Source organism: Lagopus leucura, unplaced genomic scaffold (assembly GCF_019238085.1).
Source record: "Lagopus leucura isolate 7727_CA_CO unplaced genomic scaffold, USGS_WTPT01 Super-Scaffold_100040, whole genome shotgun sequence".
NCBI lineage: Eukaryota > Metazoa > Chordata > Aves > Galliformes > Phasianidae > Lagopus > Lagopus leucura.
The window spans coordinates 1-68,161 of NW_024962289.1; the positions used below are offsets into that span (position 1 = coordinate 1).

General features: G+C 55.9%; 3 protein-coding genes across 3 annotated transcripts; 1 reads left to right on the forward strand and 2 right to left on the reverse strand.

Moving 5' to 3' along the window:
- Nucleotides 1–28: 28 nt before the first annotated feature.
- On the forward strand, nt 29–2,064 carry CBX8 (chromobox 8). The gene is made up of 4 exons (XM_042883882.1): nt 29–231; nt 459–524; nt 623–689; nt 831–2,064. Exons 1-4 carry the CDS (start codon nt 194–196, stop codon nt 1,653–1,655), a joined length of 996 nt encoding a protein of 331 aa, XP_042739816.1. The 5' UTR covers nt 29–193; the 3' UTR covers nt 1,656–2,064.
- A 5,516-nt stretch (nt 2,065–7,580) lies between these two features.
- CBX2 (chromobox 2) lies at nt 7,581–12,245 on the reverse strand. Its single transcript, XM_042883910.1, has 5 exons — nt 12,174–12,245; nt 12,048–12,091; nt 11,349–11,414; nt 9,701–9,770; nt 7,581–9,452 (listed from the first exon to the last, which is right to left on the reverse strand). Exons 1-5 carry the CDS (start codon nt 12,243–12,245, stop codon nt 8,118–8,120), a joined length of 1,587 nt encoding a protein of 528 aa, XP_042739844.1. The 3' UTR covers nt 7,581–8,117.
- Nucleotides 12,246–17,370: 5,125 nt separating this feature from the next.
- Nucleotides 17,371–21,018, reverse strand: ENPP7 (ectonucleotide pyrophosphatase/phosphodiesterase 7). Its single transcript, XM_042884017.1, has 5 exons — nt 20,745–21,018; nt 19,682–19,827; nt 18,286–18,906; nt 17,818–18,031; nt 17,371–17,459 (listed from the first exon to the last, which is right to left on the reverse strand). Exons 1-5 carry the CDS (start codon nt 21,016–21,018, stop codon nt 17,371–17,373), a joined length of 1,344 nt encoding a protein of 447 aa, XP_042739951.1.
- Nucleotides 21,019–68,161: the final 47,143 nt, after the last annotated feature.

Here is a 68,161-nt window from a genome sequence, read left to right on the forward strand (position 1 = left end):
TCCCCCCCCCACCCCGGTCCCTCTCCCTCCCCCTCGCATGTTTTTGACACGCGGGTTGGGGTGCAGGCGTGTGTCGGTTGCACGCGTGCGGTTGCGTGTGTAGCTTTGTTGCAAGCATTTATCGTGGGTTCCCTCCGTGCACGTTTATTCATTTATTTATTTATTTCCCCTCTCTTTGCATCTGCAGGGGCGCATGGAATATCTCGTAAAATGGAAGGGCTGGTCTCAGAAGTAAGTCTGCTGTTTGCACAATTTTGCAGCCTAGGGGCTGCTGGGGAGATGGCTCCTTGTAGCTGTTAGTTCCCATTGTGGCAGGAAGGAAAGTTGGATCCCTTTCTCTGTGCCGCTTTTTTTTTTTTTTTTTTTTTTGCTTGGGTTTTTCTTTTCTTGCCATTGCTCGTTTCGGAGGCCTTTCCCTCCCACCGTGCCCCCCCCCCCCCCCCCCCCCCCCCCCCCAGGTACAGCACTTGGGAACCCGAGGAGAACATCCTGGATGCCCGGCTGCTCGCGGCCTTCGAGGAGAGGTACAAGGCCTTTTGTAGCCGTAGCCATTACGCTTGTAAATATGTGGCTGTCTTGTAGCTATGCTGAATTGAAGCTTTGGTTCTTTTGACACCTCTAGGGAGCGAGAAATGGAGCTATTCGGGCCTAAAAAGCGCGGCCCCAAGCCCAAAACCTTCCTGCTAAAGGTGAGGTGGGAGCACTGCAGGGAATGGGGAGCCGACTGCCCCCGGTCCCTCTGTGGGATGTTCTGTGTGGGGTGGCTGCATGCCGTGGGCTGCGGTTGGGCGTCGGGGCAATGAACTCATGGGTGTTGGTCTTCTTTGCAGGCCCAGGCGAAGGCCAAAGCCAAAACCTATGAGTTCCGCAGCGATTCATCCAGGGGGATCCGGGTGCCGTACCCCGGGCGATCCCCGCAGGAGTTGGGCTCCACGTCCCGTGCACGGGAAGGACTCAGGAATATGGCCCTGACCCCGCAGGGCAGCGGCAGCAGCAGTGTGCCCAAAGCGGACGGCGTGCGGGACCGCGTCCTCCGGGTGGAGGAGAAACCCGGGGAGACACCTAAAAAACGGGGCCCGAAACCCAGGAAGGAGCTGTATAAGGACCTGGCGGAGAGTCTGGATGCCTCCAAGAGGAAACTGGGGGAGCCGGGGGACAAAGTGGGGGACTACCTCAAGGCCAGGAAGATGGAGGAGGCGGCGGGCGCCGCCAAGTTCTCCTCGGGACACAGCGTCATCCAGCTGGCACGCCGACCAGAGCCCGACCTCACTGGTGCCGTGCCCGGCCCCAACCGCCTGGAGGTGGGCAGCAAGCTGGGCACCGCCGACCCCTACGCACCACGTGTGGCCAAACACCGCTCTGACCTGCTGGACCCCAAAGGGCCGGGTGGGCTGGACCCCAAATTGCTGCACGGAGCCGTGGGGCCCGGCCCCGGGGGGGGGCTGTTCCGTGATGGCGGGGGCCCTGCAGGGCGGCCCTCCCTCATCGCCCGCATCCCGGTGGCCCGGATCCTGGGGGATCCCGAGGAGGAGTCGTGGAGCCCCTCGCTCAGCAACCTGGAGAAGGTGGTGGTCACCGATGTGACCTCTAACTTTTTGACCGTCACCATTAAGGAGAGCAGCACGGACCAAGGATTCTTTAAGGAGAAGCGATGAGTTCCCGCTGGTGGTGGTGCTGGGGCTTTTCTTCGGGCTAGATCCAGACAAAAGCTTGGTCAGAGCTTGGTGGGCTTTTTTTCTTTTCTTCTTTTGATTTTGATTTTTGTTTTTTTTTTTGTTAATTTCCTGGAGAGGATTTAGAAACTGTCCTAAATTCATTCCCTCATTCTTCTTTTTTTTGTTTGTTTGGTTTTTTTTTTCCTCCACGTCTCACATTTCGTTGGAAAGATTATCTCTAGAGTTATATTTTCTATTAGATGTAAATATGTTATTTAAGAAGAAAATGCTTATATATATATCTATATATATATTTCAACTCTGAGTTGTTTTATTTAAATGGAGACAACAGTGACTGCTCAGTTGCTCTTAGAAAGGACAATAAAACTGAGAACCAACGGAGTTCACGCATCTGTTGCAGGAGCCGCTGTACATAACGATGTTCATAGCAAATTATGTTCTGATTTTTTTTCTTTAATTATTATTATTTTTTTTAACTATTATTTTCCATATGATGCTATGGATGGTGATGGGGGACGCGTTGCTCCCCCCCTCGGGGTCAGATGCCCCGGATTTCTTGATTGTGATATTAAGGTGTTGCTTGTACAATCAAGTGTGCTGTATCCAGAACTGTTGCCCTTGACGGCTGAAGTTGGCACTTGAATTGACAGTATTGCTGGGGAGGGGGGCGTTTCCAGATTTAAAAACAAATAGTGGCTGCAACATCGGGGCGGGGAAAAGCAGAAGTCCATAAAGAGCCTGAAACCGTTCTAGTGGAGCATTAACTTGAATTACCTTTCCTTGCGAAGGAAGAGGAGGTTTGCGTGTGAGGTTCCTGAGAGGGGAGATACTGCAATGCACTTTAATAGAATTGTCACAGCAGTTGTGGGAGACAGAACTGAGCTGAGAATCTGTTTTCATTTTGTCTGGTCGCTTGATTCTTTTTCCCCCACCCGCTTCCAAAAAAACAAAACAAAAAAAAAAGCCAACAACTCTGTTTACATTCCTGAAATGCCAGAGAGGTTTGGGAGGGTACCGTATGGCTGCCCATATTTAGATGCTTTATGCTGCTATAGAAAGCGGATTGTTGTGGGTTTTTTTTTCCCCCCCTTTCCCCACCACGTTTCACTTCAGGCAGTCGGAAGGCGCCCGGTGCAACGTTTTGTAATATCCACATCCCTGACAAATCCCAGAGCCACCTTGATGCATTCAGAGACAATAAATATTTCCCTTTTCTTCTGCTGGTTAAACAATAGCCAAGGGGCTGAATCTTCCTGTGTGGAGCAGCTCCTGCTGACTCGGGGTGGCTTTCAGTGTTTGCGTTTCCCTGCCCATCTCTCGTGGCTCCCGAGGGCTGCGCAGCCCCGCAGTGCCGTGGCAGTAGGGCTGGGTGCCTCTGACTGGGGAGCAGTTCTCCCCTCTGCTCCCGTTGCCCCCTCCGTTTGCTTTCCTCTAAACTCCATTGCAGCTGAACCCAGGTTTGGGGATGTCGGGGGGGCCGTTCTGTTGTATTTTTTTTTTTAGTTGATGTAGAGCAGGTGTCCTCGTGTCCTCGCGCATTGATTTGAGCATCTCTGGCCGTTCGAAAGCACAAATCTGTCCGGCAGGCCCCGAGGGCCCGGGGTTGGGGGAAAATTGGCCTTTTCCATCCTTTCCTATTGGCCCGAGGAAGCTCTTCAACGCTTCCTGGTCTGGGGGCTGCACAGAAGCTGAAAGCACATGGGGCCCAGTGGGGAGATGGGGCTCGGCGAGGAGCCTCCCTTCAGCCCAATGGGAGAGCCACACTCTGCCTGGCCGTGCCCCTCTGCCCTTCCATTTTTGGGACCGTTGCCTTTGTCAGATGACGTAGCGAGAGGATGCTGTATTGACTGTACAAAGGGAGCCGTGTCTGTGACTTCTTTTATTTTTTGTTGTCGTCGTCGTTTGTTTTGTTTCTTTGTTTTGTTTCGTTCCAAGGCATATTTTGTAAAATGGAGATTTTTTCCCTCGGTTTGTGTGCTGGGATCGGTGCTGGGGCTCAGCAGCTGCGGGCTGGGATTGAGGATGGACGGAGCCTCCCTCCCTCCACCTGCAGAGGTGCTGAAGGCTGAGAAATGTGCGAAATGCCGGGGCAGGGCTCTGCCTCCCGCAGCCCCGTGTAACACGTATATAGAGCAAGCCGTACATGTGGGTGTATATGTGTGTATGTATATAGCGACGTATATACTGAGCGTGTGCGTGGGGGTGTGTGTGCGTGAATTATTTAAATCTAAGACTTGTATAAAAACAAACAAACAAAGATTTGGCTAAATCTCAGTCTCAGAAAAGTGAAGCTTAACTTACGTGTCTTCTGCCAGCCGTGAATGTCCGTATGAGACCTGCTTTTTATGTGAGTTTAAATATATACTTTGTAAATAGAAACGTGTCTTTCTCCCGTTTGTGGCCGGAGGTGAGCAGAGGAGGGAGCCGTGGGGGGGGCAACGGAGCTGCGGGGCTCCGACGGGGCGGGCGGTGATGTGCGTGGCCGGGTGCGGCCGTGCTGGGCACGAAGGCTTCGAGCGGGCAGCGGGGTCCGAGCCCGCACCGTTCCCGCAGAGCAGGGCCGGGTGCGGGGAGAGCCGGGCGGCTGCGACGGGCACGGATCGGCCCTCCGACGGCGCGGGATGCGGGCGGTGCGATGCGGGGCCGTGTCCGGACTGAGCCCGGCCTTTGTATTCAAATCTCCCCCGGCCGCGCAGCTGGGGGGGAAGCGAGAGTTGGTTTTGGTGTTTTTTTTTGTTTTGTTTTTTTCTTTAATTTTTTTTTTTTTTCTTTTTTAAAGCTGTGTCCTCATTAACCTCCTTTTTCTGCTCCGCTGGGTGAAAGGCGCAGACCCCCTTATTATCAGAGCTGTCAGCATCTTTGCGCGGAAAATGAGTGTCAAGTAGGAGCGGGAGAAAGGTTCGCACAATGGCGCCTTTCTCCCCCGGCCCAGCGGGGGGGACCCTTTCACACGGGCGCGGCGGGGCCCCGGGCCGGGGCGGTGCGAAGGGGGTGGGGACGATCCGCGGGGGGCGGGGGCGCGGCCGGAGGAGCCCCGGGGCACGGCCCGACGAACCCGGACGCCGCCCCGTAACCGGGCGCTGCCTCTCCGCCCCGACGGCGGCCCCTCGACGGCGAAGGCTGGGCGTGGGCAATGCCCGTCTCGGGGCTGCCTCGCCCCCCTCCCCGCCGCGGCGGCTGAGATGGAAGGATGGGGCCGGTGCTCGTCTGCGGCCGCGCAGCGCCCTCCGCAGGCAGCCCGTGCTCGGATCCAGCACGTGTGGGGCGCGGGTCGTGCTGAGCCGAAGCACCTGAGGGCCCCGGGTCTGGCACAGCTCCATCTCCATTCCCATCCCTATCTCTATCCCTATCCTTATTCCTATTCCCATCCCCATCCTTATTCCTATTCCCATTCCCATTTCCATCCTCATCTCCATCCCTATCGCTATTCCTATTCCTATCCCCATCCTCATCTCCATCCCCATCCTCAGCCGCCTCGCAGCAGAGCCCGGAGCGCCGCGCTCATTCCCCTGGTGGGCAGGAGCTCCTCGCGGGGAGGCGGTTTCACCTCCCCGTTCCCTTCAGCCCTGTGTCCCCCTCGCTCAGCGTGGAGTGCAGAAGCTCCGATCCCTCCCGCAGCCTTCGGCCGCCCCGCTCCGCCCCCCCCCCCCCCCCCCCCCCCCCCCATTTCCGTACCCCCAGGGCAGGGCGGTGCTCGTAGAGCGGAGACCACAGCAGGCTGAAAAGTGACAATAAATAAAATAATAATAAAATACTGACCTGCCCCCCCCCCAAAAAAAAGAGCAGTGGAAAAGTTATACTCATTAAAACAAAAACAACCAAAAGCTAAACTAAAAAGAATCCCCCACCCGACGTGCCACCTCCTGGTGTTTTCCTGGCAATAAATTACAAGGAGCCTAAAGATCCCGGGGTCTGAAGCAGCACCGGTCCCGGAGCACCAGGACAGGACACACATAGGAAACTGAGTGCCATGGCACAGGGAGACCCGACTGCCTGGTGAGGAGGGGGGTTGTGACAGCCCCTGGGAGCCCCCACAGCGCCCAGCAAAGCCTCTGAGCATTCCCTGGGCGATTCCATCTCCAACTTTTGTTGTCAGTATAGAAAAGCAAACAAGCAGTTGTAGCTGAAAGCAGTCAGAAGCGTCATACAGGAATGATTTGGCTCTCTCTTTAATTAAAACGTACAAATCGTGAGTTACAACAACAGTTTGTTTTCACCCATCCCTCAGCTTCTCTCAGTAAAACCCTTCTCTCCACCTCCGGAGCCCTTCGTGCTCAGATCAGAGTTCAGAGCAGATGGAATCCTCCAAAAGCATCCCCAACCCTCCGCCAACTCCATTTATTTTTTGGTACAAAATATATATATAAAAATATACTAAGCTTCTAAGGACGGCGGCTGCGTCGGCCTCTCCTTCCAGTCCAATGGAAAACAACAAGCATCCTTAACCAGATTATGCCCGGAGAAAATATCCATTCAATATACAAATACTGCAGGACTTTCCATGTCGGAAAGCCCTTAAGAAATGCCAAGTGACAAACCTTTAATTGCTTGTTTGACGTACAACTGAACACTCAAACCCATAGCAGCAAACTCCAAATAAAAAATAGGAAGGTAGACCTTGAATACTAATGGCACTGAGTGGTGAATGTGGCTCCGTCCACCAAAGCTGTGCTCGGTCCCACGAGACCCCCCATGGGAAGCAGCCTCCAGCACGGACCTTCTGCTCAGACACACGTGAGGTCAGGAGGGAAATGGCAACAGGGGGTGGGATGAGATGAAGACAAAACTCTAGATGATAATTCTCACCGTCCTTACACCTTTGGAATTGAACCGGCTGGTGAGCAGAAAGGCACAAGAGCAAAAGCAGGGATGGCAGAGACCTGCTGCCACCGAGGGGACACGGGGATGGTGGGGATGGCAGCCCCATGCCCCAGGGAGGAGCATCCCCATGGGCTTCCCCCTGTGAGCAGCCATGACACGGCGTCACGGCTCGACCGGGTGTCCCCCACTGGTGTCACAGCTGTCCCCAGGACCCTGGCGCCACCCAGCTTTGCATAGGCACAAACCTGTTGTAGGAGTGGTGTCACAGACACAGAAGTAAGGACGGTTGCAAAAAGGCACATGGTCGTTCAGTTTGGATTTGCAAAGGCCAAATAGCAAACATTTGGTGTGTGGGGCAGGGAGCCCCAGGTGTTACAGGGATACAGGTGCTGGCATCTCCTTGCAGTGCCATCTGCAGCAATGCCAGATGCCAGCTCTGCGAGCACAGCAGAGCCTCAGAAGCATTTCCCATGGGCGTACCCACAGACCTGGCAGGCTGCAGGCTTTGTGCCATCTCCAGAGCAGGAGTTTGGCATTAACAGAATGAAAATGACCCCAAACGCTATTAAACTCTGCCTGAACTACTGCTGTTAATTTTGGCTCGTAACAATAATCTATAGCAGGGAAAAAGACCTCACTCACTAGGAAAGCCATTATTGGTTGTGATTACAAGCCCAAGGGGCTGGCACAGGATGGGAGGTGGCCGTGGGATGCCACCAGCTCCCCTGCTGCCCTTCCTGTGCCAGGCAGTGTGGGCACCTCACAGCCTGGGAAACACAGGGCTGATGGGCACTGCCCAGCTTGGTCCCTGCGAGCTGCTGAGCACGTGGTGCCAGGACAAGGAGTGGTTTGGGGGCTGACCTGATGTCTGTTCATCTACATTTCGTTTGTGCCCCTCCCTCTAAAGAAAAGATTTTCCCTTAAGAAGAAATGTAAACAGTTTTTCCTTCTCTGCTAGAAACCGCAACAGAGATGTCGCAGCCTTCACTGTCATTGGAACTGACCTGGCCCAGGGGGGTGGCTGGGCTTCCCGTACCCTGAAAAACCCCCATCCTGCAGCCCCCGCAGCCCTGAGGTGCTGGGAGCTGTCTCGTTTGGATCATGGCTGCTCTGGTAGCTTGGGCCGCCCAGAAAAAGGAGAGCTGCCCTCTTCTCTCCCAAGCGTAAGCCTGGCACCTCCCCTCTGCCCCTCTCCCTGCTGCCAGAGCCCCGTGCCACACACTGGCATCTCAAGCCATAAAGCAAGTGAACTTCATGTAGTGAAGCCTGGCTCAGAACTTGCCAGCTGTCACCTCCCAGTGCCTTTGCTCCTGGCCAGTGGCACTGGCTCGGATGGATGGAGGAGGCAGGGAGGGCCCACCTCATCTGCTGGCACTTCTGTACAGGCTTCACCACCTTTCCCGACCCTCTGCACACAGCTTCCAGTGGGTCCTGGGGGTGTGAGGGGCTGCAGGTCCGAGCTGGCACTGCCTGCAGTGGAGGGGCACGGGGCTGGTGGCAGGAGGTCATCGCGTGAGTCCCTGCCGTGGGGCAGTACCTAAAGAAATGAAAACCTGGTGGGAGAGCTGGGCAAGGGCGAGGGAAGCTGAAGGACGTCTCCCTCCTCTCCGGCTCCCCAGCTCAGTATTGCCGGACATTGAAGAACCCAACGCTGGTGGGGGATTCCTTGACCGTCACTGTGATCAGGTTTGCGGTGACATCCGTGACGAAGACGTGCTCGATCAGGCTGCGGGTGGGCTTCCAGTCCTGGCTGGTCTGGATGGAGACAGACATGTTCTGACCCACGCTGGGAAAGGAAGCCGAATCCCGATCCGAGTCCGAGCTGCTCTCGTCGCCTGTACTCATTTCAGACAGGGCGGCTGCTTTGCGGCTCTCGGGGGCCGCGTGCCCCTCCTGCCCACCGGCTGTGCCACCCTTGGCCACGTCCCTGTCACCAGCACCTGCCCTGCGTGCCTGCTTCTCACTCTTGCTGCCATCTCCCACATTGGCAGCGTTCAAGCCGGCATTGGTTCCACCACCCTTGGACCCAGCAGGACCCAAACCGGTGGCTGCGGTGGTGCTTTTGGGCATAGAGCTGCAGGCATGGCGAGGCGCGCTGCTCCCACTTGCTGCACTCTGCCCGTTTTTGACACTCTGCAGGTTTAAAGCTTGGAGGTTCAGCTCCTGGCTGGATGCGTGCTGCCCCCCAGGCGCAGAGGAGCTTGTGGGCGTCTTGCTGCCATTGTGCAGCATTTGGGCTCCGGTGGTGAACCCCGATTTCTGATCCCCTCCGGTGCCGCTGCCAGGAACCTTGGTGGTCTTGGCTCCCTGCATGGACAGCCCCACCTCCCCCGCTCCTTTCTGGTTCCTCATTTTTAAGTCCAGCCCTAAGCTACTCTTGCTGGATGCCTGTGACTTCAGCGCCAGCCTTCCTAGCGGCGAGGTTTCGGCCGAGCTCTGGTTTTGAGACATCCTGTTCATGTAATGCACGATGGAGCTCTGCCAGCTGATGGCCCGACTGGGGCTGCTGGAGCCGCTTTTCATCGCACTGGGGATGTTTTCTGCCGAGGATCCCCCGGAGCTGAGCCCAGCCAATGCACCCGGTGGCTCCTTCAGCCCAGCCAGCCCCGTGCCCTGTGTGCCATGTTGCGGCTGCAGCTTGCCCAGCAGCTTGCTGCTGCCCCCCACCTCTTTCCGGGATGTCTTCAGCACCTTTGTCAGGTTCACGGTCCTTCGAGCTGCTTTCTGCTCTGGGGGCAGAGGTTTCCGCCCACGTTTCTTTCTGGAACTGTCCTTCATTTCTGGCTTTGCCACCAGGATCTGAGCTTTTTTCTGCGGCACCGGGTGGGTCTCTCTGCTGCGGGGACCTCTCTTTGCTTCCAGATCACTTTCATCCTCTTCATCAGAGGAGGAGGAGGAGGAAGACGTTGAGGAAGAGGAGCTGCTCGACTTACTTTTCGAAGGCATCTCTGGTTCCTAAGAAGCAAATGGAGAGGGGCATGGAAAAAGTCACCGCAAATGATGGAATCACCGCTGTGGGCATTGCAAACCACTCAGCACCGTCCAGCCAGGCACTGCAGACAAGCAGGTTCTTTCCCTGTGCCATGAAACCAGGCTGACCTGTGGTGCTGGTGGGACACAGGGGCCAGGGAACACTCCCATCTCCTACACCCCACCGGATCAGTGATGAAGAGGAGTCCCCCTGCAGACACCCCAGCACTCACCACGTGTTTCCTGGGTCTGCCCCGTGGCCGCTTGCCTCTCTTGCGGTTCTGCACTTCTTTCTCATGTTCCCTGAAAGAAGGCACTGCTTAAAGACAGAGCTTGCACGACAAAACAACACACCACAAGCCCAGCTTGCTTCTGCCCTTTTTTTTCTCATTAAAAAGCAGCTTTTCAATGAAACACAAGCCCATCGGTGTGCACTGAGCTCCTCTATGTAATGCAGTGTGAGAAAAAGAGAATTAGAAACGAAGAGAAGGGCTCTACAAATGGTGATCTCCCAGCAAGGGTGGCTGTCAGGACAACGGGACGCTCTGCTGCTCAGCAGAGCCCTGTGACACGGGCAGAGAGATGAAAAGTCCCTGCATAAAACGTGGAGCTGAGCTGTATGGACTGCTGCAATGCATTTCCCAAAGTGCTCACAGAGCCATGTGCATGCATGCATCACCTTCCCAAGGGCTGCCATGGCATTTTGGTTCTGGAGGCACCTCCTAAAACCAGCACTGCTTTTTGTGGTGCTTTCCAAGAACTTTGTGCCCAACATGGCCCTGCACCGGGACCTGAGAACGTTCTGCACCCAGAGCTGTTCATCTTCATCCCTATTCCCTACAACAACACTGCCCCAGCAAGAAGTTTCCAGCACTCAGTGACACACCGCAGCGTGCCCCATCCTGAGCAGCAGCTTTTCCTACTCTTGCTTTTCCTGCTACAATGGGAACGGGCAAACGGAAGCATCTGAGCTGTCTGCAGAGCCCTTCCTTGTTGGTACGCTCAGAGCTGAGCTTCCCCTCTGCAGCAAGCAGCAGCCTGGCCCCCCTGCAGAGTGAAAGCAAACGCCTTCCCCTGTGCTCGTTTCACCTCTCCACCCTCAGCCCTACAGGCTGGGCACAAAGAGCACTGCTGATGTTCCTGTGCTGTGTGGTGTTCCTCCATTCAAAAAGGGCAGCGCCGAGCTGCAGCGCATGCTGCTAATTGAACAGCGCGCTGCCTGGGATTTAACCGGCAGCTTCCTTCCGTGAAGGGGGAAAAAAAAAAAAAGGATCCAGAAATGAGCTGTAATTAAATCCTATCATAAACTTTAATGATTTTTTATTAATACGGAGCCAAAATATTTGGCAGCGCTGCGTTCCTTGCAGCCAGCTGGCTATTCTCTAGCCCCAAGCCTGACGCCCGCTGTATAATAGCTGCAGAACAATTGCAGCTCGGCTCAGCGGAGCAGCCCCGGCTCTGGCAGAGGACACCATTTTCTCCCACCCATCAATTCCTCACTCCTCCCAGTGCTGTGCCCTCCATAAACACACACCGGTGCTTTTCTCACCGCTCTGCAACCCGGGCACACAGCCACCCCCCGGCACAGCCCCGCTGTGGGATGGGAGCACGAGCTCTGCCGGGCGCTGCCGTGCGCCCATTGTGCAGCAGGAGCACAAACATATTGTGCACAGGGCCATAAATCCTCCGTGTTTACCCAGCCCTGGGAGAGGCGTCCTAGGTGGACCTGAACGGTAATTTCAGGAGATGAACAAAAGGGCCGGGCCACAAAAAGGCACGGGAAGCTTCAGGCTGTTGTTTCCACAACTTCCACCGCACGCGTGGCCAATTAGAAGTTAATTGACTTTATCGTTTGTTAAGAAATATTTATAGTTTGCTCACTTCTTTTGGAAAGCGAGGAGGAGCCTTGGATCAAGGATGTTCTCCTCGGGTTCCCAGCTGTTGTGCCTGGAACAGAAGATGCGCGCTGGGAGAGAGTGGGAGACCGATGCTTCCCCCCCCCCCCCGCACCCCCAGTACCGGCCGGGCCCGGGGAGTTCATCTGAGGACAACCGGGTCGTGGGGCAGCCCTGCGATGGGGACCCGACGCCCACGGCGGCAGAGCTGGGGTGGGGACGGCCGGGGAGGAGACGGCCGTGGACGGAGGGGGAAGGAATGGCCGGGGATGGCCGCGGATGGACGAAGGTGGCCGGGAGGCGGGGAGCCGAGGACAGAATGGGGATGGGTGGGGAAGGGACGGCCGGGCAGGGAGCATCGCGGCAGAGGCGGCGCGGAGCCCCCAACCCGCGGCAGAGGCCCGGGCCGGGCAGGCCGGGGGCGGCCACGCCGCCGCACCGCGAGGCGATCCCCGCGCAGCGCGGGCAGCCCCGGTCGCCCGGCGGGAGGGGACGCGCGATCGGTGCTTGTGCTCGGAGGGGCGGGAGGGGAAGGGGGGGGGGGGCCCGGGGGGGGGGGGGGAGCCGCCCCCCGCGGCGACGGGGAGGGCCGGGCAGCGTTATTTGTAAACAAAAGGAGCGGCGCGGCCCGAACAAAAGCGGCCGGGCGGCGGCACCCCGCGCCCCGCGCGCTCGCCCCGCTCACTTGGAGGACCAGCCCCGCCACTTGACCAGGTACTCCAGCTTGCCCTGCGGAGAGAGGCGGAGAGACGCGCGTTAGCGGCGGGAGCGGCGACGGCGACGGCGGCGCCGGGAAGCGGGGGGGGCCCACCTTGCGGAGCCGCTTGCTGAGGATGCACTCGGCGGCGAAGACCTGCTCTCCCACGCTGCTCAGCTCCTCCATGGCGCCGGCCGGCCCCGCTCCGGCCCCGCACACACACACGCGCACACACACACGCACACACACACACGCACGCACACACACACACACACACACACACACACAGGGGGAGCCCCCGGGCGCGCCCCCGACGGCGGCCGCGCGCGCCCCCGCCCCCCCCATCCCCGCGCGCCCCCCGGCACAATGCAGCGCGCGCGCCCCCCTGGGGGGGGGGGAGGAAGGCAAAGGGAGATGAGGGGGGGCTCCCCAAATTCCCCGCCGGCCAATGGAGAGCGGGGGGCGGGGCGAGCCGGCGGGGGGTGGGGGGAGGCATTGTCTGCGCGACCCCTCCCCTTCCTGCAGCGCGGGGACAATGGGGCGGTTCCGGCTCGGCCCGGCACCGGGAGCGGGCGCTGGGCTTTGTTCCGATGGGCGCGGGGCCGGGGGGGCGGCACGGGGCTGGGGGGAGATGCCGCGGCGTCCCCGCACACGCCTGGGGTTGGCGAGAGCCGGACCGACCCCGCGGTCCCGTATCGCCTTTCGGAGCATCCGGAGAGGGGGGGAACCCTCCGGGCCGGAGGCGTTCCGCACACGCCCGGCCTCGCGGTGAACCGGAGTTGTGTTGTTGTCACCGGTTCTGGCTCTGAACGGTTCATTGCGGGGGGAGCGAACCGCGTTTCACCGGGGGGTGGCAGCCCGGCAGCGCCCGGCGCGGCTTCGTTCCCCGCGACTGAGCGACGCGGGGCAGCGCGGGGGGCGTGGAGCAGCGGCACACGGTGCGTTGCGGGCATGGGAGGAGATGAGTCAGCACCGCGCGGATTTCGCAGCCGCGGGCCCGGAGCCTGCGGGTAATAACCGTGCGGGAGAGCCACGGGGCGAGGAACCTCCGCAGCCCGACCGCCTCGGGTTGAGCGGGCCATGGCGTGTCCCGCCCGCCCGCAACCCGGGCCGCCCGTGTCGGGTAAGCGATACCGGCGTCAGAATCCCTTCTGCGCGCACCTCCGGGCCCGGCGTGCCGCTGCATGGAGGGAGGGGACGGAGCTGCCGGGAGGTCGGGGCGCTGCGTCCCCACCAGGTGCTCAGCCGACGTCGGGTGGTGTCACAGCTGATTGTTTTCTTTTGGCTGTTGATGTTCGCTGACAAGAAGAATGGTTAGAAGCGTTTATTTATTTATTTATTTATTTTTTTCAGCCGAAAGTGATGTAGAAATATAAGAGCCGGCACCGCAGCTTTTAATTTTTTTAAGTTAATTTGGCTTTCGTCGGCTCTGGTCTTTGTGTGCAAAGGAAAAAACGACCATGTGAGAGTTTCCATCCTGCACACTTTGGCGTTGATGCTGCTTTGTGTTGGCACTGGGCAGGGATGTGCAGGGCCTGAACTGCCTGTCAAGGAGCACCGAGGGAACGATAAGCCTGAGGAAATAAGAACGCCGAGGAAATCAGCCCGTGTTCCTGCAGCGCTGGGTGGGCTCCGTCCTGAGGGTTGGCTCACCTCAGTGTCGGTGCTGTTGAGCTCCTCTGCAGGATGCAAAAATGCGATAATGGGTTTCTTCCTTCGCAGAGCGCCGAGGGAGAGGCTGGGTTGGGTGTTGGTGCTTTGTCTGCCTGAGCATGGGAGAAGCTGAGGCAGGGAGGTGGCAGCAGAGCTCTGGGTCTGCATGGGGGCTGAGCGTGTGCCGTGTTTGCAGTGCTGTGTCCGATGAGCTGTTGTTCCTGTGTGACCCTCCTGACCAACGCCATCCCTTTGTTTCCACAACCCACATTCCTGGAATGCTGTGCATCCCAGCACACCGTGTGTGTCCCACACCGACTGAACTGAGCTCCCGTTGCCATCAGTGGGGAAAACTTTTGTGTTGCTCCACTGTCGCTTTGCTGAGCTTAGAGACCTTTGGGTCCCATCCTCACAGCTGGGAGCTGCGTGGTCTGCATTGCAGTGCACCCCCCTGGCACTGCGGGGTCACCCCATAGTGATCCCAACCCTGTGTGGGGATTTGCTCCCTCAGCATTCCCTGTCTCGGTGGTGGCTGGTGTGGCGTGCCAGCTTCCTCAGCTCAGTCCCAGGTTTCCTGTTATTGGATGGCTTTAAGCTCCAGAGATGGAGCTGTGTGGTCAAATGACAAATCTCACCACGTGTGCCTGATGGGATCAGGACAGTGAGAACCAGAGCACCTTAAAAAAAAAAGAGATGCAGAGCCATGACCTGACCTGGTGGAATATAATTTTATAGCTCTTCCCAAATATGTCAGACATGCCATGCGTGGGGGGGCCGTGGTGGTGAATGGGGCTGCGCTGTGCTCAGGTGAGGGAGGAGCGTCTGCACCCACAGAGCAGAACCTTGGGGTGAGGTTGGTGGGGTGGATTACAGGATGCTGCAGTGGGCTTCAGAAGAGTGTGGGTGTTTCTGGACAGCAAGTTGGGTTTTCACAGAGGTGAAGCAGCGTGGCGTTTTGCTTTCTTGCTCGCCAGCCCATAGGAACACACTGCAGCATCCGGAAGCTGAAGGTGCAGTTACATTCCCATTGGTAAAATATCAAATAATTCAGCTTGGCTTTCCTTCCACCAGCAGTGTGAGGTCGTTCCCACAGCCCACAGCTCTGTCACCTGCATGGAGGTGGGCAGCCACGACATCATGCATGATGTGGGGGTGTGCCAAGGGCACAAAACTCCCCTGGCTTCAAAGAGTCAGACTGGGGAGGGGGAGAGGTGTGTGCCACTGTGGCCATATTTGCTGTGGGCAAATGCTGGTTTTCCTAAAGCATCGGTGAATTGAGGCATGGAGGTCTGCATAGCATCAGGCTGAGCACAGATGGGGATGGAACTGTGCAGCTGTGTGACATGGAACAGCAGAGAGCTTCTGCTGCTGGGTCCTGTGGTGGAGTGTGGGGGCAATAGGGGTGCGGGCCGTCCCCCAGAGCAGTAATTTTCCTGCAAACTGTGTGTGCCAAAAGAACATAAATGTATGTATGTCGATGTTTGTTGTTATGTTACCATCTTGGAGCAGTTTGGACCCCTGGGTAGCAAGCATCTTTCTAGTATGGGAAAAAGAAAGGGGAGCAAATGGTGTGGAAATGCATAGCAAATTGGGATGCAATGCACAACAGGCCTCTCCCTGCTGCGTGACCCTCAGCCCTGGGGAGGGGGGGGGGGGGGTGGTGGGGAATGAATTACGTGGGGATGGAAGGGGGAGGCACAGCGCAGGGCTGAGCGGCTGCAGGCAGGGGTTTGGCTGTTGGCTGGGGTTGAAATGTCGCACGGTGAATGCGTGCGAGGTGTGAGATGCGAAGAGAAGGGCTGGGAAGGACGCAAGGACAACGTCTGCGAGGGCTTCGGGTTATGGAGTTTGCATAAGGAGAAGCCGGGCTGGGAATCGTTCCGAGTTCGGGCAGCACCTGGGCGCAGCTCACCCCCCACCCCCATCACCTCCGGGCCTCTCACAGCTCATCCGGCACTGCGGGAACGGAGCGGGGCTGTGCGGGGCTGTGCGGGGCCGCTACCGGCAGCTGAGCACAGCGCGGGGGCCACCGCCCGCCGGCACTCGGAACTGCACCGGGACGCGCACCGGGCGCAGCGCATCGCTCCGCGTCGTTCGGCCTCCCGCTCCCCTCCTTCATCGCGGCCCGGGGGGTGGGGAAGGAGCGAGCCTTGCTCTTGCTGGTTCCGAGCTCGGGGCTGGGTGTCTTCTGATGCAAATACGCAAATTCGACGCTTCCTTCGTTTTTCACCCCTGCTCGAAGTCGAAACAGTGACTCGGGGCTGCGGCAGCGCTGCGCTCACTGGGGCGGCACCTCCAGCCTGGAGGGCTTTCTGCTGGACATCGCCCTGTGCAGAGTTCACAGCTGAGGCAAACGCCAGCCTTAGGTAAGGGGTCGGATCAGGAAGGCTCCCACTGTGCTCTGCTCTGCACTGTGGCCACATGGGGACCCTTGGCACCGCTATGCCTCTTTTGGCTGTCAGCTCCATGGGGTCACTGGGACCAGCAGTGTCACCTCAGCCCTGGCTGCCTCTGCCCAGGGTGGAAAGCCCCAAGGTCACAGCAGGATTACTTTCAAAGTTACTGTATTGATATTATTTTAAATAATATTTGCAGTGCCGGCCCATGTGGCTCCCCTTGCAGAGCCTCCCCATTGTTTGCCTAATGGACTGTTTGCTCTGCATGCTGCTGGTCTGACCCCCACCCCCAATATGGTTTCAAGCCAAACATTTTCTTCCTGTTGTTTTGTTTTTTTTTTTTTTTTTTTTTTTTTGAGTGAAGCGTGCGTCTCTTGTTTCATCTTATTGGGTGAAACCAACGCAGGGAAGGCAGCTTGAGCAAATCTCTATGGCAACAGATGTTTATCGAGCCCCTGAGATGAGGCACAGAGTTGGGGAGAGGCACTTCAGCATCTGGGACGGGGTCGGGGCAGCTGCCATGCTGATGCCCCAGGCAGAAGGGCAGCGCCAAGGACCCTGAGATTGCAGAGCTGTGCTGTTCCCTGAGCCCCTGGGAGAGATCCTGGGCTGCTTCCTGCAGAGGATAAAAGTTTGGCCTTGTATAATGGCCCCATGCACCCATGGCACATCAGCCCTGTGCAGAGCAGCACCAGGCAGGGCTGACCCAGGTGGGCACAGAGTCTGCGTGGTCCTGGACTTGTGAACCACAGACCCTGGGTGTTTGCTGTGATCTGGTGTGTCCTGACTGTCTCTCCAAAAAACATCAAGGATTAAAGCTTGGTGTATTTTTCTCCCAGAGCTTCCAAGAGCAGCATCTACAGCCCAGGGTGAGAGCTGTTGGTAGGCAAAATTTTGTGGGTATGGCTCTGCAGGATGGCACCCAGAGCCTCTCCCGTGTGCTGTGGGTTTTGAGCTTGGGGTACCTGGGTTCTGTTTGCCCATTTTTTTACTATAAGCCATAAAGCCAGAAAGTTTGGTTAGACAAATATCTGCAGCTCACAGAGGCTGCAGGGCAGGGGGACAAGTAAACAGGAGGACTGGTGGTGATACTGCTGCTCTGTGCAGCAAGTTGAGCACCTGTGCAATTCAGAAACCTGTGCTCTGCAGAATGCAGCTGGTGGGCAGTACCCAAAGGAAGGAAGAGCAAACAGGGCACGTGCCTAAAGAAGGCAGCACCTGCATAGAGCTTTCTGGCCGTAAGTAATTACCTCTGGTAGGGGTTAGTATGCTCCTCCCCAGCAGCTCAAGATGAGAGCGATTCCCAGCATCACTGGCAGCTTTGTTGCAGCAAGGAGAGGAGCGCTGGAACCTGCAACGCCGAAAGTGCAGCATTACCCTGGTGGCGGGTGGCTGAACTCAATCAGGGACTGGTGCAGGGAGCAGCCACCAGGCAGGAGGTAGCCGCGTAACCTCCTGTTCCTGACCTCTACCGGCAGCATAAAGCCTTGCTTTTGGTGTCTGGGCCACTTGTAGGCATTTAGAAGGAAATGTAGAAGGGCAGACTTGCTGCGGGGAAGCGGGGCTGCGCGGGGAAGCGAAGCGCGGGGCGCTCCTGCCGGGGTGCTGCGGGAGGCGCCGCTAGGTGGCGCTGTCCGTGCGGCAATGCGGGGCTCGGGGCGGCCGCGCCGTTGGGGCTCGATGAGACGCGGGGCACGCGGGGGACTCACGCAGCATCGACCTCGTGGCGTCCAGAGAACCGTCGTGAGGTTCCGGCGCGATGCCCAACAGCTCGCAGAGCAGAGCGTAGACGTTGACGCTTTCGAACGGCTCCGCTATGAGCCCCTGCTTGAAGGCTGGCCCCACGGCGCGGAAGATGGTTTTCATGTTCATGGCTTCGTTGTCAAAGCCGTGCTCTCCCGTGTTGAACTGCACCTTGTATCTCTGGAAGGCAGACAGATGTGAGTGTCCCAGCTCTTCAGCCCCCTGGGACGTGGCCTCATGGAGGCAGCGTGCCCTGCCTGCTCCCTCCCTCCAGGTCCCCGTGTTCTTCAGTCTCAGGGTATAACCACCCGTCTGTGGGGAGATGGGTCAAAATGAAGGCATAAAGCCAGGTAGGTTCTGATGGGCTGTGAAGAGGAGAGGAAGAAAGAGACAGATCCAAGAAAGGCAGTAAAGTGCGTACACATGCATCTTACCCCATGGATCACATATCCTGGATCACTGTACATCAAGAGTGGGGTGATCCGGGGATGGTTGGCATAGTGGAATCTCTTTGGAAACTCTTCTTTTTTGTACACGTGTAACTTTGGGTGGGCATTTTTCAGGACTGAATACACGTGCTCTAATTTCCCTTCTTTTGGTATCAGCAGCCCGTTGGGTCCGTAATCTAAGAGTTCAAACTGGATGTCACTGAATGTGAAGTTCTCGACATTCCGGAGGTGGATCTCGTCGCTCTTTATGACCGTCTCCATGCCGTGGTCAGATGTGATGATGAGGTTGAGGTTTGATTCCAAGCCGCTTTCCCTGATCCTCTGCCTTAAGTAGCCGATGGTTTGGTCCACCTGGCTGACCATGTTTCTCCTCTGCGTGGATTCGGGGCCGTATTTGTGTCCTGTTGAGTCTGGCTCACCAAAGTAGAGAGTGATGAAGTCGAGGTTGTTCACTGTAAACCATTCCATGGCAGTGTCAATGTTCTGTCTCCAAACGGTTTCGTTGCTGTAGTTGAACAGGGGAGGCTCCACCAGCTTCAGGCTCACTTCTTCTCCTTGATATTTTGCTTTTGTCCCAGGGAAATGGATGGAGCCTGTCTTTAAACCCTGTTAGTGAAGATGTAATGTGAACTCAGCTGAACTCACGCTGCCTCACTCAGTTCAACTCAGTCAGTACAACTGCTGCCCATGGATGTGGTTGATTCATTCAGCCCCTTGATGTCTACCTCTGCCTCTAACAAAGTTTTCTTGCTCACCACCCGTTAAGAGTGATTGACTGTAAGCCCTGCCCTTCCCTCTCTGCTGGTTCTCTCATGACGTTAGCAACGCTAGTGATAACTTCAGACACACTGACCTGTTTGTACCATGCTAGCATTAAGGTGTGCTTTACTGCAGTCACGCAAGCACTCACCCTGAAGTCAATGGGTCCAATTTGGCAGGTAAACATAGCAGAGGTTTGTGTGTGGGGCAAGGTCTCATGTCCTGCCTTAAAGCCAGATCCAAAGCCTTTCTGCAGCCCTGGGTGAGGGGGGAGCAGCCCCCTGCACAGCCCCCCTGGGTGAGGCTGAGGAGATGAGGCCAGTGCACTGCAGAGCAGGGGGGCTCAGTCTGCTCCCTAGAGAGCTGGCTGGGCTCTTCTTAATGAGGGAGTAGATAACTTCTTTTATTAACATCTTAATAAAGCTGAAACGCACCTTTAATTTTTCTCTATTTTTAATAGGACGATCACAGTTCTACCTGCCGCTGCCTGGGGATTTAATTTTCTTTTTGCTGCTGTAATTAGCCCTGTCGCTTGCAGCAAGGAAGTCAGCTGCTGGCCACTAGAGATCGTGGCTCGCCCGTCGCCTGGAGCGCACAGCCGCAGAGCAGCAGCCCCACTTGCCTGCCTCTGTGCCGTGATCCAGATGGGCAGGCTGCCGTTGTCCCACCAGCTGTCGATGCCCTGCGTGGTGTAGTAGGGCAGCTTCACCCCAGTGCTGGTGTTGAACCACATGTTGTGGACGACGCCATGATTCTCCAGGTATTTCCCTGCCAGAAGAGATGGACAGGGTGAGGGCGAGCGGGGCTCAGCGAGCAGTGGGGCTCCCCAGCCATTGGGAGCATCCCAGGACCCGCTGTGGGGCTCTCATCCCTCCTGCAGTGCTTCCTGCCCTTTCCACCCCATTTAGGGTTCACCCTTCTGCCGTGTTGAACCCATCTCTTGTTGAAACCATCTCTTTCTCTTTCTGCTGTTGTTCACAACGGACGAGGTCAGCAGAAAGCACAAATCCCTGCTGCAAGTGGAAGGCCGGCCCTTTGTGCTGTTCCATTTCATGCTACTTCTGTTAGCCTGCTTCTCAAGGCTGCGCAGTTCCTTCTGCGTGACGTCCCAGCCCTCCTTTGTATCGACATCCCTCCCTTGCCTTTCCTCATCAGCAGCTTTCATTAGCATGCACCACTCTTTTATGCCAAGGTTATTAATGAAAATCTTAAATAAGATTGGCTCTGGCATTGATTCTGCAGGAATTCCCCTGCTGCCCTCCCTGCTGCTCGGCGCTCCTTTCAGCACTACCTGCTGTTGCCTTCCCACAGCCGGTTACTTACCCACATTAGAGATTTCATACTAATCTTCATCTTCTCCATCTTAACTAATGATTTCCCACGAGGCACCGTATCAAATACATTGCTGAAGTCCGGGAAGATGAGATGTGCTGCATCTCCCTTGTCTAAAAAATCATTTCCCTTATCAAAGCAGGCTGTCGGCTGAGTCTGCTGCCATTTACCTCCGATGAGCGCAGGTTCAGTTCTACCTCAACGCACCTCAACTCTTTTTTCCACAGCACGTATGTGCTAAAGCTCAGGGTGCCTTCAAGGCCGGTCCGTGGGCCGCCTGCTTGGCTCAGTAACTTTTCCTACACCCAACCCCTCGTTTGCCCTTTCCCATTCTGCAGGTCGGTGGCACTCACCGGTCAGCAGAGTGAAGTGGCACGGGCTGGTGAGGGTGATGAAGGCGGGGGTCATGTACCGTGCCTTCACCCCCTCTGCAGCCATCGCATCCAGGTTGGGGGTGTCCACGTCCTGGTCGTAGTCCCACCGAAAGCCATCGAAGGACACCAGGAGGACTTTGTCACGGCCGGATGCGTGTGGCACAGGGCTGCCTTTTGCTAAAGGGAGGGCAGCAAACAGCAGCACCAGGGAAGCAAACATCATCTTGCCCTTGAGGAGAGGTAGTGCAGACATCCGGAGCTCGCGTTAATATATGCAGGAGGGGACTAAGTTCAGCTCTTATCTAATCTTGCAATAGCTGATTGGGTGCAGGGCTTCAGCCAGGACTTCGTATCAGAAGGAGCCTCTTTGTTTTTGTCCGGCTGGAGTGGATTAGCTGGGACTTCTTCCCCCCTCCAACACCACATCTGTGCCTCCATCCACGATGCCTCGTGCTCATGGCTGTGATGTGAGGTTCTTCCTGTTGCTGAAGCATGAATGAGTTTTCTGCCACAAGCAGAACGAGGTGATGGCATGTGCTGGAACAGCCCAAAGGAGGATGCTGTCACCATGTTTGGCAGCCCATGTCCCCTCCCCATGGGGACCCCTCCGTGCTGCAGTGCCGGCCCTGGTCCCATCGCCTGCTGCGAAGCTCTGCTGTGCTGACATCCCATTTTATCACCGTCTGTAATTTTTATGACTTCTCTGGGGTTTTATCATTGCTGACGCCTCCTTTCTCAGCAAAACCAAGTTTAAGGCTTTTCTAGACTTATGTAACAGAGGTTGACATGGGTCCCCGGGGCTTGAACTTTCAACCTTTGTGTCTTTGCTCATCTCTCTCTCTCTGCTCAGGTTCTGGATGTATTCCTTGGCTGCTTCGCTACCCAAGTGCTGTGCCATTCTCCTGCCTCACTGAGCTCAACCATCTCTCCTTTGGTTCCCAGATCTGCCTGGGCTCATCCCCCAGCATGTCCTCTCCCAGGGTGAGGTGAGCAGATGAATTGTGCTGCCCATGGCTCTCCCTTCCTGGCCTTGGTACCCCTGAGCATCCCCCCAGTATTGTCCTCTCCATGAGGATATAGAGGCCTGCCAGACACTGAGGGGTCAAAGGGTTCCTTGATAAATATGTTATCTCCTGCCCAGCTCGGGAGTAGCCCTAAATATTCCACATGCTGATGTGAGGTGAGTCGATAAGTCCCTGTGCTGTTACTGATGAACAGCACGTGGGAAGGTCCTGATAAGTTATCGTGTCCATCTGCTCTACTGGGAAAGAGAAGATGGTACTGAGGAGGAGCAGTGCTCTAATCTCTAAGGAGCACTTAGTAACAGGAGTGTATAGAGGTGCATTTTGATATTCAGTATCTGTGGAGCATGAGGTGCAGATAAAGAACGTTACCTTTGGCCGCTCTACCTGGAGACTCTGCTGATCTGCACCTGGAGCTGATGCAGTTGATCTGGCACCAGCAGAACCCCACTCTCACCCTATGAGCAGCTGTGGCCGAGGGGCTGCCATGGCTCACAGACCCCTCACTGATGCTGCTGATGCTGCTGGGGCCGTGGGAGCAGCGCTGGGAGTGCGGCTGATGCTTTCACTGTGTGTGGGTGCCTGGGAGCTCCAAGCAGGAGCACTACCCATAGGTGTTCCCCACGGGGAAGCCGAGGGCCCACTGTGACATCTGCAGAGGTCTGTGTGAGTCACATGGATTTCTTTCTTTCTTTTTATTTTTTAAATGGAAAATAAAATTGCAACTTTTTGGGGAGAGCAGGATGAAGGCTGCCACTCGAGTTTCTGACAAGGATTTCATGCTTTGACCCCTGGGGCGGCCACTTGGCTCTGCAGGCACCATTACTGGCACAGCTGGAGCTGCTCACTGCTAATGGGGTGAAGGAGTGGGCACAGGTGAGCCTCACTGATTGCTGGGGGAGGGATGGGTTGCTTTATAAATGGGCGCCCCCCCCCCCCCCCCCACATCCCAGCTGCCTATTTGGTGCTGCCTTTCCCAAGCCTAGAAAGAGGAACCTAGCAGAAAGGGGAGTGAGGTGCAGACCTGGGTGTGTGTGAAGCTTCCAGAGAGGTGAGGAGTGGGGCCTGAGTGGGTGAATGGCTGCTGTCTCCTACAGGAAAGTAGTGACAGCAATTCTGGGTGCTTGGCAGGTTGGCTGAAGGCTGGAAATGGCAAACTGGATGGGTTGACAGAAAGGAAGGAAATATTTTTTTTTTTTTTTGCTTTGCTGCCTAGCCCCAAAGAGCTCCGTTTTGTACAGAGGTTACTCTGACCCAATGGTCAAAGCATTATGTGTGTAGCCCTCTGAGAAGAGGGAGAAGGAAGGAAAAGGGAGGGGAGGTTGCTAGGAGAGTGGGAAGGTAACTGAACAAAGCAGCTTGAGGTGTCCTGGTTTGCCCCTGTGTGTGCTTATACAGAACCTGCTCTTTCCTCTGATGTGTGGGGGGGTCTGCAGTGCTCCTCTGGGCTCCTGACACAGAGCTGTGAGTGTACCAAGAGCTCATTAGTGCTATTAAAGTACCCAGTGCTGGGACCTTATGGCTAAGACTGCAGTGCTGCCCCGGTGAGCAGAGCTGGGATGAGCTGTGCAGCTCAATGGCCTGGACTGCAGACAGAGGGAGGTGTGTGGGGCTGCTGGGGGGCTGGAAGCTGTGCTGGGACAGCTGGGAGGCAACAGGAGCTGAGCAGGATCAGTTCCCTGCAGAGCACAGCAGGTGTGGCTCTTTGGAGGGGGCTGTGCCCAGTGGAGGAGGAACCTTCTGTGTGCCCACCTGCATGCTGTAGGGATCACTGTGGGTGGGTGATGGGGAGGGTCTGCACTGTCCCCATCTCTCCAACAGGAAGCTCCTCCTGCAGGTGTTTGCCTGGTTGGCCACTGCTGGCTGGGCTGGGAGTTTTGCCATCTGCCTCTCTCAGGAGATGCTGTGCTTGCTGCTGAAAGCATTTGATCTGTAGGAATGTGTGAGTAATGCAGGGAGGGGGCAGAGCTCTGCCAGAGGGAACTGCTGAAGTGTGCCCAAGGTCAGGGCTCAAAAAACTATGCCCCTCTGCCCAGACTTGGGTCACCACACAGCTATTCCTGCAGGGCAATGATGGGAACGTGCTTTGTGCTGCCTGCAGTGATGAAGGGCTGCAGCACATCCTGTGGCAGGAGCCTGGAGCAGCCCCCTGGGAGAGGGGCTTTAATTTCAGCCCCCTTGGGTGCAAGGAGCTCTCCCCAGGAGGGACCCCAGGGGACAGCTGCTTGTCTCATTGTCTTCACACACAGACTCAGCCTTTAGCACAACCCCAGGCTCTAAAGCTCCTGAGACATCGCTGGTTATGTGTCTAGTCCCTGCAGGCTCACAGAGATCAGTGCTGCTTTTCTTCTCTGCTAGCTTGGTTCATCGAGGTCAGGCTCTGGCTGTGGGGTTTCAGCAGAGTGAGAAGCGGTGCAATGGGTCAGGATTGCAGCAGACAGCCTCAGAGGATGTGTGAAGGGAGTGCAGAGCAGTGAGAGGTCAGTTTGGTGCAGCAATCGGGTGCTGATGGAGTCCTGGGCAGCAGTGTGGTGGGGTCTCAGTGCCAGGCTTGGGGCCAGGGGTGCTACCCGTGTGGCTGTTGGCTCTGAATTTACTCAGAGGGTGAAGATCAAACCTGTCTCCTGAGGAAGCCTGTGTGTGTGATTCTCAACAAGCCCTGGCCTGGGCTCTGCTGGGGGTCTGAGCCCTGAGGAATGAGGTGGGAGTCCCATCTCTCCTGGCTGCATCCTGGCTCTGCTCTTTGTTGGGGACCCTTCCTCTGCTGCTCAGTTAAACGTGGTATTGACCACTTCATCAGAGCCTGGGGCTCTTTCTCAGCTTTCTTAGCTAATGGCTGTGTCTGCCTCCCATTGATCCTCAGCTGCAGAGCTCATTGATCAAGTACATTTCTTGTTATGCTTAATGGTATTTTACTCCCTTCTGTGCTTACCTCATGCCTGATGCTCACCCCGTGCTTCTGCCTGCAAGTGGCAGAATTCCCCAGGTCAGAGCATCATCCTTGCCTGTGCCAGCACTGCTTTCTTCCCCTTGGCAGCCCTGCTGCCTCCCTCTGCCTGGTTGGCCTTCCTTCTGCTTTTCCCATCTTCCTTTTCCTCCTGGACCATCTGCTTGTCTTCCAGTTCCTTGCCCCCTGTGTCCCTCCTCCTCTTGGTCAGTGGGATGCAGATCTCTCTCACCATCCCTCCCTATGATGTGGCACTAAACACAGCAGAAGGGTCAGCCTGTCAGCAGGTGTCATCCACTTGGGGACAAAAGCCACTCCTCTGTAAGATCAGCTCTAACTTTCCTGATACAGAAGGGCATTGTCAATCCAGAATTGGGGTTGGTCTTTCCCTGCTGTGCTGCCTCCTCCTGCAGCTCGCCCAGCTGGGGTGAGGTGCAGCAGCCTGGGCACCACGTTTCCTTTTGTCCTCCCCCCACACGAACACCTTTGCACTCCACGCACACAATGTATGTTGCCTCGCTCTGTGCCTCACCTCCTTTCAACTCCCTTGCATGCATCATTCAAAAGCCATAACATTATTGGGCATAAAATATTTACTTAACTGAGCTTTTTGCAAATATTCCCCTCCATTATTTTTCCTCCTTTTGGGAGCAGACACTGCTTCTCCCGTGCTCTCAAATGGCTTCTCTTAAATAATACAACAAGAACATATGAACACCCACCAGCCTTTTTCTTCCTCTAGAAATACCCGTAAATATAACGATGTCACCAATGCATTACAGCCACACCAGGCCCGTGGCTCGGGGGCACCCAGCAGCACAGGACCTGCCTGCGTTATCACCTCGCTGTCGTAAGAGGGGCAGGCAGGGATGAAGTTACCCAGGGAGGGAGCGTAAACGCACGAGAAGGTCTGACACGATGCACGGCCAATAATTAATAATAATTAATATTAATTAAGAACTGCTCCTTTCAGAGGCGGTGTCTGAAGTCCGGCCTCTCTTCACCACAGGCCTCAGGTCGCCTCCCTCCACGTGGCGGCTGCCGGCGGGGCTGCGGGCGCTGTCCGCGGTGCTGACTCCGGCCGTGGCCCACCGCGCCCTCGCAGCCGCCCTCCGCGCTCCAGACGGAGCTCTTCCCCCTTCCAAATTCCTCCTCGGTGCTCCCGACCCTTCTGCGAAGTCCGAATGTGCTTTAATGGCGTGCTCCGTTGCTCCCGATTGATTTGCACGTTGCTGTCAATACGTGCCTGGGGGTTGTAATCCTCTCTTAATTCCCCCCCCCCTCCATCTGGAAGAGGGTAGGGGTTTACTGCAGTGGAGGTGGTGTAGCCTCCCTCTGGCTCAAGGCAGCCGTTTCAGTTGGAAACTGGGCTTTTTTGGTCTCTGCAGCTCTGGCCAAATGGCCACAGATGCCTGGGCTTTTCCCAGCTCTTTGGTAAGGTGTCAAGTCATCTCAGAGGGAGGAAGAATCACAGAATGGTCCAGGTTAGAAAGGACCTCGAGGATCATGAATCTCCAACCTCCCCATTTAATACTAGACCAGGGCCTCATCCAATCTGGTCCTGAACACCTCCAGGGATGGGGCATCCACAGCTTCTCTGGGCAGCTGTTTCCAGCGCCTCACCTCTCTCATAGTAAAGAACTGTGAAAGGCTCATGAAGGCCACGTGAAGAGACTGCTTCTGCAGCTAAAAACCCAGCTGAACAAGAAAACCACCACATGTTCCCTTATTCGCTTGTTGCTATCGTTGTCCTCATTATCTGAGCCTCTGGGGTCGCGCTGCCTGCAGAGAAACATGGAGTGAAATAAAAGGCTTTGGGAGGAGGATGTGGGGATGTACATGGCTGCCCAGGGAGGTGGTTGAGTCACCATCCCTGGAGGTGTTCAAGAAATGTGTGGATGTGGTACTAAAGGACATGGTTCAGTGGGCAGTGTTGGTAGTAGGTGGATGGTTGGGCTGGGTGTGCTCAGAAGTCTTAATGACTCTATGAGGTTGGCTCCCATGTAGGAGAGCTGGTCTGTGGGTTTTGTGTCTTATCTGCCTCTATCAATCTCATCTGAGAGTTTTGCATAATAGCTGGATAGTTTGAAGCTGATTGGGCAGGGCTGCGAGCAGCTGGATGGTAAAATAGCAGATGAATGTTGCTGAAGCTGAGTAATACAAATGAGAACACATTCTCAACTATGAAAGAAAAAAAAAAAACCCCAATGAAAAACCAACAACAAAGCAGACCTTCAATATTTCCTGCTTGGGAAAAGGAATCTTGCAGTGTCTGTGGGTAGTTCTATGAAAATGTCTTCTCAGTGCGTGGTGTCAGTCAAATAAAGCGAATTGATTGTTAGCAGTTGTTAGGAGAGAGACTGAAAACAAAACAGCAGCAATGTTATGCCAAGGTATAATATGCTGTGTTGCAGTGCAAATGTTCTGTGTGGCTGTGGTTTCCCAATCACAGAAAGGAGGTGGTTGAACTAGAAAAGGTAAAGGATGACAAGGCTGACCAAAGGCACAGGGCAGCTCCTGTTAGAGAAGAACCTATTAATTAGGGGTCTCTTGGTTGGAGAGATAATTGGGGTGACAGATTGTGGAGTTTTATAAACTCAGGAGTGGCACAAAAGTGAGTAACAGGAAAGGAATATTCACTATTTCTCATAAATATGTGGTATCAAATGCGAAAGGTGGCAGAGTTAAAATGTAGAAGGGAGGGATATCTTTTTTTTTTCTTCATGCAATGCCTGGTTGTGTTGTGCAGCTCAGCACTACAGGGTGTTTAAGAGACCGGCCTCCCCTGGCTCGGAAAGCCATTAGACCCATTCAGGAAGGCGGATGCATTAGCAGCTCTTACACACGGTGATGCAGATGCAATGCCTTGCTCTCCGTGGCTGGGTGCAGTAGCTGCCCTCAGGTCAAAGGCTGTGCAACGAGGGCAAGGCACAGCCCCACAGGGCTGCTGGGGAGCTGCGGGGCATGCAGCTGCCCCAACAGAGGCCATGGGCAGCTCAGAGCGTGCAGATGCTGCTGCTTTATTGCTCCCTCTTCTGCAGTGATGCTGCAACCATCGCTGTCCCTGACTGCAGCTCAGCTGCCCACGGCATCAGCTCTCCGTGGCTTGGGACGTGCCTTTGTGTCACCGAGGAGCGTTTAAGTCTTTTCCTGTTACAGCAAGGTGAACAGACCTTTCCCTGTAATGCTGGCAAATCCCTGCTCCTGAGGAGCGGTTAATTGATTTCCCTTTTCATCGTGCCTCCTCTCCCCGTGGCGGTGCTGACACCCGCGCTGCTCGGAGATCTGCGCCTGAGCGTGGAGTCGGTGGCTGCGACAGGCAGATCCTGAAATTATTGATAAACACTCATTGGGGCTGGAGCCTGGTAAATTGCCAGCAACCCCAGCGGATTTCTCTCTTGCCAGCATCATTTTTCTTGATGACAGCACGTTCAGAAGTTTGTCAGGGAGGGGGCAGGGCCTCCTGGTAACTTTTTTTTTTTGTTGTTTTTATGCATCAGTTGCCTTAAAAGATGCCTGCTTACAAAGAGGAGAGAGGATGGTGAGCTAGCGCCCGCAGTTATCTCTGTCCTCCAGCCTGTTCCCAAAGAGCTGGATTCTCCTCCAGGCTTTGTCCTCCCCTGCATGCCTGCAGCTCTCCCATCCCGGCTGTGCCTTTTTCCAGCTCAGGGCTGTTGGATTCTGCTGTGCTGCATCGCCGCTGTGTGGGAGCAGTGCTGTGCCACCGTGATCCCAGCAGAGATGCTGGGGCAGGACAGAGCCCTCAGCGTCCCAGGAGCTGAGAGGGGGGTCTGCAGGGCTGGCTTTGGCTGGGAGCCCACCCTATGGCTGCAGGAGGCAGCTCCTCTCATGGCAAGTTCCTATCTGCCAGCATGCAATTCTGCATGTGCGTTGCTTTGTGCCCAGCTTATGCAGTGCATACAAATGTGCCTGGATGTGGCCGTGGCTGTGTAGTCTCAAGCTGTTGCTCTCTTCAGAGCTCGGAGCATTTTTCTCTCTGCTAGGTCTGCTAATTAGTGGGAGGTTGTGGATCAGGAGCAGAGGGAAATGTCCTTCTGCGGTTCTGGCACTAGAAATAATTGAGCCATTTTTCACCTATGGCCAATCTAATTCTGTCCACATCTTGATTTTTTTTTTTTTTTTCTCTTAATGGCTTGGGGATGCTGTTGGCAGCGATGGGATTCACTGCCATGTCCAAGCTTTTCAGTAATCGCCTGGATTTCTCTCTTGCTTGCTAACTGCTTGCTGGTCCCTCTGTCCTCTGAGCTCCTCAGGGAGGGGATGGAGCTCAGTCCAGCCGAGCTGCACTGGCCATGCACTGAGCCTTCAGCCCCATCCCGAGGTAACAGCACAGCACTGTGCGGCCGTGCATCCCAGCAGCACAGCCTGCCTCTGGTTCAGTTCCCTGTTCTGCCCTGTCCTGCTCTGCACACGTTGACATGAGCTGCTGTTCCCTCCACCTCCCTGAGGTGTTGAATGTATCCCACCACAGGAACCAACAGGGAACCTCCCGGACCCCCCAGCACCGCCAGCCCCATCCTGCCCCTGATGTGCACCAGGGCACTGCTGCTTGGCAAAAGCCTCTCTCCTCTCTCTGTGCCTAATGAGCGCATTCCTGCACACCCGGGCTCTCCCAAACCGAGCAAATACCCTGTTACAGTTGTCATGGAAATTAGAAAGTGTGTCTGTTTGAGTTTCCTCGGCGCAGGGCTCCGTGTTCCCAGCGGTTTGTACATCAGAAAGCCTCTCGCCGTGCTAATGCAGGAGCAGCTCCCATCAGGTGGCTGGGACTCGTGGTGGGCAGCCCCAGATTGAGGGCTGAGTGCCACCATTGGATGCGCTGGGTTTCTTTAAGCCTGGCTGCCAACTGAAAGGTGCGATTTATCAATGCGGCTCCCTGGAGGCTCAGGGCCTGTCAGGCACCAAAAATCACATACATCACCGTGGGGGGGAGTGCTGCTGCCTCCTCCTCTTATTTATTTATTTTTGGCCGTTTCATTTTATGTAAGTGCCATCCATGCAGGCAGCTCGGTGCTCTCCAAGCGCTCTGGGGATGCCTCCCTCCCCAAATGTGTGTTTGGGGATGGGGAGCTGAGCAGCGTGCGGGGAGGTGTGCAGCATCTGATCCGACTGACGTTGTCCCCAACTTCCCCTGCCCTCCACAGATGTGTGTGTGTGGATCTCGTTGCCTTTTCCTTTGTAGCATTTTATTTTTCCATTGTTTACGGGCCGTGGGATTGGAAGCGAAGCATTTGCTTAATTGCTGTCAGGCAAGGAAATGGGTTATAAAGTTGCCAAGGGAAGAAATAGGTGGCTGTGGGGTTGAGCAGAGGGAGCGAGTGTGAAGGGGAAGGGAGCAAGGAGAGGTGGGAAGGGAGGAAGGTGAGAGAGCAGGATGGGCTCAGCAGTGGGGCTTGGAAGGAGACATGGGGACTCCCACCCCCTGCTGCTGCACCGCTCTGTTGGCCCCATTCTGGGCTCTCGGTTTGTCCTCTTCATCTGCATCACTTTCTTGTTTCCTTCATCATTTCCCCAGTCTCACCCTCCACCATGTCATCTCCATTGCACGGCTCCTCCCTCTCCCCGTTTGCCACATTACTGCAGCAAGGGCTCACTTTCCCATCTTTTAGTCTCAGTGCCATACATAAAAGCGCTCTGATGGCCGTGGCGTGATAGCAAAGACAGAACTTAATTTCACAGCATTTTCATGTAATACTCCATAAAACCGAACAAATTTGCTGGAGTCCAAATCCATCTCATTATGCGGAGTCATTGAAAGGGAGGCTTTTAGATTCTGGGACTCGGCTCTCAACGAGGGGATGTTAGAGAAGAAGAGGAGAAATAATTAATTAGGTGCTGCTCTGTATCTTTGATCCTGCGTGGCGAGGCGCATTGAATGGAACGCCTGGCTCATGAATAAACGCCGCACGGAGCCCTGGTTGTTTTTTTTTTCCAACCCCACTTGAGAAATTTTAAGTAAGTCTGGGATGGATGAGGGGAAATCCCCATCCTGAGCCCCTCTGTGCCTTCGTATGGATGTGTCCTGCTCTGTGCCTGCCTCTGGCTGGAGCACATGGCTTGGGCCCAGAGGGAAGCCCTGAAGTTTGGGTGTCTCTGGCATCCCTCGATGTCCTGCTACAGGAATGGGTCCCAATGGGGCTCCTGTGCCCTGATCAATGGGGGCTGCTGCTCCCAGCCTGGCTATGCTGGATGTGCTGTCCTTGGGGTCAGCCATGGGCTGGGCAGGTAGATCAAAAATGTGCCAGCAAACCAATCCTGCAGAGCAGAGAGCTCGCTTTCCTTCTTGGTGTTAATTAATCTCGGAGCCAATGAGGACGCTCTCGTCTGGCCTTACTTAATCCATAGCCCAGAAATCTTCAAATTATGTCACTTGTTCGATGCAGACAAAATTAATTACTCTGGGATATAGGCAACAAGTTGCATTCCTGATGCCCCTTATCGCATAATCAAATCTACAAAGTGCTTTCTGTGCAGCCGCAGTGGCAGCCATGGGATTGCCTGCAGCACTCGTGAAATACTGAGCAGCATCCTCCATAAATCTGGCACGGTGCTGACTCTTACAGGAAACCTATGGCTGAATGTAGGGCTGGGGGGGGCTCTGCATGCGCCGTGGGCAGCAGCTGGGTGCTCAGTGCCCTGCTTTGGCCATGGAGCTGAGAGATCTGTCCTTGGACCTGCTGTTTATTGTGGGTGATTTGGGCAGGAGCTGCGTCCCCATGGCTAAACGTGTTGTGATAAAATAAAAGCCTACACTGGTTTGTTTGCTAAAATGGCAGTAATGAGATGAAAAATGTCACGGCTGACGAAGGCAGCTGTGGTAGGGATGCAGTGGGGCCTTTAGCCCAGCTCTGAGCTCACCTGGGCCACAGGTGGTGTAAAATCTATTCGGAGAAGATAGAAATGTAATTTCTCTCTGCCCTATCAATTTAAATAAATTAACTATTAGATTAGCTGCACTTAAAACAAAACAAGAAATCAATCCCACCGACCTCAGCTGCTACGAAGCCGTGCTTTGCACTGCTAAACCTGCAATGGCCAAAGGTCTGGGGAAGGGGGGGGGTGGGCTGTGGGCCCCCTGCCCATGGCTGGGGATGCTGGAGGGGGGGAAGGGGGAGGCATCGGGGCTGTCTGTGCTGCTGGGCAGTGCTGTGCTGCTGCAAAGGGACGCAGGGTTTGCAAAGGGATACTGCTGCCGTTTGCTTCTCCCAGCGGGTGCTGAGCAGGGTGCAGGTGGCTCTGCAGGGTTCTTGCAGCAGCACTGTTTCAGATATGGCCGATCTTTTCAAATTTATTTCGTTTTTCTTCTCTCCGCTCTGCTGAAACTGCCTTCTCATGCAAACCCATTGGAGCTCCTCGGCTAAATTAGCATCGAGGGGATTTTTTTTTCCAATTTTTTTTTTTTCCCCTCCTTCCTTCCTTCTACATTTTGTGCGGTTGCGTAAGCGGGGAAGAACAGAGGAGCCCCAGGAGCGGGTTGCTCTGTAGGGAAGCACGGAGCAGCCGTAGCCACCTCCATCTCCCTGCAGCTCTTGGTTGGATGCACTGCATGCGTTGGGATCTCCACGGCATTCCTGGGAGCCCCCGGGTGAGCGTGCGGGGGGTGGCGGTGCTGCGTGGCTCTGGGAGGCACAGACCCTTCCTGCTGCTCCCCCCTTACCCCCTCCCTTAGGGATTGAAGGAAATGCTTTGCAGTGACCCCCGGGGTGGGCAGCATGGGGAGCTCCGGGGGTTCCCTGCTGATGCTGCTCCAGGAGGAGGAGGAACGATCGATCCAAGAGCCTGCAGGAAAGGTTCCGACCTCTGCCAAGGTCCCACGGTGCCTCTGGGGGAGGTGAGGTGCAGGCAGAGCTCCTGTTGTGAGTGAGGGCTCCAAGCGTACATGAGCCACCCAGTACATCCCATAGCGTGCCCTGCTGCCAGCACGTCCACAGCCTTCAGCCAGGAGTGATTTCTCTGAGCAACGTGGGTAAACGGCCCCATCCCAAAAAGGGGAAGGGCTGTGGGGAGGCACCCATGGCATCCTCTTGCTGTCTGTGCAGTGCTCACACTGGGGCATTGCTGGAGGAAAGGTGCAGCCCCAGCTCGCTTTGTTCTGGCGATGGAGACTAATTTGGCTACTCGTGAGCTCTTTAGCTGCATTAACAAGCTGAAATCTGATGGAAAAGGCAGGAGGAAAAAAAAGAAAGTCTGTCTCCTCTGCATCACTAACAGGAGACTTTATCAGACTTGCCACAACTCGAAAAATTCACATCGAAGGGCTCATTTATAAAGGAGTGGAATGAGAGAAAACATTTGGCCCGGAGGGATGCAGGGAAGGAATTTCAGTCTCCTCTCATCTTTCATCATTTGCCTTCTCCCTCTCCTGTCTTGGCAGATCCAGTATTTTGCTTTGTCTCCTTCAGGTGACTAATCATTAGACTAATTAGGAGTTAATCAATGTTTAATTAAAACATAGCTGTTAATTACCGGCGGTGCTAGTGTAGGTTGGATGTGAGATGTTACGGAGATATTTTAGGGGCAGTTGATAAGAACTCGGCCTCTGGTTGCTTCTCTCCCCCCACTGAGCTCCCCCCAGGGCTGACCCTGTTGGCAGTGCCCTATGGACCTCACTGGGGATGTGCTCAGTGCTGGGCTCAGGCCCTGGGATGGGAATGTTTGCTTGCTTAATGCCTCTGGATATGCTTTTTTGGGAGGGAGAGAAACCAACAAAACATGAAACTTCTTTTTTTCCTCTTGCTACTGAGAAGAAGATGCTGTCAACAGAGCAGGGGTTTAGTGATTTAGATGGTGACAGCGCAAGGGAAGGGAGCTATGTTTAGAAATAATTGCTTTGTCTTTTGCAGAGGTATTAGTGCTTCCATGCTGGCAGCCTCAAGAATTAGCAGAAAGTATTGGTGACATAAATACAGAAGGAAAATTATTGCTGCTTGTAATCACTTCCCTATGCATGTGCTTGCGGTGGGAAGAGTGGAAGGGGTGAAGGCAGTGGGATGGAAGCTGGGGAGTGGAATGCCTTTGGGAAGCACCCACTGCATTTTTGGTCTCAATGGCAGCGAGTGGAGCCCGACATTTGGCTTCTAAATGTCCAAGGAAGGAGCTGGGGTGGAGGGGGACTGGCAGCGTTCCTGGTCGCCAGCTGTGTGCAGGGGTGGCGTGGGGCTGCTGTCTGCATGCACTGCTGCATGCTATACACTGCTTAGGGCTGGGATGGTCTCAGCAGCCAGCATGGGGGGAGAGCAGCAGTGTGGATGGATGGACACGCTGAGAGTCTTGTGGGGAGGGTGCTGGGTCCCCTCCTGCTCCTTGCCCAGGCTGAAATTGGAGTCGAGTGGCAAAGCAGAGGGGATGAGCTGCCACAAAACGTTGGCTGTGAGAGCAGGGCTGGATGATGGTGTTGCAGGTCAGCACCGCCTGCCCCATGTGAGACATGGCAGCCCCACATCACCACGTCCCACACGTGCTGCCCCCAGCACCGGGGAGGATCTCCGACAGAACGTGGCTCTTCATGCTCTCAGATATTCAACTCCATGCAGAATATTAAATAATTTCTTCTCCAACGATCGTGGCAAATTTAATTAGCTCCTGTTCCCCTGATAGAGTTGTCTCTGTGTTCCCAAAGCGCTGTGTTTGGAATGAAGGGGATGGCAGTGCTGCACGGTGGGGCGGCCCCTCTCCATCCCCATCCTCAGCTGCTGCAGCGACTGTTGCTCTGTTTTCATTTTCAACTATTGGAACCTCGGAGCAAAGAGGGGTGAGAGAAAGAAAATCCCTCCCTGTTGGAAGAGGGCTGTGTCCCCAGCATGGTTTGTTCTCTGTGGGGAAGCATTGGGAGCCAGGAGTGGTGCGATGCCCACGAGTCAATGGGGAATGTGGTCTCAAAACAGGAGGTGAGGTTGGATGGCGCAACGTGTTAATTAGCAGGCAGTCCTTATCAGGATAAATGGGGCAGTGCTCCTCTCACAGCGCTCTTCCTGCCTGGTTGTTGTGCAAAACACAAAATAAATAAATACACACACCTGATTTACCGGTGATTAATTTGCATAATTAGCGCTGTGTCAAATCACGGCACCGAGGCGCGCTTTGCTCCAGGTGTTTGCAGGGATGCCTTCCCAGGCTCACCTCAGAATGAGGTTATTCCGTGTTTGGCAGTCCTGCATGGACGGAGCATTATGGGATGGCGGCGCTGGGGACACAGAGCTGTGCCAACAGCTGGGAATCTGCCCTCCCCGGAGCCAGGGGTGAGCTCAGAGCACAGGGATGGAGCCAGGCAACGGAGCTGCCCTGGCAGATGCTGAGCTTGCTCTATGAAGTGGCTGCAAATATCCCACAGGTGCAGCCCCGCATCAGAAATGTAAGGACATGTGATGCTTCAGAACGTGTCACGCTGTGGGCAGCTCCAGTTGCACGCTCTCCCTCCTCCTCCCTCTGTAATGGATATCAGATTGCTCTGGTGATCTTAGTGTTGCTGGAGTAATTGACTGATGCAGCGCAACGCTCGCTGATTTAATAAGTTTGTTAGTGTGGTAGAGGCTCAGGGTTTTGCTGTTAATGCGCAGTGACAATTATGTTTTAGATTTGCTCATTACGTTGCATAACTTTGCTATGAAATCTATCATAAATTGTTTTTGAAAAAGCATTATTTCAGAGTGCATTAGCATGGGCTCTCTCTCCTTATCCCTTTGGTGCAGGAGAACGCTTTGCAGGCTGCTCTCGCCCACGACCAGGCGTGCAGTCACTTTCTGTTTGGGTATTACATGTTCTGCTTTGGGTTTTTGTGGGTCAGGGCTTCTGACGTTGCCATCAGCACATCCAGGCCCTTCCAAATTTCCCCCCACCCTACAGGGGCTGTGCAGGTACCTGGTGTTCTGCAGGGGCAATGCCTTTGGGTAGAGCGTGTGGCCGTGCGCCCTCGTGCAAGGGACTGAACACAGAGCTGTGGGGCTCAGTGGGTGCCCAGCATCACCTGTGCCAGGCAGTGCCTGTGTGGGTGAGCAGAAGCCTGGGGGTGCTCTGAAGGGGGTGGGCTGTATTTGGGCACTTGTAAATCTGGGGTCCCCAAGAGCTTGAGCCACTGGGGTAACTTGGGGGTGACCCCTCCTGTCTCCTCTCCTTGCTTTGAGCGCTTTGCTGCATCTTAGAGGTGATCCCTGCAGGGCTGGAGCCCAGTACTGCCCTTGCTCAGGTGCTGCAGGGGGAGCAGGAGGGACGTGATGCTCAGTGCAGGGGACTGGAGGATCCCTGCATGCTGCGGTTTTGCTGTGGCTCTGGTTTATAGCGTCTGCATCGAAGGAAAACCCCAGGCAGAGCCACAACAGGTCTCTTTTCCAGTCGCAGCTATGGAAAAGAAAACATTCCCATCACTATAGATAAAAAAGCAACAGTCATTTAGCAACTCTGCCTCCCTCCAAACAGAGGCTCTAAATGGCAAATAGGCTGTGAAATAAGCTAAGAAAAACAAATATTTTTTTCCAGATTAATACGTGTTCCTTCTGGTTTGCATCGCAGCCTTGCCAAGAGGCAGGGTTCTATTGACTTGTGTTTTCCAAACTGCCTCTCCTACCTCAGCATCGTTCCACGCTGCCATCCTTTCCCACCCCTCCTCCTCTTCGCCCTGGAAGCAGTGAGGTGGGCTGCTCTGTGGGGTCGGGGGTGGCTGTGTGCAGCCCTGCACAGCGTGGGGTTGCTTAGCAATCCGGCAGCACCGCCGGCTCCTGCGCTGCATGGGGCTGTGCTGAGCGGGCCCAGCTCTGGGAGCAGCTCAGGGCTTTGATGTGCAGCGAGATTTTGTAGAGCATCTCTCTCTCTCTCCTGCCTTCCCAGTTCTGCATTCTCGAAATGTGCTGCCTAAAGCATCTTCAGCCTCAGTGAACCGTGAGGAAGCAGCACAGCGGGGCAGAGCAAGGAGCGTCCTGGCGGGGTTGGGAATGAGGGCCACAGGGTGCTGTGCACGGAGTGTGTCATGCAGAATGGTGGTGAGATGGATGGGTGCATTTTGTAGTCTGTGTTCACGCTGCTGCTCTGGGTAACCCTGATGATGTTCTCTGTTCCTCAGAGCCTTTGGAGGAAGGAGAAAACGTGTCAGGAGGGGAGCAGTGGCGGTGTTAGGGTGGCAGCAGAATGCAAGCACGTCTTATAGGTGCAAAACATCTTATAGAGGGCGCTGAGCTGCAGTGAGATTATGCATCCCGCTGCTGAGCCAGAGGAGAAGGGGCAGCTCTGTGGGACCTCCTGCAGGCTGTGGTTTGGAAAATCCTGTAGTGTCGAAATGCACCGGGCTTCCAAGGGGAAGGCAAACAGCAGAGCTGGGGGAGCCTGAGGTCTGCTCCTGCTTATGTAAGGTGGGAGGAAGTGAAGAAAGATTCTCGCATCCCACTGCTGTGGGCATGCCGAGATCGCTGCCCAGAGCTCCTTCCGCTGGGGTGGGTGAGAAATGCGTGCGGTCGCTCCTCGCCGGGCTGGTGCTGCTGAACGCGCGGTAACAGAGATAAAGCCCTTGGGACAGTTCAGTGCTCACTGCTCCCTGCAAGTGGGCAATGCCTCGCTGCGGAAATAACCTCCCCGCTTGACACTGCTGTAACGTGTTCATTTTCAGGGCGGAAATGGGGAAAAAGCCGGCTCTTCTTGCAGGGCAGAGGTGGGAACGTGCTGGGCTCATCACGAGCACGCTGCAGAGGTGGGAGCGCGCCTCGACGGCTGGGACCGCGTGCGGCTGGGGGTGGGAAACTGCGGTGGGAGGGCGCGCTGGGCGTGCTGCGCTGCTTTGGCAGGGGCGCACCGTAGGGTGGGGGCGGGGGGGATCCCGTCTGCACGGTGGGAACCCCGCAGTCTCTGCCGTCGCTCGGTGCCGAAACCGACAGAGCAGCGGCGCGGCCGAGGGAGAGGAGAGGAGGCGGGGGCCGGGGGCGCCGGGGCGGGGGCGGTGCGGCCGCACGTGCTCCCTCCCCCTGTCTGCTTCACCCCCCACCTCCCCACCTCCCATCCCCGCGGCTCCGGAGGCGGGCGCGCTCCGTTCTCTTTCGCTCGGCGGCTCCGGGGGCGGCGGCGGCGGCGCGGGCGCAGCCGCGTGCGAGGCTGAGCCCAGTCGGTACCGCGCCGCCTGCTGCCGCCGGGCCGCCCGCTGCTGGGAGATGCCGCTCGGCTGGCGGGGACCCGCGGCTGCCCTGAGCCTCCGCCACCGCCGCGGGGACCTCTGAGCGCGTGAGTCACCGGGAGCCGAGGGGGCGGCGGTCGGGCGGTAGCGGGGAGAGGGGAGGCTGCAGGGAGATTCCGTTGGGGTGACCCTGGAGGGGGGGGGGCGTCGGTGCGAGCCCCGGTGTCGGTGGGAGCGCAGCGGTTCGGCTCGGCTCGCTGGGAGGCGGCGCGGCATTACGCGGCGCAGCTCCCGGTGCTTTGCAGTAGGAAGTTTCTCCCCTGCGCGATGCGGCCGTGCTCTCCTGGCAGTCCGATTTCCCCGGCTCAGGTGCGTCTGTTAATGAAATCCGGCTATTCCTAAGGGCGTCTCTCCAAGTTAGCGTTCGCAGCGTTTTATTTGCCTGCGCAAATAAAGAAGAATCCTGGTGCAACTTCTCATTAAGTTTGCGTTATAGGTTCTTAATGGATGTCTTAATTAGGGACTGTCGTGAACGGGAATATTAAGCTAATTAACATCACACCCTCCAAGTGAAGCTGAATTGTAATGAAAAGTCAGGCTTGGTGGCGCTGGGATAGATGGGGCAGAGGAGAAGTGGGGTTGGAGACTCTGCGGGCAGCGTTGCTGTGGGGAAGGTGTGTGCAGGGCAGATGGGTGCAGGGCGTGCAGCTTTCCCTGTGCTGAGGTGCTGTGCTTGGGGCTGTCTGTGTGCAGAGGGCCTTCTGGAGTCACCTGGTTCATTGGTGCTGCGTGGGTAAATACCCAGAGCTGTTGTTCAGCCCTCTGTATGTCAGCGATGCTCTGTTGGTGCGTGCGCCTGCAGCAGTGTGCGGTGCTGCGTCCGAACACTTCAACACGGATGCTCCAGGTAAACAAATGTAGCTGGGAGCACTCGGTAGGACTTGAGGGCATGGCCCCGTCCCCGTGGCTGCTGTGGGGTTGGAGACGCTGCGGTGGGGAGCGTGGCAGCAGGGATTTCTTGGCTTCTCACTCCAGTAAGCACGACGTTAACACAGCGGCTATTTTCGGCTGCCTTTTGGGAAGGGTTGGAACTCGCTTGCTCTGCCTCTGTGGAAGCCTGGCCCCGAGCAGGGGTGTTCCCCACTGTGCGTGGTGCCACGTGCGGTGCTTGCGGTGGGGCACGGTGTACGGCTGTGCCCTGGAGGCCAGGGATGCCCCACTCCACCTCCCTGCCCGCTGCTCTCCTGGCTGTCCTGAGGGCTGTGTTTTATCGCAGCTTTCTGACACTGCGTGCTGCTGCTGCTTTATTTGCGTGCCTGAAGGCTGCAGTCGGGTCTGGAGGCCTCGTTCTGTTGGGTGCTGTGCAAATGCAGATTAAAACACTCCGTTCCCCAAAGAGCTTCCAGGCTTCGGGCTAAAATGGCTGAGGCGTGATCAAACCGCACAAAGCCTCACAAAGCGAGAAACGAAGGCTAGGTTTTTTTTTCCCTCTGTATAATAGATGGAGTGAATGCTCAGAGTTTGTAATTTCTGCAGAAGGCTGAATGCAGTGGCTTGGAGCTGGCAGAGCTGCTTGGAGCTGGCCGGTCACTGGGAACTTGTTCTTGGCTCTGGGGAGCTGTGCAGAACCTCTGTTTGTTCTTTTGGAGAAAAAAAACCCATCTGATTTTATGTATTTATGTTTATTTTCCTCCTTTGACGCGATGGGTGCGATTGCTCAGCGCCACAGAATGCTTTGGCACAAGGGCATGCACAAATGCTTTGCTGCAGCATTGGGTGAACTCCTGTTGGGGTTACAGCAAGTGCTTTTGGGGCACGGCATTAGGGTTGTCTCTTGGGGTTGCAGGTGTTGGGCATTGAGGTGGAAAAGTGGTTCTGGAGCGCATTTCCAAGCATGCAAACCTGCTGGTGGCTGCTGCAGTGCCATTCTGTTCCTTTGCTGCTTTTCCAAATGGGAGAGGGACCCTGGCAGCCTGGGAGGGTTTAGATGATGTTTCCAGCCTGGAGGAGGAGGAGAACCGCTTCCTCCACATTTGCTCTCCCAAACCCTCCCACGAACTCAGTGTGTTCCCCGCTTCGGCAGTGCTTTTTATTGAGGTGTGGATTTCTTTCCTACACAAAGAGCTTCTCTGCCACTTGCCTGTATTCCTCCACACACCACCACAACACGTCATCCTTAATGGCTGTGTGCACATCCCAGGTGCTGGGGTGCCGTGCAGCCGGCACAGTGCTGTGCTCTGAGCTGCCTCTGTGCTGCTGCTGATTGCGATGCTGCACCACCTCCTCCACAGAGCAGTGGCTGCTCTCCATCCTGGCCTCAGCTTTGCTTTGCCGTGATGCCTCGAGGTGCCCTGGGTGTCCCTGGATGGATGGGAGTGCGAGGATTGGGTGTCCCCATTGAGAGCTGATCCCCAGCAGCTCATCCAGCACGGGCTGCGTTTGCTCGTTTGGTGTGGAAGTGAAGGTTTTAAAGTGCATGCGTTTACTAAATGAGTTTATTGTCACAGTTTTTCTGACGGATCAGATGGCGGTGGATAAATGCCTCTGAAGGTTATTGAGATAACACGAGGTGTGAGAGAAGTTCCTTCATTTACGTGAGCCCTTTTAATTTATGGTATTACGAGGTGAGAGCGCGCTGAATAATCACTTCGTGCAAGCGATTTGCTCCATGGAACAAACAGCCGTGGCAGAAGAAGGGCAGCTGGTGGCGGGCCTGAGGCTGTGGGCTCAGCCTCACCGAGGGATGCACAGCCCAATCCTGCTGTGTGAGCATCCCCAGGTCCTTGCAAAGGCTGAGAGCTGGCGTTGGTGTGAGTGCGGGAGCCCGCGTGGCTGCAGGAGGATGGAGTTGTTATGGCACAAAGGAGAACCTGGGTGAGGAATGGGGGCAGTGCGTGTTGCAGGGGTTGAGGCTGGGTGATGCCCTGCGGTGTGCTTGCTGTGCTGTGCTGCTTGCTCTCCCATTTGGGCAGTGCTGTAGTGCTTCCATTGCTCACCAACATGTGCCTCTTTGAGGCCACCCCGACCTGCCCACGTCCCCAGTTCTGTCCCCATTCCTGGCCCTGTTTTGGCTCCTTCCCCTATTAAGGTAATACAAGGAATGCTCAAGCAGGTCGAGCATTGCTGCTGTTTAGAGCAACTCGAAGTATTGAACCGGAGGAAGTCATTACAACCAGAATTTATGGAAGCAATAAAACAACTTTTGACAACGGGTTCACCTCCTGTGCAGCCAGAGAGAGGAGATTTTCCTCCTGTCAGATCGATAAACAATTAATAGGAAAGCAGGGCGCCAGAGAAAAGGAGTTTTCCAGATTTCCCAACTCTTAATCAGGCCGTGGGTGAGGCAGAGATGTGAGAATCTGAGATCTGCTTCTGAAATGGTGACCTCGATAACGCGCTCTCAAATTCCTGAACCACAGATGATGCTTCCTTTGCTGAATAAATCTTCTTTTAAATATAGCACTTGTTCCTCGATATTTCTGCTCCCAACGTGTTTAATGGAGCTTTACTTAATAATCTGCTTCAAAATGCTGACTTTTTCCCCCCACCACTTTTAATTGAATTCTAATTTCTGTTCAGAACCGCCTTAAACGAAACGAGTTAAGAAAACAACAACCAACAACCGCCAAGCAAACAGTAAATAATAAATATCATTCACTTGGCCTCAACCTCAGCTGTGGAAATAAAGAATTGAAGTTGCTGCTCCAATCTACGTGCAGCACATCCCTCTGCCAGCAGCACAGCGGCCCTTTGGTGGGGCACGGTGCCTGTGTGTGTTCAGCAGGAGGGATGGGATGTGGGGCTGCTCCGTGCACCAGCCCACAGCAAGGATGGGGGGGAGATTTATGGTCCCTCCCTGCTCTGCTGATGGACAGTTAAAAGTGCTGCATGGCCAGGAGAGAGCGGTGCCTGCGAGAGGCAGCAGCAGTCAGAATAAATCCATCACTTTATGCATTGGGGGGACCGCAGGCTCCATCTACGCAGCCCCCAAACCCTCCCTGCCCATGGGGCTGTGTGCCCAGGGGGTTCCCTGTGTCCTTTGGGGACTGAACTGGGTTTGGGGAGCTGCCGGGTCCCACGCCTGCCACCTCTGCTGTTGCTCTGAGGGATGGCAGCAGTGCATCTCACTGCTGTTGTTGTGATTGATGGAAAAAAGAGCGTGTTCCAGTGCAAGCTCCCAACACAACTTGTGGGTCTCGGGACCGTGCAAGGTGACCCCAAGGCCTGGTGACATCTCCTGCTGGGGCTGCAGCTCTCGTGCAAGCTGCCGGGCTCTGCGCAGCCCAGGTAACCATCGGTATGTCGGTGCAGCACTGCAGCTCTGGTGCGTGGGGAGGTTGGGCAGGTGCTGCATGGGAAGGTGCTCATGGGCAGCTCTGGGTGAGGATCTGTGCACTGTGTGGAAGAGGGCTGAAGTGCTGCGATGCAGAGCCAGGTTTTTTTTTGGTTTCTTTTTTTTTAAATAAAGCTATCTCCAGTATATTGCAGAAGTAATTAGGAATCCTGAGCTGGCTGTATCTCGATCTTTATAGCAACATAGCTGATAAAGCATGATTCAGGGACCTCGTTATCTTTTTTTAAAGAAGTTTTTATTTAACTTCCGTGAAGTTGCCATGGTTACCCCTGTGCATGGCTTCCATGCCGCTCGCGCCTTAAGTGCAGCTGCTGGCATTAAGAATTAAAACATCCACATTTGGAGCAGCCCCGGCCTTCCCCAGCTGCGATCCCGTTGTGCTGCTGTGTGGGATGCGGCAGAGCCTGGAAGGGCCTCCCCAGCTCCCCTGTTGGCTTAGCAAAGCGCTGCTCTTCCCAGCCCAGCAGCACAAATGGATGTGGGGTTCATGACGTGAGAAGGAGGTGTTTGTGCAGAGCTGCGTTGCTGCCTTTGTGGAGCAAAGATGCGGTGGGGCAGGCTGCAGTGGTGGTGTCACTGGGGCTGGTGTTTGGTGAAGGGGATGTGGGGCAAGGTCTCATTGGGGGGGATGGAGGGGGAGGGCTGAGTTCTTGCTCTCCCCTGACTCCCGCTGATGCTCCATCGATGGATGCCATTGCTTCTGGGTCGCCATCTATGGTGCAGCCACAGTTGGGTAAGTGATGCTGAAAAGTCCCAGCTCATTCCGTCCTACAGCTGTTGGGGCCTCACTGTCTGGGAGCATGGGCTCCACGTGCCCCACTGAGCCCTGCCCCAATCCTATGTGTGGGATTGATCTGTTTCCCTTGCGATGGCCATAACAACAGAGATGTTTTGCTGAGCTTGGCACAGCCAACAAGCTGGGGAGCCAGAGAGGCAGGCAATACCCCCATAAGGCTGTGGGATGCAATGCTGGAGGGTTCTCAGCCTCTAGGAGAGAAGATTGCTGTGCAGCTGTTCCAGCACTGGGGATGGCTGTGGTTTTGGCAGGCGGGGGCTGTGCTGCTCCGTGGGCAGGTGATGCAGAGCCGTGCTGTGTGTGTGCACGTCTGAACTCTGTCCTCGTGTCCGTCAAAGTTCCGCCATGCTGCCCCTCCTGCTGCCCCAGCACTTCCCAGCAGCTGAAGGTGGGAGGTGTGTGGGAGGCAAAGCCGCACCAGGAGCACTGCTGGGGGTTTGGGGGTGCAGGTGGTGCTGGGGGGCTGTGCTCCTTATGGAGCTCTGAGGGTCTTCCGTGTCCCCCAGGTGAGGGGAGCAGCTCTGATTGTTTGTCTCGCCTGTCTTCCTCCTCCCCTCTTCCTTCCTTCCTTCCTTCCTTCCTTCCTTTCTTTTCCCTCTTCTCTGTTTTCCCTCCTGATGAAAGATTTTCTTGCAGTGTCAAGGCAATGTGACCTGGTTCCGTAATAAAGAGGAGGCTTATTAGAATTAAAGCCCAACAGTGTTAAAAAAGCAATCTTTGCAAGATTGAGGCCATGGGGGAATTGTAAATTCTCCGCAAAGACCTCATTTAAAGACTGGGCTGAAAACACATGCAAACACACGCGCTGCAGCCTGCCATGCACGGGGAACTTTGGTTCTAAGGAACACTGGAGAGGAAGGAGGGAACCGAGGCTGGAGACCCCCCAGCCCCCAGCAGCTCCTCTCCCTTCTCCTCCTCCTGCTAATGTTCTCCCCTCGGGCTCTGGCTGTAGTGTGGGCTGCTGCTGCGTTCCCATTATCAGGTGTGGGAAATGAATGTGAAACAAGCGGTGTATGTGTCAGAACGGCCCCGAACCTCCTGCTGTCCGCAGAGCAGCAGTCCCTTCCATTCCCCACGGTGGTCTGTTGTCATGATTTGCTGTTATCTGTCTAATTAGAAAGTAAGCTCTCCTGGCAGGGAGCGCGGCTGCTTCTCTGGCTCTGAGTGCCGCGCACACCTGTGGTGCGGGATAAATGAGGATATCTTAAGCAAGCAAAAGGGAATGTTGATTTATGAATGTTCATCAGCTCTCCTGCCCAGGGCTGAGGCCACGGGGGCCCACGTTCCCCTGCCTGTGCTGTGCAGGCGGGTAGGGTTAGGATGCAGGAGTGCTGGGTCAGCAGCTGAGGGGATGCCTGTGTTCAGCAGGGATGCTATTGATGGAGAGGATTCTGCAAGTTTGGGGCTGGGGATGGAGCCGAGGGGCTGTGCGTGGTGCTGCTGGGATGCAGCTGCCTCTTCTCGCTGCACTGCATCCCAGCACTGCTGGGGACAGCTGAGGTGGATGTGCTGGAGGGACAATTGCGTGTTTGCCAGGGGATCTTGTTAACGAGTGGGACGTCGGAAAGCTTTTTAAGCAGAGCATTGGGGGGGGGAAATGCTCAGCAGTGAAGTTCAGTGCCTGTGCTGTGCTCCCATAATATATGGTGCGCAGTTGAGCTGTAGCCTTCGCTGTCATCCCTGCCCATGGATATTTATAGCTTGGCAGACCTGCACGCACGCAGCCCAACGCTGCAGGAGAGCAGGGCAGGGGCTGAGCACAGTGCCTGCAGGGCAGCACGGTCCCAGCAGTGCCCTGCCGGGCATGTCCTGCTCTGCTGAGGTGTGAGGGGGGTGGCACTGCTCTTGGGGCCGGGCAGACCCTCACCCTGCAGGATGGCATGGCTTGGGTTGCTGCCACCGTCCCCAGGACGCAGTGAATCTGATGTCTGCTATGGGAGCCCTTTGCTTCACGATAAATGGCCTTTCCTTCAGAGATGGCATGAGTTACTCCGATGTTTTGCTCCTCAGCAGAGGTGGGCAGGGGAGGGCTGGGTATTACATAGGGCGATAGGCAGGAGAAGCAATCTCTGGGAGACCATCAATTTGGATTAAGCTTTGTGGACCGGGATGGAGGGTAATCACCATCCTTCATTGCAGTGAGGTAAGAAATAAGTCAGCTCCTTTATGGATCATGATAGCTAGGTGTGAGCAGGTCCTGCTACAGGCGTGCATCCCACCCCTGGGCCGGGGACAGCAAAGGGGGGCATAGAGCCAAAGGGTGAGACCATAGCCGCCCTGGGCCCTGAATCCCCCCCGATGGGCAGAGCTGGTGGGCCCTGACAGCAGCATTCTGCATGGCATCCACCTCCCTGCACCCACGCATTCCCACACACAGGCAGCAATGAAAGGCTGAGCCCAGTAAACAGAAAATGGAGAGCAGGAGAGGGAAGTGGGGCAGCAGGGCCGGGGGCTGCACTGGGGAGAGGCGGCTGCTCCGGCCCCACCACCTGGAAACCCCCCCGTCCCTTTTGTTTGTAATTTATTTTATTTTTTCCTCCTTAATCTAAGTGCTTCGTTTTCCAGAAGCTGTCATTTTACATAAACCTCTCAGCGAGGTACATCCATTCCCACTGCCAAAATCTCCATATCAAACACTTGTAACATGCCGCCGAGCTGACAGCCCTGCCGATGCGTGCTCTGCGCCGTTACAAAGGGATCCTGCGTCGGGGAAGGATATAAATACACACATCGAGATGGCACACAGTGCTCTCGTTCCCCCTGTTCTCTTGCTGCCCATCTGAAACATCCCCACGGAGGTGCCTGTGCCCCCCCGGCAGCGCAGGGAGCAGAGATGGTGATGATGTGAGGGCACCGGGCAGCGCAGCCCCCAGGGGATGGAGCTGGGGCTGCAATGGGCTGCGGTGTGCCTTGAAGTCCACGCACGCCCCAGGCTTTCAGGGACTCCTTTTGCAGTCTGGATGTGGCACTGTGCGCAGCTTCTGCCTGTGTGGGTTGGAGAGCATCCCAGCCATGCTGTGCTGTGGGTTCCTTTATTTGTACAGATGAGGTGTGCTCTGGGCACAGCGTGTCCCTGCTGTGCTGTGGGTGGCTGTGGAGTCCCCGGTGTGGGGCTAGGGAACCGTGCTTGTAGGTGTCGTGCAGTGTGGGGCTGCTTGGCATGAAGCTGTCTTCTTGCTCCCAGTCCCATTTTAATGGGAATACGGAGATGGAGGAGGAAGAAAATTCTTCTCTTCTGGGTGATGTTCAAATCCAACCCCAAATCTCTATTTCTCGGCGAATGAGAAAGAGTGAAAAGCAAAATGCTCTCCCCATCCCCCTCCTCCCCCCCAAGTCTATCGATCTTGCAACGGATGAACAGAATCATTCTTTCTTGGGATTCCCTTCCCTCCTCTTTGCAAAGGCGTTGCTGCTGTTCCCATAGCATTGCTGTGGGTTTTGGCCGTCCCACATGAGCACAGGGAGACATCCATGGGTTGGGGCTTTTGGGGCCATGTATGTCGTTCCTCCTGTACCATGATGGGTTGGGGGTAACAGGGGGCTGGTGCTGACCGCAGGGGCTGGGAGAGGCTGCAGGGCAGCAGAAGGGAGTAGAGGGTATGGGGAGATGGGGACCGTGGGCTGCATGGCTGGGGAGGGAGCAGGGAGCAAGCAACGGGAGCAGCCTAGCAGCCACACTCTTGTGTTTCTCTCCTCATATAGAAACTGGAGCTCTCAGAGCAGCCTAAAATAGACGGGAACTGCTGGTGGGAGCAGTGGGGGCTGCGCTGCTGTTGGGTGGGAGCTGTGGGAGCACACGTGTCAGGCGGAGTGGGTGCCTGGGGTTCTGTGTGGTGCAGTGGGGATGGTGTTGATGGGTCTCGTATCATCGTTGTCCCTCATGGAGGGCCTGGGGAGGCTGCCCAGGCAGTGGCTGCTGGTGGCAGGACGCAGACCCCATCGTTGTTCATGTTACACATGGAGGTTTCTGCCTCCCTTATGGAGAGGAAACCTTGATGTGGGAAATATGAGAGTTCCTTTTTTTTAAATGGCTTTTAATTGAGTCCGTTTCTGCATGCGTGGTGATAAATTTTTCAGCATCTCCATGCAGAGCCACACGTCTGCAGTGCCTCCCCAATGGCCCCGGCCCATGCTGGGCTGTGTGTGATGCTGCCTGGTGCTGCTGCCCAGTGTTTTCCCATTGGGGAGGGCTGGACTCCTGCAGGCAGAGTTCAGGAGTGTTCCTCGTGGGCAATGGGAAGTTTTTGTACACACTGATTAACTGCCTCCCTCTGATGTGACATGGCAAGATAAAATATGAGCGGCTGCATTCTTTGACTTAAAACTTAATTAAAACTATATATCAAAAACGTAAGACCCTAGGCTTAATAAAACCTGATAAAATTATACTAATACACTTCAATTTCAATCCAAGGCTCCCTGATGGAAGAGCATGAGAGGCAGAACCCATAACTAGATTAGAACCACCTCCTATGTAATATTTATGGTGCTGTCCTGCTTGAGATGCATGGCCTCTGAGGAAGGGCTGGGCACTGTGATGAAGTGTCAGCACAGCTTATATGGAGATAGGAGTGAGGGCAACAACATGTGAGCAGACAGCAGGGACTGCCTGCTGCAGGGTAGGGGTGTGTGTGGAATGAAGGACTGGTGTTACTGGTTTTGTTGGTGGTGTTGCTGGGCACCAGGTTGCCGCGTGCAGAAGTGGTGGTTGTGGAGGTATCAGCTGGCACTGGGGCTGCTGAGCTCTTGTCTATCCCTGGGGCTGGGGCTGGTGCTCCCCAGCATGGGGGGCCTGGGGGAGCAGCTGGGACTCGGTGGCTGGCTCTGCGTTGAGCACTGAGGGATGCCGTGAGTCTCCAGCTTGAACTCTTTCAGCCTTTCCTTCACCTCTCAGCCTCCATTTCACATGGCTGTGGTGGCTGCTGCTCTGCTCTCTGCCTGGCAGTGCTCCCAGCAATGCATTTCCCCGCTGGCTCCTTGGCTGCTGGGCTCAGACCTGACTTCCAGAGGTCTCCAGGGCCAGGTGCTGCTGACATCCACGTGACGTAGTGACAGCCCCATTGGGGTTGAGGTCTTTGAGGCTTTCCACGTAAAGTGACTGCCTTGCTTGAGGCAGGGGCAGAGCTGCCCCAGAGGATGAGTTCAGGCTGGATGGATGCTGCCTGTCTCGTGGTGCTGTATCCCTGCTGCAGCACCTGGCAGGGCAGCAAGCTGCTATGGGCTTCTGGAGGGCCATGGGTTTGCTGCAGGCCCTGACAGCTGCTGATGGCTGTTTGTTGGATCTGCCTTTCTGGGGTGATGATGCATGGAGAGAGATGCTGCGTGTTGGATTGCAGGCTGAGAGCCAGAGCCTGGTGATGGGAGCTGAGTGAAGGAAAGGAGCTTAGTGGTTCCCTTGGCAGGAGCGGGGCTGAATTTGGGCAGAAGGTCCCAGGGCTGGGATCACAGCTCCATTGCAGGGCAGAGGTGCCCAGGACATCAGCAAGCCCTGCTCTCACCCTGCTCACAGCAATATCTGTGTGTCTGTGGCCAGAATGAAGCAATCCTTTGCTGCCCTTTGGTGGGGGGGTGGGGGCACCTGCTGGGCACCGCTCAGTGCAGCGCAGACACCCGCAGTGCCACCTCTCACCGGCGTGGTGGGAAGAGGCTTCACTAGACTGCTAATGTGGAGCATAAATCGTGGTGGAGACAGGGTAGGTCAGAGGAGGGAGGCAGGAGCAGCAATGCATTGCAGTCGATGAGACACCGTCCTTAGAGGAGAACGTGGGGTCTGATGTGGAGCAAAGGGAATGCTCCTGCTCCGTGCTCTCCTTCCAGGTCACTGACAGCTCTCAGCTGTGTGCTCACTTTGCTGTGAAGCTGCTGCTGCTCCCGCACATCCCAACATCAGGGCCTGACCCCAGGCTGGGGATGGGGGGGGGGTGGTGACTGCATGGCTGCAGCCTGGGGCTCAGAGTCCTGCCCTGGGACTCAGGGTCCTGCCAATGGCATGGAATTTTGGGCAGTGGGAGGAGAGCTGGGGTCGGTGTCGTGATGCTGTCCCTGTTGCGTGCCCCCATTGCTTCTCACAGGTTGTGCCCAGGGTTTGTTCCTCCCCAGCCCCAGGCGGGGACTGCAGCGCTGTGCTCTGTGCTGTATTTTCAGAGACTGCGGGGGATGTTGTGTGTGTAAAATTAGCACTGCCTTGTTAGTCCTTTTCAGGCTAATTCGGAGTGAAATGCTTTAGCAGCGGTGGGCTGATTCTATCAGGAGAACAAGAACTAATTAAATTCACTCTGACCATCAAGCAGTAAATTATTTATACCCAGACAGATGCAATCTAATCTGTAGTACCCAACCCAACCGAACCTGCATCCTACTCTATGTGGGGCTGGGGAGACAGATTCAGAGCACGAAAAGGGCAAAGGGAGGGCTGGGGACACAGGGAGAAAGCCCTTTGTCTTTGAGCACGGCAGGGATTGAGGGACCCTCCTCCTCCTCCTCCTCCTCCTCCTCCTATGGGGATGAAGGTCTCACTGCCCGCTGCGGCCGCTCCATCGCACTGCTCCGCCTGCTCACTGCCCAGCAGTGCTGTGTGGCTGCATGAGCCGTTGTCGTTTCCTTAAAGTTTGTTTCATTTTTGGGTGTCTGACCCCACGTCTGATCAGCTCGTTCCTGCATGGCAGTGGTAACATGAGCTCGGGCTGCTTCAGAGCTGCAGTTTGCTCTAATTGCTATTGAGCCGACATTGCTCTCCTTCTCCCCAGTCGAAAGGAAAAGTGAAAAACCATTTGTAATCCTTCAGGGGGCTGCAAGCAGCTCCAGCAACCTGGGAAACTGCCTGGGCTGGGGTTACAATATTGTGTTAAGCATTATTCGGCCTTAATTTATATGGGAGGGATGCAGGAGCTCATTGCATAGCTGCTGTCTTTGCCTTCCTGGGGGAAGAAGATCTCCATCGGATGTTGCAGTGCTGTGCAGGGAATGCTCCTCTCCCCCAGCTGGGCTGCGGCTTGGGACAGGTGAGCCCAAATGGTGTTTGGTAGTGGTGATCAATCTCTGCAGCAGGGGAAGGAACTCCAATTGTGAACCAGGCTCATAACTCCGTGCACACACATCCCCAGGGCCCCGCGGCGCTATTAATCCTCTGCGCTCCCCGGGGCAGGGAGGGATGGGGGGAATGTCACCTTGTGGCAGGAGAGCTGTGACACGCTGCCAAGCTCCCGTGTGGAGTTGTCTCCTGCTCTCCAGATCGCTTCGATGGACCATGTGGCCTGGCAATTGATTTAAAAAGGGAAAGAAAAAAAGGCAACTGCTTAGCTCTGGTTTTGCTGCTGCTGAGAGGACAGATTTGCCTGCTGGCAGCTAGCTGCCATGAAATGGATGAGCTGTTCAAGTGTGGGTTATGGTTTAGGATCAGCCTGCCTGGGCTGCGATGTTGAGCCTGGATGGATGCAAGGTGTGGGGCTGGAAGGGGCCGTTCCCAGGGGTCCCACAGCTCCGTGGCCATGTGCAGTGGGGTGAGGATGTGCTGCAGCCCCCCAAAGGCAGGGGGGTGGGGGAAGCAGTGTGAAAAGCACGGCCGGGTTTCAGCTGGCGGCCGAATTGGATAATAGGAGGTTGATTAAGCAGGCTGTGCTCGGAGGAGGGAGTTAAGCATTTCCCTCTGGGCTGGGTGAAATTGGTTGGAAGGGAATGCGGGCTGTGCATGAGGCAGCTGGCTGGAAGAGAGGGGCTTTGCAGCAGCAGCCAGCAGGGACAGTGCTGTGCAATCCCTGTGCTGAGCTGCCGCAGCCCGTGGAGCTGAGCCGTGGGTGAGCTCCCTCTGAGCTCCCATCTTCCCTGGGGTGCTCACGCTGCGCCTCGAGCCGTCAGCACATCTCTGCTCGTGGCTGCACGCGGTGCATCCTGCACCCATCTGTGCCCGCTCTGCCCGTCCTCAGCCTCCACGATCCCGAGGCCCTGGGGTCGTGCCCTTCTGCCGCTCCTGCCTTCTCTCATGGGGTTGCATCTGGAACGCGTGGAGAGGTGGGGAAGAGGGGATCGCGGTGCTGTGTGTCTGCTCAAGAGATGAGCCGCTGCTCCACGGTGCTTTGCAGCAGCACCAGGGGATCGTGGTGCTCCCACAGAGCCGCTCTGTGTGGGCGCTGCTGTCCCAGTGGGGGTGGCACTGCCTGAGGGGCTGGGGGCTCCTCGGGGCGGGCATTGCTGCTGGCTGTCCCCTTCCAGTCCCAGAGGTGCAGCGCTGCAGGGATGTGATGCTGCGGGATGAGAGCCGTCCCCATCCCAGCACGGTGCTGGGCTGCATCCCGGCTCAAAAAAGCGCAAGCGTTTCAAAAGTTTTTAAAATATTATTTTTGTATTTTTATTTTCCGTTTTTTGACATTGTTCCTCAACCCCTCTCTCGCACTCCTTGTTAAGCTGTTAAATCACTCCATTTATTTAGTACGAGCATTGCTGAGAGCTCATTTTTATCTTGGTGAAAACCAGACTTGCTCATGGGCACATAATGAAATTGTATAAATATACCCTTAGCTGGGAATCTAATTTATTTTTCCTGTTCATTATGGGGTAGAAGGCCATTATGAGATGTATAACTTTTTTTTTTCCCAGTGCTGGAATTGAAAGGCTGGTGCGGGCTCTTTTTATACTGATGATTTCGTCCTGATTCAATTTAAAGCTGGTTAGAGCTCAAATACTGGAGCGTAATTGACAAAGATCGGTGTGGGTTGTAATGCTAATGTTGTGGCGGCGGCTTTGGCAGCGAGGGGCGGCTGCCGTCGGGGTCGGTCACCGTGTGCCATGGGGACAGCAAGCAGCAGGGCTGAACGGGTGGCACCCACGGGTGTCCCCAGTGTGTGCGCCCCACAGGCAGAGCGCCGTCGTGTCCGGGCGTCCGTCAGCTGGATTGATTTTTGACGGTATTGATATTGCTATAAAGTCATGTTTATAGAGCTATAATTAAGCGGGGCCATTTAGCAGGCGGCGTTAAGTGCTGAGCAGATTTATGGAACGGTTCAGCCTTCTGCAGTGTTCTGTTTCACCGCGGAGCACACCGGGTTTGTATGCGAGCTGCGATTGGATTCGGTTGACAGTGATTAGGATAATGGGGGTTTCCGGGGTCGTGTTGCCGAGCTAAGGAAACAGCAATTATTGTCCCACTGCAGTATCAACTTAATTGCATCCATTTGCAAGCAACACAATCCCGGGCGTGCGGGGAGAGCTGGGGGGGGGCAGTGAGGTGGCCTTGAGATTTGTTGGATGGGTGAACCCCCATAGAAGGGCAGGGACGCACTGAGCTGTGTTCCATTTGGGTCCTCCCAAATGATCCATCTGCGAGGCTGCAGAGATGGGCTCTGCCCAGGGATGGAGGGGGCCGCGCGCCCCCTGCCCCTCCTGCAAAGCACGGAGTGAGGCGAGGTGAGGGATGCTCCGCTGCGAGCGCTGCAATCCATCCGTCCTTCCACCTTCCTGGATCAGAGCACGCTGTGCAGGGCAGCCCCCAGCTCTCGCTGCCCCAGTTCACTGTGGGGATCAGATGGGTTTGTGCCGACTCAGAGGTGTTAAATGGCTCTAAATACTCTTCACGCTGCAATATCTCCACCGCAGCGTTTAATTGAGTGCCACAGAAATGCCTATAAATAAACGTAAATGCCTCTGCCAGTACCTCCTACAGCATCTCCTGAGCTCGCAGGAAGCTGATGGGTGGCTCTGCTCTGGATCCACTCCTGTGCTGTTCTCTCCTGTCCCCACCTGAGAGTGGCGGATCCCTGTGCCGGGATCCCTGTGCCAACCACAACAACTGGCACACGTCAGCGTGGACATTCATGTGTGTATGGGGCTGCTGAGCTCCTCTCTCTTCCCCTGACTCCTGATGGAGAATGAAGAAAGCTTCACAGGACGGTTGTGCCGTTGCCTTGGGGTGCAGAGATGGGAGCATGCTCGCTGTATTGGGATGGAGGCAGCCCTGCTCTGAGTGCTGCCATGCCATCCCCTCCCATCCTGTTCCATCCCATCCTATCTTATGCCATCCTATCCCTCCCACCCTGCTGCCAGTGTCCCAGGAGGTGCTGGGGCTGCACTGCATCCATCTGTGTGCAGCAGCTCGCCAGCTGTAACAAGAAACGAATCCAAGGGCAGGAAATCAGACAGCAGAAGGAAGGGAATGGAGCATTTCACGGCTGTTTGTGCTGCTCCTGCATCTGTATTTGTGTCCAGATTCCTTTGTGATTGGAGATTCTTATATACTAAAATAGGCGGATTTCCCACCAGACTGCCTTAAATCTCTGCCACATCAGGCTTTGAGTCCAAACAGACAAAACGTGCGTGTGCTGTTTTATCTATTGCAAAAGGTACTTTTTGGCTGCTGGTGTGCGGTGCTGCCTCCCAGAGAAGCGCTTCTTTTTCTTCGATTCTTCCCACGTTTCCCTTCCCAGAGCCTTTATAAAATAATTATATTTAAAAAAAAAATGGAATAAGGAGCCTGAGAAAAGTGAAACAGTGCTGCCTGGGTGTGGGGTGGATGCCCCATGGCACGGCCCCGCTGTGCGAGGGCCCAGGGCTTGGGATGCTGTGCCAACTGCATCCCTAAATAGGATCCTCAGCCCTGTCACTTGACTGCCTCTTCAGCGCTGATGAGCCACTCTGATGTTACTATTTAAAGCCCTAATTGCTTTAATCAGCTCGCCGTTGGCCTGTGTGCAGCTCAGGGGTCCGGGCGCTGTGGGGTGCCCCCAGCCTGGCAACCAGGGGGAATTGCACCCTTGGGGGGGGATTGGGGGCTGTGGGGAGAAAAGGATTACCATGTTAGCATGGGATGAAGGAAGCAACAGCTTTAATGAGCCGGGAGTTCCCCGTGTCCTCTCTTCCTTTGCTCACCCTTTATCACCGTTAATTACTCCCCAGGGTCCAAGTTCACCTTTGGGGCTGACAGTGATGGAGGAGCACAGACCCCCCACTCCTGTTCCCTTATAGCAGTGGGACACATCCCAGCCAGGGCTGCAGCTTTGCCCTCGCAGCGTCTCACCCTGGCGGTGGTACAGGGTTGAACTGGTGGCAGGGGGGCAGCAGCATCCTCCATTCCCCCCCTCCCTGCTCCCATCAGGTGCTGTGGGACCGTGGGTGACTCCATCCCAGCACACCCTGGCTGAGCAGAAAGCATTGCACGGCAGTGCTGCTGCTTCAGGCGGGCTTCCCGGGGAGCGAGGACATCTCTGCGTTTATTCAAGGACATCCCTCCTCAATTAAATCCCGGCGTGGACTAAACAAACGGGCTGCTGAGATCAAAGGGTTTTTTTGGTGGTTTTTTTTCCCCCTTTTCTTTTTTTTTCTTTTCAAAAGAGTAATTTTTTGAAATCGTTGAAAAGATGCATTGGAGGGAGAGAGCCGTGTGGGTTTTGTTTCCATTAGCCTGGTAGGGAGGAGAAACTTCCATTCAATTCACATCAAGGCGTTTGCCTGCGTGATTGCAGAAGTGGACTGTTGGTAAGCGCTGGTTCTGGGGCAGTGGCTGGGCACACTGTGGGCTGGGCTCTCCCTGTACTGCCCTGCAGCACTGAGGTGCCACTGGGGCATGGGGGGCCACCTCCCCACGTCCCCTTTGCTCTCTGCCAGATGTGGCATAGCATCATAGAATGGCTCTCATTGGAGGGGACCTTAAAGATCACTCAGTTCCAACACGCAGCAGTTGCCCCCCAGCAGCTCGAGCTGCCCAGGGCCCATTCGAGCCAGCTTTGGGCACCTCCAGGATGGGACACCATGTTGGTATCCCTGTCCCCAGAATGGCTGTGCTGACATCTCAGGGTGCAGGGAGCAGCGGGACGTCCGCTGTCCCCTCCTGCGATGGGGTCCCCCCCCAGTGGCTCTGTGCTGAGCACATTGATTGCACATCCCCTGGAATTGATGGTGCCGTGAAAGCATCAGGCTGACCCGAGGGATGAGGATTTATGGTGGAATTTGCCCAGGCAAAGGTTTTATTGCAACCTTTACACAGCTGAATGGGCGCTGGGGGGGGGTCGCACCCCATGCCCAATCCCGGTGGGCTCAGAGCATCACAGACAGCCCTGCTCCCAACCATGGGTGCTGTCTGGACCATTCCCTGTCCCCTCCCCAGTGCTCCCCACCGACAGCCCCATTGTGCCTCCATGCATTGCTGCTGCTGAGCTGCAGCCCCAGCTGTGCCTTGGGGCGTTTGGCTGCTTTTCCATGGGAGGTGAGGAGCAGTTTGGTGGCATGCAGCTGTGCCCCCCCCCCCCGAGGGCCTGACCTCCTCCTGCTCCTACTTTCAAGGATCCATCTGTGCAGAAATTGATCCCCGTTGCCACTGGCCTCGTCTCCTTTTTCCTTTTAAATGGTGTCACTCTTAAATTTCCTGGCTGCTCTAATAGATTTTTATATAATCACTACAGTGCACTTTTAAAGAGCGATAGATCACGTTCATTGCTTTTCCCCGTGATTAATTTCCCATAATAGTCCTCTGTAACACCAAGGCAAAGAGACGAGAGAGAAGAAAACCCCCACATTATCCACTTTGTGCTCAGAGTATAAATGAATTAGATTTAATTTTTGTTTAATTGTTTCCATAGCTCAGCCTGGGCTAACTTTGCAGGATAATTTATTTTGCAGTCTTGGGGAAAAGGAGGGAAGAAAGTCTGCAGTCGAGCGGTCTGCCTGTGGATAGTGCTTAATTACAGCTGATCGTCTGATCTGCTGGTAATTATTGGTGTCTTGTTAGGCTCCCTCCTGCTGCACTCCCCTTTGCACTACCTGGGTCAGTGCACGGAACAGGGCATGGAGCAGGGCACGGAGCATTGCGTGGAGCATTGCATGGAACAGGGCACAGAGCATTGCATGGAGCAGGGCACAGAGCATTGGATGGAACAGGGCACAGAGCATTGCATGGAGCATTGCATGGAACAGGGCACAGAGCATTGCATGGAGCATTGCATGGAACAGGGCACGGAGCATTGCATGGAACAGGGCACAGAGCATTGCATGGAGCATTGCATGGAGCAGGGCATGGAGCATTGCATGGAGCATTGCATGGAACAGGGCATGGAGCATTGCAAGGAGCGTGGCAGGGAGCTTGGCACGGAGCAGGATATGGAGCACTGCACATAGCATCGCATGGAACAGTGCACAGGGCGTTGCATGGAGCAGAGCAGAGCGTGATGCATTGCATGGTGCGTGGCACGGAGCATTGCGTGGAGCAGGGTATGAAGCACAGAGCAGGGAGAGAGAAGCACGGAGGTGGGAAGATGGCTGTGTTTCCACATCCATGTGTCCCCTGCGAGCAGCGGTCCTGGTGACAGCGTTGTCCCAGGGCAGAAGGCAGCTCAGAGGGAGCCTTGTGCCATCCCATCCCATCACAGAGCATGGGAAGAGCAGCGGGGCCGGAGCCGCTGCACGTCCTCAGAACCCATTAATCACTGCCAATGGGGGCATCGGGCCCTGCTTAAAATGCATCGGCAGTGCCGAGGTGAGAGGGGGAGCTTGAGAGAGCCTCTGTTAATCTGCTCCCTCGGAGACAAGGCTACCTTCGGCCTGTTAATCAGTTGCAGTAATTACAATCCCAACTTTACACGTGGAATGTTAATGAACGCACGGATTCAGGGGCCAGCAGCCAGGTGCCGTGTGCCCGCTGTGTGCCAGGCGCAGGGCCGCACCGCTCCTGCTGCATGGTTCCTGGGTGCTGGGCTGTCAGTTGGTGAACTCAGTTCTTGTGCTGCTTTTGTTTTCAGTCTGGAGAGGTGGCGTTGCCTGGTGGCTCCCATCTTTCACTGTCGCCTTTCCCATGAGCTTTTAACCAGGTTCACTAAAGCTCTTCTGTCTCTGCGTCCGTGCTGCTCATAAATCAGGGGCTTGTCTCTCCAGGCTCTGGGCTGGTGCCAGTCTTTAGGTGATCCGACTCCTCAAAATGAAGAACGCTTCTCCTGGCATTCCTGGCTCCCTCCCACCAACAGCATTGCAAAAGGCAGTGGGGCTCAGGTGCTACAGCATCCGCCTGGAGCAGCAGGGCTGGGAGCTGCAGGGCTCAGTGCAGAGCTCGGTGCGGTGGCACCTGGGGACTCTGGGGCGTCACGTCATCACTGTGTGTCCTGGAGCCTCTGTGTGGCATGAACTCCCCATGGAGGCAGGAGATGCTCGTTTTTCCCTGAGAAACACACATTGCTGTGGGCATAGGCTGCCTTTCCTGCAGCGGTGGCAGAACTGGGCACTGGTCCTGGTGGTGCAGTTGTGTTCTGGGTACACGTTGGGTTGGGTGTGTGAGTTGGGTTGGGTGTGAGTTGGGTTGGGCGAGTACCTTGTGTTGGCTGTGCATGTTGGGCTGTGTGTGTGTTGGATCGGATGGATTCGGGTTGAGCGTGTGTGTCTTGGGTTGGGTTTGTGCAGCAGGTGTGTGGAGGGCTGGGGGATCTGAAAGCTTTGGCATGGAGGGAGCGAGCAGGCAGCACTGCTCTAGAGGAGCACGCCATGGGGGAGCTCTCTGGGGTTTGGAGCAGTGATGGCTTGCAGTCATGGGGCAGAGCCATCCTAAGCTGGGGATGGAGCAAGCCAGGTCTGAGCACTGTGTGTGATGGGAGGTCACAGTCCTCCTCAAGCAGAATTACAAATTTCCTCATTCCGTGACACTGAGCCCCGCGGGGTTTCCAGAGGGCTGATCATGGGGAAGCTGTCATTTCCGTCCTTAAAATGTGAGTAGTGAGTGGCAGATGGCGAGGGAAAGAGTTTAAGATCTAATAATGGCTGGAGGAATGGTGAAGGCATCCCTGAGCAGCCAGGGTGTCACCTTGAGAGGCAGTGCTGTGCGTGCAGCCGGGATGGCCGTTCTCCAGGGCTTCTCCCTTTGTCCCATCCCTGCTGAGGGCACCCATGCTGTCCTTCCCTGTGTATCCACTTTTTTGTATCCATCTTCAGGCAGTGGCAGGGAGCAGCCCTACTCCTGCCTGCAGTGCCCTGGAGCTGCTCCATGGCTTTTTCCCCTCGTGTCCCCCAGGTACCATCTTGTGGCCGCATTGTAGTCCAATGCTTGGCGGAGGGGCTGCTCCCAGAGCTGCTGACAAAGATCCAACTTCAGGATACCTCCATCCTTCTGTGCTGGAAAGTGCTGGCACTTCTCCATGCACCTACTGCCTGCTGGCAAAGCACCAGCTGGAGCACCAGAGGGAACAACAGTACCTTCTGGGACTGTCCCTGCGGGGCACTGGGGCTGCACGGGGGGATGGTACCATGAATGCTCCATGGCAATCCTGTCCTGCTGCAGGCACAGATGCTTCCTGTTCCGTTTGAACTTCTCCATCTTATCATTTTAGGGATTAATTGAAGTGTTTCTTCCTCCTCTCTCCCTCCTTCCCTCCCGTTACGTACAGCTGCGCATGGATTTTGGGGTCATGCTTGTTTACATCCGTTCTATTTACACGAATGGTGTTTGTTTTCAGAAAAGCAGCAGAAATCCCATACAAACACACGTTCCTTGCATCCCGTCGCTGCCAGCTCCAGGCTGGTGCCCTGGGACAGCCCCTGCCAGCTGAGAGGTCACCGCTTTGTGCACACATGTGGGCACGTGGTCACCCGCTGTGGATGGCTTGGGTTGGATGCTGAAAGCCGCTGCAGCCGGGGGGGTGGCGAGGTTTAGGGTAGACCCTAACCCTAACACACAGCGATATCGGGGAGGGGGAGAGCATTGAAGAAGAAGGAGAAGCAAGGCGAGGGAGGAGGTATGATTATTTTTTCCAACAGCTCTCAGCTGCAGGGAGCCTTTAAAGCTCCTGTTCCCTTTCTGTGGGTCAGGCGGGCAGAGCCCGGCCCGCAGCAGAGCGGTGCTTTGTCGGAGCGGCTGCGGTCGTGGTTATTAGCTGGGATGCAGAGACCCAGAGCCTCAGATCTCTGTGCACTGCTGAGGGAAATAAGCAGAGCCGTCTTATCACGCTCATTTAACTGGTTAATACATCTTCAGAGCAAATAATGCAGTCTGTGGGTGAATTGCTTAACCAACCTCATTACTATTGTGCATTTAGCAGCTTGGAGGAAGATAATACCTTTCAGGTTTGACCCAATTTTAGTTTTTGTTGTCATAACCATGGAAAATCGACCTTCAGAGACCCTCAGCAGTGAGCCTGAATAGGAAGTGATTTACAGCAAAAGTGCTGCACGGAATACTTAATGCACTTGTGCAGAGGAACAGACTGCACCGCTCCTCTGGCACCCGGCCCCCCCGCAGCAGGTGCTGCCTGTGCTCTCCCCCCCCGAGCACACACTGCCCTCACACGGTCCCTGTGGGATGAGGATGGGGCTGCCGTGGCTGGGGGCTGTGCTGTCAGCCCCATCCTGAGCACTGGGGGATGCACAGAAGGGCAGAGTGTGTTCCTAACAGAGGGCTGCGGCAGAGAGGCTGTGCCCACAGTTGCTGTCTGCATAGGGACAGAACCCTTTGACCCCCTCCCCAGGCACTTCCCGAGCCCTTCTCCATCCTGTTGTTCAAGATGGTTTCTCCTCCTGCTCCGTGCCTGTCTCTCCCTTCTTTCCCGGCCCTTTAATCTCATAGAAATGCACCTCCAGTACTAAATGAGGCTGTGATAACTCCCTGTTCTCTGGAGCTGGGCTCCAACATGCAAATGCAGCGAGCGGGGCACATCCTGCTCCCAGTGCCTGCTCTGCTCCTTAATGAGCCCCTTCCTTTGGCTCACTCAGCCTTCCCTGCCCGCAGCCTTTCAGGACTTTGTGCTGCACATCGTGAGCAGCATGCACTGTTTGGATCTCGTTATCTCGGGCTCTGCAGCACTGCATGCTGATGGTACAGCAGCTGCTCACCTGCAGCCCCAGGGGCTCCACGTGGGGCCCTTTGCAGCACTGGGCCCGGTGACAGCAGGAAGGTATGCAGTGTGGTTTTAGGGCTGCATGGGTGCAGGGATGAGCTCTGCTTCGCACTCTTTGGATTACGTTCATTCTGCTCCTTTGCAGCTGAAGGAGAAGCTGCTCCCTCAGCACGGAGTTCAGAGTCTTTAGCGTTCCTGCGTGTCACCTCTGTGGCCACGGATACCTCCAGGTGTGACGTAAGTGAGGCTTGGGGAGAAACATCTTCTGTTCAGCATCGAAATCCTATTACCCAACGCTGTGTTCTGCTGCACAGATATCAGCACTGCACAGATAAGTGGGAAATAGCTCCTGATCTCAGCTGCCGCAGCCGCTCTATCTGGGGCTGCACAGGCTCCGAGTGCTGCTTCAGTGCATTTGCTGCTGAAAGAGTCCCTGCTCTCCCCCGCTGCTGTAACAAAGGGAGAATAACTGCTCGTGTTTGCCTTCACAGCCCTCCCCTCCACCTCCCCCTCTCCCCCCTGCCCAAAAGGATGATTCTGCATGGCCATGCTGCAGCAGTGAAACCCAAGTCACAGATGTTTATGGGTGCTTGTCCTGCACAGATGGCGCTGGGGCAGAGCATCCTCCCAGCAGCCCAAAAATGAGCGGCTGCGCTGGTATTGGGGTTGGCCTTGGGATTGCTGCTGCAGTGCCTGTTACCGCTCTGCCTCCTCCCTGGGGTGCTGCTGGCTTTGATAAAGCCTCTCCTCAGCCTTCCTGGGGTTGGGTGGTAGATGCAATCGCAGTGGTTTATTGTCTGCGACCAGCTCAGCAGCACGCAGGCAGTGGTGTGCCTGGGGATTGGTGACACGCTCCCGTGTCCCACATTCATTGCACATAAGCATGGAGTCATACAGTATCCCCAGTTGGAAGGAGCCCACGGGGACCAACAACCCAACCCCAGCACCACTCAAACCCTGCATCAGAGATCGATGTCCCAGCGCTCCCTGAGCTCCAGCAGCTCAGGGCTGTGCCCATTGCTCGCTGGGCAAAGTCCTTCCCTCACCCCCACCTGACCCTCCTCTCACACATCTCCATGATGTTCCCTTGGCTCCTAAGCATCCCCATTTTTTTCTCATCTTGGATAAACCCTGCAATGCAAGAGTGGAACAGCGGGTGGATGAGTCCGTGTTGGCAAGGAGGTGACGGGGAGAGGAGCCCAGCAGTGCTACCCATGGGCTATGGGCACCCTGGGGCTGTGGGTCCCCTGCCTGTAGGAGGTGGTTTGGCGGTGATTAATGGTGGCTGTGCAGGTGGGAGAGCACAGGAGCCATGTGTGTGATTAAAAACTGCTCTCAGGAGCCCACACGGCTGAATCTCCACTTAACCCTGCGCTCCGCTTCGGTGTCTGGTAACAAAAATAATCAAAGGAGGAGAGGAGCAGAGCTGCGAGTGGAGCTTAATTTGAGGGAGAGCAGCAAATGGGTTTCCGTGCAGGGTGGATTAGGAAATTGGGCTGTGACAGATTGACTTCAGAGGTGACTGATGGCGGGGGCTGAGGGGGGGGCTTTGAAGCGTACAGTTCTGTTGAGCTGCGCTCTTGCTATGCACGTTAATCAGGAGCAGAGCCTAATGAGCGGGAATAATTGGATGGAAGGGGAATTCCAGCAGGTTGGGGAAGCCTGGGGACTCCCTGCACGGCTCATGGGTCCTCTCCTCCCCGGGGCTCTCTGTGGTCTCGCAGGTGCAGTGCTTGCTGCAGGCTGCACGCAGTGGGGATGCCTGGAACTGAGGGCACCCCGTGCGTGGTGCTGATGTCTGAGTTGCTCCGTGGGCTCTCAGCAGTGGTTCTTGGTCCCTTTGCAGCACTATGGGATGGGGCAGCCGTGCAGCTGCTGCACAGAGATCGATGGCCCCATCCGGGTGCCACGCTCCCTGTGTGCTGCTTAAATCTGTGCAGGCGGTACTGTTGGTTGTGCCCTGTCCTGGTATCACCACCAACCCTCACCCAGAGCTCTGTTTTGCATTTCCCCAGTGCTGGGCTGCTTGGAACGGGAGGGTTGCTTGTGTGCCGTGCTGCTATGGGCACTCATTTTCCCTCTTCTCTTTGTTTTGTAATGAGCCAACCTTGGAGGACCTTGAAAGACATTCCTGCAGCTTCCCAATGACTTATCTGCCACCCTCTGCCCCCTGTTCTGCCATGGGGATAAATCTGCTCCTGGTGTGGGGCCCATCTCGCTGCACTGCAGGCTCCATCACTCACATGGGCTCAGGGGGCCACTGCTGGGGGTCGTGGGGTGGATAGTGAATGCTCAGCACCAAGATTGATGCTGTCCCACCTGGTGTCAAGAAAGGCCTTGACAGCGAGGGATGCATGATAAAGGATTGCCCACTTTGCCTTGTGGGGGGAAAGCAAAATGGAGCCATTCAGACACAGTGTGGGACTGCAGCTGTCTCACAGGAGGAGCTGAGGGGCTGGGGGTGTTTGCTTCTTCCATTCCCCAGGCTGTGTGCTGCATCCTGCTTTGGGATGCCCCCACCAAGGGGAAACCCTGAGCCCGGGGGGGGCTGTGCTGTGCCCCTTGCAGCCAGGTGGGATGTGCTGTGGCCATGCGTTGTGTGCTGGGATGGGGCACAGCCTGCAAGCTGTGCCGCTCAGCAGCTTTGCTGCATCCTCCTCCGTTATTAGCAGTGATGCCTACACAGGGACAGCACTGGAGCCTCTCCCTCTCTCTTGCAGGCTGAGCAGCCGCTGCTGTGAGACCCCGACGGCTCTTCCTGACTGCACACAGGGGCAGACATCGGCGTGAGCTCCAGCTGCACCCACAGCACCTCTCCACTCCCAGGTATGTCTGTCTATTTATCTCCACACAGCTGGGCAGGGAGGGAGCGCGTGGTCTCTGCGGGGCCGGGGCCAGGTCCTGCTTCCCATGGTCCGATCTGAGCTATCACGATGACAGGGCGTTGCATGGGATGCGATGCGGTGTGTGTGTACCTCCCGTGGGACAGCACTCAGTGGTGTGGGGAGAACCCCCCAGCGCTGCTGCACTGCTTCATCTGTCCCATGGGAGTGCTCTGGAGTGGGGAAATGAGTGTGAATTGGAGGAGCTGCGTCCCCCCCGCTGGGGGCAGAGGTTGTCCTGAGAGAAGGATTAAAGAGAAGCCTCTGCGAGGAGGCTGTGCAGATGTATTTCCTCAGCTGCATTAATCAGCTTGAAGGCAGCAAAGGGAGCTGAGCTCTGTGTATCACCTTGAAGCTCTTTTTTTTTTTTTTTGTCTTTTAGAAAACTTTGGGTGGATGTTATTGCTCATGAAAGCAAGGGTCTGATCATGCTGGGTAGGAGCAGGCGTAGTGTGGGCTGCCGTTATTATGCAAGCTTCCCACATGCAGCTCTGCCAGTGCACGCTGTTCCAGAACAACAGCCCCAGCCCACCCCCAGGGCTGCACAGCCCCGTGCTGCCCCATACCCTGCACTGCCACTGGTGCTGTGTGCTGGAGGCGGCCAGCTTGGGGCCGTCACAGATGGCCGTGTGGCATCCCCAGCCCCAGGGCAGCAGCCTGGTGCTCGGCTTGGCTCAGGGGGCTCACAGATGTGTCCTTACTGCAAAAGCAGCTGGCATGTCACCGAGCCCCGCGGAGATGCTCTCCATCATCCTCCAATCCAACCGAGCCCTCCCCGCGGGGAAGGCGCTCCTGGAAAGAAGGCTTGAAACTGAGCAACATCAGAAAGGGGAGCCCTCGAGGCGCTTTTGTTCCGTGAGTGGGAGTGCTAGATCCGCTTAGACATGAAAGGCTGCAGCTCCATCCCCAAAGTCAGCACGGGGCTGCAGAGAGGGGGAGGACGGGGGGCGGCTGCAGGGGGAGGTCAGCCTGGGAGCGGCTGTCACCGGGATCCCCTCTCCCCCTCCCCTCCGAGTGAGGAAATTGGGTCACACTTGAAAGTCAGTTTCTTGGCTGTGGATTTAATTTGGCTTTTCCAGGCTAGTTATCATATAATAAATTCCAGGAGATTTATAGAAAACATGCCCAGGGAGGCTTAGGCGGTGTGTAACAAGATTTGTGCTATTTCCCGCTGTAGAGCAGATGCAGTGAGCGCTGTGTGCCCGGGGCAGGGCTGGTGCACTGCGGGATGGGATGGGCTTGCGTCCCCAGCTCCTGCAGCGGGGCCACGCATCCCTACGTGTCCCCATTCTCTGTGTCCCCATTTCTCAGAGCCCACAATGAAAGCCTCCCCCACCCCAAAGCCCCTGTACTGCAGCCCCTCTCCTCTCGCCCAGCTCCTCATCTGCCGACAAGTGGCTGCGAGACAGCGAGCTGAAATCTGCACGTCCTGGCTCACTGTGCCTTAGGGAGATGGGTTTGCTCACTGCTTTGGGACAGGCCAAGAAGGCATTCGTTTCGCTGAGATTTCTGACATTTGCAGCACCGTGGCAGCGAAGTGGCTGGGAGAGAAGCAGCACAGCACAGAGGGCACTGCCAGCCGTGCTCCCCACACCGCCTCTCGCTGCTCAGGCCTCCCAATTAGTGTCTTATTAGTCACTCTGCGTGTTAAAGCATTAAGAACAATTAAGGGTGAGAAGAGTTTCCAGATGTAGCAGCAAGCGCTGGAGCCGGGAGCTGGCAGCTCTGCTTGGTGCTCCCATATGGAAACAATCTCAAGCACAGCAGGGCTCACAGTGGGACACTGTGCTGCTGCAGGGCCAGCGTGGGGATCCTGGGGCTGGTCTGGGGTGCTGGGGTTGGTTGGTGTAGGGCCAGGAGGTGGGCTGCTCCTACTGGGGTGGGGTGAGGATGTGGGGCTGAGGCTGAGCGCACTGGGATGTTACCACTGGGGCAGTGTCACTGAGGCTGTGGCACCAGTGCTGGGATAGGTGTCCCTGAGCATCACGATGTGATCTCAGCACCTGCTGAAGTGCTCCTCATTATGAAGTCTGCACATGAAGTCAGGTCCAGTGTTTCTGTAGTGGCTGGGCTTGGTGTGGCCCTGATCCCTGTGTGCCCAGCTGTGCTGGGAATGCATCTGGGACAGCGCGTGTGGGAGATGACTGCCTTGACAGAGATAGCTCTCTTGTTGTGACACTTTGAGGCACAGGAGATGTGGCATAAGCAGATGGGTGTGACTTCAGAGCCTGAGCGCAAGTGACTTCACCTCCCTAAAATCATCCCTGTTGTACATAGGGAGGCACAGAGCTGTCAGGGTGCTCCAGTGTGGGGTCCCAAATGGGCAAGGTGGGTGCACCCCAGTGGAGAGTGCATCAGTGCAGGCAGTGGCTGCAGGCACTGCTTGGAGGGGCTGGCCTTTGGCGTGCTGCCTTCATTCTCCCCTGCTCTCCCCAGGGTGAGGCATGCGGTGCACGGACAGATGGTGCTGCTGAGTGACCTTGCAGCTCGGAGCCATTCCCTTGGCTGCTGAGTGATGGTGGGAGCTGCAGGGAGTGTGCAGCGGTGCTGCAACCTGCTCACACCAGTGGGAGCCTGTCAGCTTCCAGGGCTGCAGCCAGAGCACAGCACAGCACAGGGCTGTGGGAGCCTGGCAGCGGTGCCCCTGATGCCAGCGCATCCAAAGGGGGCTGCGGGGAGGGGGCTGCCCCACAGCACTGACACTGTGCCTGGAACGGGATCTGATCAACCATTCTCAGGGGATGGAGCGCCACGTGTTCCTGGGGCAAAAGGAGCTGTGGGGCTGAAGGGGCACCCGGTTCCTTCGACCACCACCGGCGGGTGCTGCTGCGCCCATCGCCGGGCCCATCCCCATTGCAGCACCACAGCAGCTCCGCTTACTTAACATGCAGTGAGTGTTGTACTCTGGGCGAAATTTAGACGTAATTTTTTTCTTTTTTTTTTTGGTGCTTGCATGTAAATGTGGGTAGGTGCTGTCCTGATTGATGGCAATTAGCATTTTCTAACGGTAACAGCTGTTCGGATTGCCAGGAGGCTGGTACCTCGCGCCCACGCTGCCATCTGCTCCGCTGGGCACTGCCTGGGGAGCGGCGCAGCGCTGCAGAGCCGTGCTGGGGTGCGCTCAGCAGCACGGCGCAGCATCTTCTGCTTCATTTATTTATTTGGTTGGTCTGGCTTTGGTTGGATTTTTTCTTTTTTTTATGATAATAATTAAAAAAAAAAAAAGAGGTTTTGGGGGGTTTATAAATAGCTCGTTCTGTTTACGATGGGATGGAGGCTTTCCAGCTGATGCGCAGCCCGGATTTGGGCGCTTGGTTTAGCCAAGCAGTCCAGAAAGCCCGTGGAGGTGAGGTGTGGGGATCCCAAAACGTTCTGCTCGGCCCCTCTGTGGGGATGTGCCCCAGGAAATGTCCTGCGCTGCTGCTCCGCTGCTGTGGCTCCGGATGGGTTGATGCTGTGCACAAATCACAGCCACCCCTCCTCATTCCTCCTGGAAATCTCTCTCCTCCCAAGCAGGCAACCCAGAAACACACTTGCTTTTTTTTTTTTTTTTTTTGCTTTTTTTTTTGCTTTTTTTTTTTCTCACAGATGCAGGAGATGGTGACTCATAGTCAGCTTGGAACTGAGTAATGTACCTAGATGTTTCTCCGAGTGTTTTTCCAGGTTAGAGCAGCAATTCTTGCATGGTCCATGCACGCAGCATTCTGAACTTGGTGCTGCTTGAGGTTAGCAGTGCCCAGTGCTGCTGCTGCCCGTGGTGCCATGCTGGGCCACATGCACTGCCCACCCTGCAGGAAGGGTGCAGCTTTGGTAGGGTTCTGCTGCCTCTCACTGCATCCCGTTTGCTCAGTGCTGCTCTCTGTTCTGTTGGGCTCCATGTGCTCTGCCCTTCCCCTGCTGCTGGGAGCTGTGCTCTGTGCCATGCACGCTTTTCTGGTGCTCCCCAGCTCCTGTGGCTCAGATCCCGTTGGCTCCGTTCTTTATCCGCTTAGTTCTGGGGCTGCTCTCTGTGAGCTTTATTCCTCTTGCCGTGGACTTTATTTCCTCTCCTTGCATTAAGTAAAGCTCAGCTCTCCAGGCAGCTTGGAGGTGGTGCCCTCTGAGGTGCTCTGCTCCTTCCTCCCGGAACTGGCCCTGCTTTGAAGATGGAGTTTTGTTTCCTGCTGTGTGATTGAGGCTGAACCACTGCGGGGCCATTTGTGCTAAGATTGCATTCTGCAGCCTTAAGCCTGCCCGAAGCCCCAAGCTGCCTTCTGCCAGGAGCAATGTCTAGGGGAGCCCCACAGCCCCGCTGGTGCCACTGCGCATCCGTGGGCCTTGATACCACGCTCAGGGCTATGGCACACAGCATTGCTGACCCACGGCACCACATGGAGAGGAGCTCTGTGGCCACGTGTCACCGCGCTCGCTCCTGCGGCGCTCTGAGTGGCACGAAGTTGTTTCCATGACACATGATTAGCTCTTCCCCGGGCATGGCTCACATTGCTCTAAAAAGACTCTGGCGTTCTGCCAGCTCCACGGTAAGCTGCTTCAGAGCAGAGGCAAACGTGCTGGTGAACAGGGCCAGGGTTGGAGGTGTGGGGCTGTGGATGGGAGCAGGGGATGCTCACAGCCCTGGTGCTGGAGGTATCAGTGCTCCCCGGGCACCGTGAGGCGGATTTCCCCTCGCGCAGCCGTTACCCAGCAGCACCGCAGAGAGAAGGGATGGTGATTAAATGACAAAAGGTGAATTATAGAGAAAGTGCTTTCCTCCTCTCCGGAGAGCTCCCACGCTTTCTCTGAGGTTGGATTCAGAGGCATTTCTGTTTTTTATTCCCCCCCCCCCCCCCCCCTCCCAATTTTCCTTTTAAGAACATGAGTCAATTGCGACGCACACAAAAGGGGAGCGTTGGGAGCCTCAGCTGGGGGCTGCATGCTCCAGGTCTGTGTTGGAATGCATCCCTATGGCACAGCCCCTCCAGCCAACCCCCAGCTGGGATGAGTGCTGCAGGAGGAGCTGAGAATCACAGCCATAGGGCCCTGGAGAGCATTGCATGGGACGGCTCTTTGTGCTGCTCTGGCACCCAGCCATGGGACGGGGCATGTGGGTACCAGCAGCAAGTTCCCTGCATCCCAGGGTTGAGGTCCATTGCTGCAGCTCTGCTCCCCACGCAGCCGCTGTGCCATGCTGTGTCTGCATCCAGTATTCATGGGACCTCACCCAGGGAAAGGTGACCCTGGCACTGATTACTCGTTAAATTCTGGCAGAGACGGAACGTGGCCCAGTCGTTCCTCCTTTTGGGGTCAGAGCTGTGTGTGAAGAGGGGATTGAGGAGGCTGAGGGCAGGGGAACAAACCAAGTGTGGCATTGACACGGGGCCAACGGTGCTGTCACTCCAAGGTGCTTCTCCTACTGTCCCCTATGGGTCCCTTCCCATTCAGGATATGCGATGGTTGGGTCTGTCAGCCTCACAGGGCCCTGGCACAGCAAGCAGGAGCCCACCGGGACCTG

Bases quoted from the DNA above. Each gene is read 5' to 3' on its own strand.
- CBX8 (XM_042883882.1), top strand. From the start codon at position 194: ATGGAATATCTCGTAAAATGGAAGGGCTGGTCTCAGAA. The intron at 232-458 runs GTAAGTCTGCTG...CCCCCCCCCCAG, and splicing joins TGGAAGGGCTGGTCTCAGAA to GTACAGCACTTGGGAACCCG. The intron at 525-622 runs GTACAAGGCCTT...TGACACCTCTAG, and splicing joins CTCGCGGCCTTCGAGGAGAG to GGAGCGAGAAATGGAGCTAT.
- CBX2 (XM_042883910.1), bottom strand. From the start codon at position 12,245: ATGGAGGAGCTGAGCAGCGTGGGAGAGCAGGTCTTCGCCGCCGAGTGC. The intron at 11,415-12,047 runs GTGAGCGGGGCG...CTTCTGTTCCAG, and splicing joins TGGCGGGGCTGGTCCTCCAA to GCACAACAGCTGGGAACCCG. The intron at 9,453-9,700 runs GTGAGTGCTGGG...TTTGCTTCTTAG, and splicing joins GCAGACCCAGGAAACACGTG to GAACCAGAGATGCCTTCGAA.
- ENPP7 (XM_042884017.1), bottom strand. From the start codon at position 21,018: ATGTCTGCACTACCTCTCCTCAAGGGCAAGATGATGTTTGCTTCCCTG. The intron at 19,828-20,744 runs GTGAGTGCCACC...CTCTTCTGGCAG, and splicing joins CCACTTCACTCTGCTGACCG to GGAAATACCTGGAGAATCAT. The intron at 17,460-17,817 runs GTGAGTCCCCCG...TCGGCGTTGCAG, and splicing joins CGCCACGAGGTCGATGCTGC to GTTCCAGCGCTCCTCTCCTT.